This window comes from Eriocheir sinensis, chromosome 41, assembly GCF_024679095.1.
Source record: "Eriocheir sinensis breed Jianghai 21 chromosome 41, ASM2467909v1, whole genome shotgun sequence".
Taxonomy (NCBI): Eukaryota; Metazoa; Arthropoda; class Malacostraca; order Decapoda; family Varunidae; genus Eriocheir; species Eriocheir sinensis.
Window position 1 is genome coordinate 11,222,737 of NC_066549.1, and position 63,065 is coordinate 11,285,801.

Sequence of the window (63,065 nt, forward strand, 5' to 3'; positions counted from 1 at the left end):
TTCTCTCCCTCCTCCTCAGACTGGGACACAATCAGTGGAAAGAAAGCCTCTGACGTCCGCCCATGCAGCCACCAGCGACGCCTTCTGCATTCCCACTCCGCCGGGATAAAGGAGACGCGATCCGTTTCCCATCTGTGCAGGTTTTAAGGTTTAGCGCCCCGGGTGGACTGTCCTTCTACCTCTTCATTCTCCGTTCTTTCTGTCCATCTGTCTATGTGTGTCCGTCCGTCTCTGTGTCCGTCTGCCGGTTGGTCGGTCCACTCAGCTGCACAGGTAAGCCACAAAACTTGAGTACCAACGTAATACTCATGCAAAAGGGGGAAAGATGATGACTGACACACGTAAAGAAAAGACGCCATATAAAAAAGATGGAGGAAAGGAGACGACCAAGATTAACAAGAAGGAAAAGAAGGAAAGGAAAGGAAGACACCAAAAGAAAAGTAGGTGGAAGGATAAGACCAAGCGGTAGAAGAAGAAAAAGAAGGAAAGAAAACGAAACAGAGGGAGCTAGAGAGGTAATACAAGACTAGAAAACTCAATAGTAGTTCCCCCTTCCCTCCTCCCAAACTTTCCTTCAGAAATAGATTGGAGATTTCACCCTCCGCGCGGCAGGCTGACTCGCACACGCAGCCCACGACACATTCACCCTGGGGACTCGTGCAGTTTTTGTGTGGTTATCGCCAGACCTTGCAATCAGCCCGCCCCTCCAGCACGCTCCCTAGACCTAAATGATGCCCCCCGCCACCCGACATCCCCGCCCCCCGCCACCCGACATCCCCGCCCCCCGCCACCCGACATCCCCGCCCCCCGCCACCCCACATCCCCACCACCCCGTACCCAGAAGACCCCAACGCCCACCCTCTCCCCGCCTGTTTTGTCTCTAGAATGTGTGACTCTCCTTGGAATGCTTAATGAAAAAAAAAATCTATTCAGCTTGGTATCTTGGGGGAAGGGAGTATTGTTACATATTATTGTTATTACTTTCGCTTTCTCAAGTGGGATATGTGACGCAGCCCTTTGTCTCCTCCTTATAAAGATTAAAAAGAATAACTGAATATAATATCACTGTGGCTCAAAAAAAATAATTATCTCTCTCTCTCTCTCTCTCTCTCTCTCTCTCTCTCTCTCTCTCTCTCTCTCTCTCTCTCTCTCTCTCTCTATCTATCTATCTATCTATCTATCTAAACATGCACATCCAGCCTCTCGTGTCTCTTGTGTCGCTCAAGGACTCGTCAGCGGCAGTGTGCATGTGACTGGCTGCCGCAAGGACCCTCCCTGCCAGGTATTGCCCGGCCCGGCGTGGCGTGTGGGAAAATACCAGCGCAGATTGGCCGGCCGGGGTTACGTTGGTGAGAGGCGATGCGAGGGTCAGCCCGCACCGCCGCAGTCATATTAACCCACGATTGATGGACGAAGAAGATGCGAGGTAATAGAGCAGTATGAAGGAATGCATCGGCTCTGTGGGAAGACCCGCGAGCTGTGGATTCTTCGCGGTGCGTGGGACACTCAACGGCTGCCAATGACGCCCACAAAGGTGTCTCGGGAGGTGAGTAACACTGTGATGCTTAGATAAATGAGCGGCCTATGAGTCTGACATCATACTGGGCCCGCGGCGGAAGCTGGTGGTGGTGTTTCGGCCCCGCCCAGCCCTGGCCCCTCTCGGTACCTCTTAATGAGAATGGATGAGACTGTATCGGTTATTAGCATCTCGCCGGCATGTTTGCTGCCAGGACCGCCGAACAGCTCGGCAGCTATTAACCGGGCTGAAATTGCTGTTCGACATCTGCAACGCGGGGAGTCGCTGCGGCTGCTCGCGTGTACCTGACGCGGGAACACTGGCAAGCCCCGCTGATTGCCCCTCCGGCCCCCTCCGCCCACCCCACCGTCAGGGGAGGAGACACCACGACCCGAGGGAACACGGAGACATCTTTTACCTCGCATCCTGTTGTCCGTAAAAGGAAGAATAACAGGACATTCTTGGGTGATGCTTAACCTTCTGTGTGTGTGTGTGTGTGTGTGTGTGTGTGTGTGCGAGTGAATATATGCACACGTGTCCCTAGTGCAGTATTCAGACGTGATCTCATTCTTCTGTCCTCCCCTGCCCCGCCCCGCCCCCCCTCCTCCTCTATCACCAATCTCACTGACCCTTTGTTCCGCCGTGATAATAGCCGCACTCAGTACATCTTACCGTTAAATTATTACCTTTTCTTTTCCCTTTTTTACTCGGCGTGTGTTATATCATCTCGATCGTTCTGCAATTTCAATCACTCCGCCTCTCTCCGTGACGTGTGACGCACCGTGAGAGTCCGACACTCGCTTGAAGCCTTACCTCTACCCAGCGTTGCCAGATTATCGTATTCACCACTTCGTCTTTATCACTTTTAAGCCTCAGACTCTCGTACCTACACAAATAGCGATAGAAAATTGAAGTTAGCGTTAAAGCTCCTATTTATTGATGTTTGTTTGTTTGTTTTTGCATTCGTTATTGGTCAGAAACTAGGAAAATGCAATGCGATGAGTACGACAATCTGGCAACGCTGCTTCTACCCGAAGGCGATGAATACAACGACGACGACGACATTCACGACGAGGATGACGGCGAGAAAGATGTTAGCGACAACTGACACAAATGATCGCAATAGTAATGACGACGGACACTAAAGCTACATCATACTCGTAAATAAGGTAAAGATAGCAAAAACACCTGAGAGTAAACTTAGGGCACAACGTAAACTTAGGGCACAACAGGTAAGGGCGACAACCACAAAGCTTCCTCGCTCCATACCCAGACAATGCGCCAGTTTTACAGTCCAGCGCACCATGTTTGTGAGCTCCCCAACCAAACACAAAATACGACGAGAATTCCTTGTATAGTGTTTGGCGTTGATATAGAAAAGAGGAAATTTTAGGAAACCACGCAAGAAATCTTTTTAGAATCTGGTGTTGAGTAGAAATAACGGGTCACTGTGGAGAATATAGTTTGGTTTGGGCGCTGACAATGGCTCTGTGTTGGACTGTCGAACTGGTCAAATGACACCCTCACAGTATTTGTCTTTTACAGGTCAGTGTCTAAGGGGCGCCCGTCCTCCTAATTCACCAGAACGAAAATGGAAAAGTGCAAAAAATAATAAGGTGGCGTGATAACAATAATAACGGCAGGTAATGATCCCGCTGATAACCAACCCTTCGTGGTCTCTGCTCCGCCCTGGGCACACTATACAATCCGCCCCAGCTCCCAGAGACTCCGCGCAACATGTCCGCGACGCGCCTTCGGGAGAATCCTCCATCAGAGCGCCTATTTATCATTGAATTCCATCACCGTCACACAGCCACACACGTTTCTCACTAGCCATTTCCCACGATGACCAGCAGGAAAAGGCGAATTATATGAGCTTTTATCTGCACATCACAACCACAGTCAAGCAGCGGACGGGAAGACGAGACGCGGAAAAAGATGCAAGAAAAAACAAGATAAATAAAAATAATGTGACTCGCTGGAGGAGAGAGAGAGAGAGAGAGAGAAAAAAATCCTAATGGTGTGAGCTGGAGTGATCATCGTGTAAATAATTATCATGGATCAACCAGCGGCGGAGCATTATCGCGGTTATAAATTAGAGGAATTGTGTATCTTCTTACCCCGGTGACCGCAAATGTCGGTAGTGGCGGAGGAAAAAATCGCAAGACTCGTTTTAACAGACCGACTCCGTTTTGATCACAAGTCTCTATACAGCAGGACGCAGCGAGGGCGACGACCCCAGACAAATACGAATGGGCAGCGGCTATTCCTTACGAGAAGAAAAAAAAAAGCAAAAACAAGGAAACGAGAGAAAAAGACGATGAGGTGAAAGAGATGGAAGTTGTACAAGTCTTCATTACACTGTATAAACAAATGTAAGTCTCTCACTCCATTGTTTTTGCCGCAGCGGAGGGCGGCGTGTCCATCTCGTGTGTTGCTGCATCATACCGCCGGCAGCTACGCGCAATCACCCGACGCTTGGATGTACGACTATCACATCAGATGCAGCCCCGACACGGCAACCCGGCCCACGCTGCCCTACACACCTGTTGCCCACACCTTCCTCCACCCCGGCCCACACTCCCTTACACACCTGCTACCCACACCTCCCTCCAATCTGACCCACGTTCCCCCCAACACCTGCTGCCCACATCTCCCTCCATCGTGGCCCACGCTGCCCTACATACCTGCTGCCCATATTTCCCTCCATCCTGGCCCACACTGCCCTACTCACCTGCTGCCCACACCTCCCTCCATCCTGGCCCACACTCCCCTACACACCTGCTGCCCACATCTCCTTCCATCTTGGCCCACTCTCCCCTTCACACCTGCTCCCAACACCTCCCTCTACCCTGGGCATGCTCCCTTACACAACTGCTGCCCACATCTCTACCAGCCCGACCCATGCTCCCCTACACACCTGCTGCACATACCTCCCTGCAGCCTGGCCCACGCTCCCCTACACCTGCTGCCCACACCTCCCCAAGTCTGGCCCACATTCCCACACACACCTATTGCCCACACCTCCCCCAGCCTGGCCCACGCTACCCCACACACCTGCTGCCCACACCTTGCTCCACCCCGACTCACGCTTCCCCACACACCTGCTGCCCACACTTCGCTCCACCCCGACTCACGCCCCACACACATCTGCTGCCCACACCTCCCCCATCCTGGTTCATACAAGCATACATATTTGCGATACTCAGAGAAATAGTGCCGCGGTGGTGGTAGTGGGGGTGGTGCCAACGGAATTTAACAATGTCATCGATACATATACCATTGAGTATAATGATGAATATATTAAAAACCGGTTGAGTGTGGTTATATCAGCTATCAGATGAATCGTATCTGTAGCACTATCTTCTGCTGTTGTATATGTAAAAATATTAATACTTCTATTTGTGTTCCTTACTTCGTGCTGCCCCGCTGTGCGAGGCCAACTGCTTTACCACATTATTCAAAAAAGGAATTCATTATAAGTATTTTCCTTCCTTCATATCCTTTGTGAGTTAAGGGAAGCAGCTTTCTAGTATCCTTCTATCTTCCTACGGTTCTTTTTTCAGTTCCCTTGGTCATATGACAACCATTAAGAACCGAAATAAGTCCTGTACTATATTATTTTTAAAAGAAAGTGGTTGCAAAGACTTGACACTAAGGATAGGTCTTTTTTATATTAGAGTCGAGGTTTCATTCTGTTCGGGAAGCACCATGATTTAGCTGAGCCTTTTGTCAGTGAAACTTTCCCAGCCACCTCGAGGAGTGCAGAAGTGTAGGCGCCTTTCCTCCGTCTGAGTGTTGTAAACCGAACTCAACAGATGTCACGACGCACATCCGTTAAATATGATACAGCCATAATTTTTTTCACACCACAGTTTCGTTCGCTGCATAACCTTGTATCAGAAGCGAGCCATTTCGCCTTCTCACATTAGATCGAACAGCAGCTGAGGGTTAGGTGAAGCCCGGCCGTGGAAAGTGACGACCAGCACTAACCCAACTCACCAACTACTGGCGGGCTAATGTGTGTGTGTGTGTGTGTGTGTGTGTGTGTGTGTGTGTGAAATGGAGTCGTTACGGGGAGCTAAATGAACTGTAGCAAAAAGGATAAGTGAAAGTTGTGCTCGCAGAAGGGATGGGACTCGCAACGTTGCCATATTGTCGTACTCAGTTTCTTATATTTTCCGATTTCCGACCCAAAATCTGTCTCCTCCACCCCAATAACTGTCTTCGCATATAGTTATCGTTAAAATAGTTAATTATTGGTGTTTCTTGGCAATAGTTGAGGGTCAGAAACAGAAACAGATGTAAATACGATGCTCTGAGTAAGATAATCTGGCAACGGTGGAGGGAGAGTCAGGAAAATATGATGGAGTGTTTACGAGCTGAGCTGAAGTAATAGAAGTCTTGAGAGGACGAGAGCCACGTGTTATGGGGAGACTGAAAACAGAGCGCCGAGGAGAAACCGTCTGTGGCTTACATTGCTGACGAAACCGCTGAAGGGGGAAAGAGGAAGAGGTGAAGCGGCAGGGCGCCCGAGGGGAGTGGGGAGCTCTGCCTTTATCTGCGTCGGTTTATGTTTTTACGATATACTAAACTTTATTGTACAGATAAAGGATTCACTACCCGGTGAACGAGTTACAAATCGCTCCTTTTGTTCTGAGCCTTTTCTGGGGCTGTAAGTGCGGTCGAATCCCACTCAGGTCGGACTCCCACCGGCCCGGCGTGTCTCTATTGTTGCCGCGTTTATGGCGCTTATTGTGTGGAACTTGTAGCAGGTCCGACGTGATTACTCTTTTGTGTCGTGCACCCGATTTTGTAATATTTAGCCGAGGCGCCTTTGTGTGGAACGTTTTGTGGGCGGAGGGAGGGAAGGGGAGCAAAGAGGCAGCTCTCTCCCAGATAGAGAGACATACACACTCACCGCGGGCCAGACGGCAACCCCGCAGCTTTTTATTGATGTGTTGTGAACTTTTAAAGTCTGTTCCATTCGCCGGCGCCGCCAGACTCGCTATACATATGCAAAGAGGATGACAAAAGTAATTCGTCAGGAGCCATAAACAGATCGTGTACGTGTGTGTGTGTACGTGTGTGTGTGTACGTGTGTGTGAGAGAGAGAGAGAGAGAGAGAGAGAGAGAGAGAGAGAGAGAGAGAGAGAGAGAGAGAGAGAGAGAGAGAGAGAGAGAGAGAGAGAGAGAGAGAGAGAGAGAGAGAGAGAGAGAGAGAGAGAGAATGTGTTTGATATGAAAAATTATGTTGATAATAACACCCGGAAAACTTGGGTCCTCTATCTATGGGAAGCTTGTGTAAACCTTAGTGCCTGTGCCTAGGGGGAGGTGTGGGAGCTCAGCTGCATGCACGGTGTTATGTGTGACGCGTACACAACAATACCGACAATTATCTGGCCGGCAACGGAACGGGTGATGAAATAAATGATAGCTGTGTGGGTGAAGTTGGTGGTGAAAACGTAACGGATGTAAAGTGCAGGAGGAGGAGGAGGAGGAGGAGGAGGAGGAGGAGGAGGAAACATGGAAATACAGGCAACAGAAAGCCTATTGGCTCATTACGAGGTCGCCCACTTTGGTGATTTAATCTGCTCGACAGCCACTTGGGGCTTGATGAGCAGATGAAAGCACCTCGTTATTCAGTTTACTCCCGAAGCAGCGAAATGACGGTCGATTCGATATTTGAAGGAGTTGATGGTATTCGCATTTACTACTTCTGAGGGAAGATTGTTCCAGTGGCGGGTGACTCGGTTTGAAAAGAAACTCCTTCCAATGTCTGTGTTACATCGACTCGACTGAGTTTGTAAGCCGTTATTTCTAGTTCTGGAGTTGGTTTGCAGTTCAAAGAATTTGGAGTAACCGACGTTATTGAACTTTTTCAGGTACTTGAAGATTTGAATCATATCCCCTCGTAGGCGTCTTTTCTCCAATGTAAAGAGATTGAGTCGCTTGAGTCGTTCCTCGTACGGTTGAGCCCTTAAGGTTGGAATCATCTTCGTGGCGCGTCGTTGAATCCTTTCCAGTAAATCAATGTCCTTCCTCTAATTAGGATACCAGAGCTGTACTGCATACTCGAGGTGCGGTCTTATCATGGAATTATACAAGGACAGCATCACGTCTGGCGTTTTACACTCGAAATTCCTCGCTATGAACCCGAGCATATAGTATTGGCTTTGTTGTATGCTTTTTTACAGTGATTCGCGTGTTTCAGGTCACTGCTGATAGTGACTCCAAGATCCTTTTCCTCCTGCATCGTCTGCAGAGGTTTCCCATGCATGATGTCTGTGTGGTTACTATTTCTGGACCCAGTGTGCATGACTTTGCATTTGTCAATTAAAGGACATTTGGCATTTCTCCGACCATTCGATAATGTGATTGAGGTCTTTCTGAATGATTTCGCAGTTGGTATTCGTGAGGAGGAGGAGGAATAGGAACTGAAGCAGGAGGAGGAGGAGGAGGAGAAATAGGAAAAAAAAATAAAGGAAAAGGAAGAAGAATAAATAACTGTGGTTCAAACATCGATCTTGACACAACCCAGAAAGAGAGACACGAGGAGGACATTGCAGCGTTGTCTCCCCTCGAAGAAACAGAAACGAACCCGAAAAAAAAGAGAGACAGAAATACGTGCCACAATCACTCTCAAATGACCTCCACAGCTAACAAGCGAGATCAACACCTCTTAAGACCTTTCCAAAGACTCGTTGTTCGATGTTGTCAATTTTGTGGCTGAAAAAGATGAAAGTGCGGGAAAAAGTCTTAAACGCGACGCCAACGCTGACGACTCAATCCCAACGGCCACGCCCTGAGCCTGTCCGACGAGCGCTGTTAAGAGATGGACTGCTCTGTACCGTACTTTTTGTAGGCCCCGAAATGGTCTGTTACGAGGAAGGGAAGGAAAGAGGAGAAGGCGGAAGGGGGAACAGGGAGACGAAAAAGACACATACACACAAAAAAAGAAAGAAGAAAAAGAAGTACAAAAACAAGAAAAAAGGAGTTGGAGGCAAAGTAGTAGAAGAAGCAAAAATAGAAGAAGTAGAAACAGAAGATGAAGAAGAAGTAAAACACAAAGAAAAGAACAAGAACTAGAATAAGAACACGAAGAACAAGAACACGAAAAGAAGAAAAAAGTGGAAAGATGATGATGATGGTCGAAGAATATTAAACAACAACAACAACAACAACAAAAACAGCAACAACAACAACAACAACAACAAAAACAACAACAAAAACAGCAACAACAACAACAACAACCACTCAGTGAGAAAAGAAAATGATGATGATGATAATGATGAGCATGATGACGAAGATGATGCGGACGGCGAAGCAAAGGAACCGAGAAATAAGATGAAAAAGTAATAGTTGAATGTAAACTAAAATGAACACCAATACTTCCCCAGGAGGCATCGGTATGTTGAAAAAAAGTAACAGTAGTAGTCCCGAGGGCCTCATCACCTCCGCCGCATCAAGGAAGAACAAGACATAATTGCCCTCAGCTTCTTGTTTTCCATTACATCGAAGAGTCTCCCCGAAAGGCATAATCGTGACAAACGTACGTGATTTGACGAGCAGGTAAGACTTTCGTTCTAGGCTGAATACGTGAACAAACATTGACCCCTTCCACAGAGTATCCAATGGTCTCATAAGGTAAGAATATTGTTTTTCCTTCCACTAACACACGTAATTAGTACTACACTGAATATTTTTTCTATCATTGATATTCTTGTTACATACTTTTGAACTATTAAACTCATTGATGTAATAACAGGCCACATATTCATGCATCAGTGATTAGAACCGATATTCAAAGACGGAGAAGCTTTTTAAATCATCTAATCCACCATGATTATGAAAGTGCATACTTATGAGAAACATCAGGTGTCTGAATGATCATATAACACGACCTTCCAAAGGCAATGCAGTTGGAGAAGGGCATATGTAATTTTTATAGTCCTTCAATGATTATATCATTTATCACTGATATAATTGCTGCATATATTTTGAGCAATTAAAGTCTTTAATATTCATAGGTTATGTATCCATTTAATATGTGAGTGATTAAAACTGATCTTCACAGGTGGAGAAGCTTTTTAGATCATGTAATCCACCATGACCATGTTACTTACTAACGAAAAGCATCAGGTGTTTTAATGATCGAATAATATGACCTCTCCAAACGCAGTCCAGTTCCAGCAAGCAGCAAGGCCCTGCCCTCACACCTGCAAGGCATTATTCTAAAGTGTTTAAGAAATATGGGAGGGAGGGGGGGGGGGCACCTAAGCCTCCCAAACGATCCCTTGTGGATCTTATGACTCTTGCACTCTGCATTACCAACCCTCGGCGGCGCTTTATGTGGCTGTCTTTGAATATTTTTTACTCTTTACATAGCATGGCATGGAATCATACTTGTATAGGGTCTGGGTGGCTCTTGTGGGTACGATCAAGACTTTCTCAGAGGAGGGCTTGGCGCGCGACCGAGAGGTTAAAATATGCGAGATCGATCCCGGATCCCGCCAGATTTTTTTTCTTTCTATGAGAGACAGCGCTCTCTTGTAGCCCTCACAGAGCTACAAGGTCCTAGGTGCCTAGCTCGGGGAATTTCTTACACCTCTCTTATATAACTTTCATAATTACTGGTATGATTATGAAATTTAGCACACTCATAAATCTTCCATTACTTTTATCGACAGATTCGCGGAGAGCTTTAATGCTACCAACTTTTCTGTTATTGGCGGCGTCACGTCTGTCATTTCTACTACAATAATTTAGTTTCTTACGGTACCATGTCTCCTACTACCTATTTGCTTTGCATTCGTGGCACCTTGGACCAACACGCCTCACCCAGTGACTTTAAGACTTTGCTTTAAGTCTTAAGCGTGTAAGAATGCACTAATGTATACGTGCGTATGTAGTGTGTGTGTGTGTGTGTGTGTGTGTGTGTGTGTGTGTGTGTGTGTAATGATAATAATAATAATAATCGGTTTATTTCGGAGATGTGTGTGTGTGTGTGTGTGTGTGTGTGTGTGTGTGTGTGTGTGTGTGTGTGTGTGTGTGTGTGTGTGTGTGTGTGTGTGTGTGTGTGTGTGTGTGTGTGTGTGTGTGTGTGTAATGATAATAATAATAATAATCGGTTTAATTCGGAGATGTGTGTGTGTGTGTGTGTGTGTGTGTGTGTGTGTGTGTGTGTGTGTGTGTGTGTGTGTGTGTGTGTGTGTGTGTGTGTGTGTGTGTGTGTGTGAATGTACACATGTGTGTGTATTAATTAATTGAAGACTTGCTTGCCAGTATCAGCTCGCCGGTGAGTGCGATGCGTGGTGCGCCAGTGTTCCGTTCAGTGTTCTCCGGTGCACAGCGTGAGCCTTGCATTCACAGCCACAACTCGGAGTCATGCTGGTGTAGCCATTCTCAGAATTTAAATTAAACTTGTGAAGGAAACGATTACCCCACGGCCACCTCGCGTGCCCCTTCATCCCCCTCCCCCCTCCCGCCCGCGGCCGGTCCAGCACTGCTGACACATAACGACCTGGTGACAAATTGCTAAAGGAATGTCATTAACAAGCGTAACCCCATTTAATTACCTGTTTATTGGATCCACGCTCTGGCCATGCCTTGTTATGACTAAACGCGATTAAAAAGGCACAAAAAAAATCTGGAAACATCCACAAGAGGCCACGTGTACTGCACGATTTGGCCTTTCTCAATTATTTTCGTCTGTTCGAGTGGAGCGGGCAGCGAGGACTCACTCTCTGGGCCAATACTTCGCGGGGCGAGCGAGCGTCATTACCAAAAGACTCCAGCCAAAGTCGAAACGTCAAGGAAAGGAGAGATGTGAGCCGAGGCCCGTGTGTTCTGGACTCTTTGTGGGCCGAGCGTGTCTCCCATTCCGGCGGAGACAATGTAAATGTTAAGTATGGCGTCGGCGGGGGTCGGGGCGCGCCGCGGGAGGCTGCTGAGCGATCGGAAACCTTCCCCTGCGGACGAGGTGGCGTCGGGGCCGTCAATCGCGCCTGACCGGAGCGTAGCATGACGAGGTGGTTTCCATTCAACTATAATCCGTTCCGATACTTTTTTTTTCCACGGCCAGGAGCGACGGGGGACACTGGCGGATTCACGACCCTATTATACTGCGCGTGTCTCAATGTGTAAGCCTGACTTCCCTGCGTCCCGATGCGCAGAATCATCTCAAGTTTTTTTGCGTTTATATTTTTTTCGATTTAAAGTTTGATTCACCTCCTCTCCCCCATTTTTTACGGCTTCTTCCTCCCCCTCCCCCCATTCCCTTTCCTATTGTTCCGTCTTAAAATCTCGTCCTGCTCTTTCTCTTCGTCCTCTTCTTCCTCCTCCTTCTCCTCCTACTCCTCTTATGACTCCTTCTCTTCCTTCTAAACAAGTTCCCTGGTCATCCTCTTCCTACTTTTCTTCCCCCTTCTTATATCATCTTCTCTTAACTCTTTCTTGTCGTTCTCCATCTCCTTCTCTTCGTCCTTTATCTTTTTTCTTCTCTCCTTCCCTTTCTAATACTGTCCCTCCTCCTTTATTTCCTCTCCTTTCTGTTCCTTCTCCTTCTCCTTTCCTCTTACGTTTTCTCTTCAGCTGATTACTCCCTCCTTTTCCTTGCATTTCTACCCCTTGACTCATTTTCCTCCTACCACACTATTCCTCCTCTCGCACAAAGTTCTTTTTTTCAATCTTCTCTACATCTTCCTGGTTGTGAACGTGAGAATAAAAAGAGGTAGGTGATGAGGAGCCACCACCACCATCACCACCACCACCACCACCGCCGCCTCACACAACAGCACAATACAGTCTATACAAGCCACAAAACGTACGGAAAAAGGGCGGATGATGGATGAGTCGAGTGTAAATCAGAAAGATGACCACTGAAGGAAACATTTTGACGCTTCGTTATCAATTTCTTAACACTGACTTCTCGTTTAACTTATGATGTGATGGGGTATAAAGCTTTACGGCGTTACATACCAGCAGCTTTACTATATACACGTACACAGCGGGTACACAGACGCACGGCAACACATACGCCGAACTTGAGTGACGGGTGAAAGAAGACGAAGAGGAAGAAAAGAACACGAAGAAGAATAACAAGAACAAGAGCGAGAACAAGAACAAAAGGACCAAGAAATGATAAATGAAACATGAAAAAAGTACAGATGGATGAAGAGGAAGAGATGGAGGAAAAGTATAAAAAGAAAAAAAAAAGAAAAGTCGAAGGAGTTGGACTCAGGCGGGAGGTCGTAATGGCTGAATGTACTTATAGTTATAGGGATGGTGATGATGCGGGTAAAGGAAGAGAAAGGAGAGATGAAGGAGAAAAAGGTGAAGAAGGTGGAAAAGGAGGAGGAAGATGAGAAGGAGGAGGAGGAGGAGGAGACAGAAGAGCTGGAGGTGTTGGCCCAAACGAGATCACATCCCTTATACCCGATGCTCGCCACAATAAGCGCTGACTAGACAGATTCTGAACCTATTCTCCCCCTTTAGACATGGATGGCAAGACAAGAAAGCAGCAGCGACTGTCATATAATAAAATGGGTTGAGGGTATACCGTGTGGTGGTAATACTAGCGGTTATAGTGGTTAATATTCTCTCTCTCTCTCTCTCTCTCTCTCTCTCTCTCTCTCTCTCTCTCTCTCTCTCTCTCTCTCTCTCTCTCTCTCTCTCTCTCTCTCTCTCTCTCTCTCTCTCAGTATAAATCTGTCAACGTAGTCCTAATTTGCTGTCTTTTATTTCTCCCTTCCTTCCGTCCCTTCCTCCCTCCACCCTTCCCTTCCCCTCTCCCTCTCTCCCTTCCCCCTAACTCGTATATCTTCTCCCACACATTTTTCAGCTATCGCACCCCTCCCGCCTCCTGTTCCGTCCCCCTCACCCTTCCCTCCCCTGTCCTCCACCTCCCTCCTCCCCGCCCCCTCCTGTCACCCCTCCGTCGTTTCCTCCGCCCCCCCCCACGCCTCCTCCCATTAGCTCACTTCGCGACACCTGCGGTTAAATGGTCGTTACGGTGACTGCGGCGTAACCGAGCGACGAATGACCCTCACCTCGATGACTAATCACTTATGGGGAAGAGATTCGATCGCCTTTTGTAGGGTTCGATCGTGTGTTATGCAGAGTTGCCAACGCCTGTGAGTGTGAATGCGGTAACGGGTTGTGTGGGTGTGGCTATTGAGGGAAGGTGAGAAGGGAAGAGGGGCAGAGGCTTACTATTATCACGAACACACTGAGTAACGTGTCTTATCAACGGTATGGCAAACTATTTTACTCGAACACAAGCTGAAACGTATGGAAAAAAGGCGCATCGCAATCATAGATGCTATCAGCTTCCATTAAAAGAAATGGTTCGACACGGATAATTGGGGCTCTCATATTTTCCTCTCCCTCCCTTCCTCTCTCCCTCTTTCCCTCCCTCGCTCACCTCCTGCCTCCCCTACATCAGGCTCACGTGTGTATGGGGGGATGGGGGGGTCAGGCGCTGGGTAATTAAGTTCGTTATCGGCATAGGCAGGTGTTGCGTCTGTGTGGAGGAGGTGGGCCCGCTCTCTCCCTCACTACTGCCCCTCCCCCTTTCAGTCCCTCCACATTGGAAAGTGAGGAAGAAGAGCCAATGAATTAAATTTGTGGCCCATATTCCCAAACATTTCGAGGCTTACACACTCAAACAAAAGCTTTCTTAGAGGCTGCGTGTATTTCTATAGGTAGTTTTATAAGCCTAGTTACAGCTTGAGAAGGTTCCTGCACCAGTAATGTGAAAAGCACTCATGAGGATCCTATTCTTCTTTGTGGCCTTTGGAAAAATTGGTTGTGAGAGCCGATAGTGTCTGAGAATTACGGGCCGAACACACATTACTGATACATCGGCAGCCTACTGGTGGGACTGAAACACGAAAGAATATATCCCTTAACTCTACATGTTCATCGTCTGAAATCCTTTTATGTGATATATAAATACCATACCGACATCCATTTTTTCTGTGTCACCACCAAAGCCCCCGCAGCAACCACCGCCACCATTACCGCCATTCACCATCATTACTTTTTCACCTGAAGTGCTCGTGACAACACCTTCCGGATCACTGTGACACCAGGATCCTTATAATCCTGGTACCAATAGCCACTTTCCTTCCTCCTTTCCTTCCTTCCTTCTGCTCTATCTTCCTTTCTTTTTCTATCTTACCTTCCTTCGTTGCACATATATTACGCTCTTCATCCCTTTTTTTTTACAGCAAAGTAGTCAGTTCAAGGTCATAAAATAAGGAAACAAATAAGAAAAAAAAGCCCGCTAGTCACTGCTCCTAGAAAGAGTTAGAGGAGTGGCCGAAAGATAGGTCCATCTCCACAATCTTCTCATCAGTGCCCCCAATCAACCAATGAATAAATAAATAAACAAATAAATCATTTCAGTCAATCAATCAGTCATTAAGTCAGTCAATCAACAATTCATTCAATCGGTCAGTCAGACAGAAATTAATATCTCAAAATACCAATAAAAAAGAACTATTCAGTCAGTCAACCAATCAGTCACTCCGTCATCACAAATCAATCGGTCAGTTAGGCAGATCTCAAAACCTCAAAATACTAACAAAACAAAGTACTCAATCAACCCACCACCAAGAAAATTAGAAAAACTTTCACCAACTCAACCATATCAACCCAACGTTACCCACAGAAGCACCGCCAAGCACTTCCATTAATATCACCCCATTCACACTCACCCCTTCATGACTACCACCCCCGCCACCACCACCACCACCCCCATCATTTCCACCGTCACGTACTTTCACAATCTCAGTCATCGCCACCCGACGCATTATCCGTCACCATTACATATTCATTCACCTTAGCTTTCCCTCAGACCATTATCACGTGTACCTTATGGGTCAGCGGTACTGTCATCACCACCCTCATCACCATTACCTCCATCATCACCATCGCCTTTACATCTCATTATTTTTACTGCCACCTCGTCTTCATCATCAACCAATACTTCATTATCCGCTCAGCCACCACCATTACCACAACCCTCGGCGTCATTATAATGAAGCGCCACCATCATTACACCATAACAGCAATCACCATTACACTAATTACAGTTGATCCGTTACACCATCTCTGACAGCATCATCAGTTTTAATCCCTCGTCAAGTGGTTCCATCATTATCGAAAGCTAAAAGTAGGCAACATTTAGTTTAGATTGAGTCAAATTATCTTTCTCTTCATTGGCTAACTTGAGGGAGCGGCACAGTGTTATTTTCAACATAGGAATGATTAGCTTTACTTTATAATGCCTTCGTTTTGCAAGATATAAAGCAAGGGGAGCAATGCTATCTTCTTTACTATATTTCCACACAAAATTATTTGAATCGTTTCAATGAAATATTATAGTACTTTCGATCACTGACCTTTCACGGCAAAGGGCCGGACACAGTGCTGCTCCCTTACAATATTCAGGTTGGAAGGTCCACCACTGATCACGTCCACACCATCACGTACTCAACTGACCGAACACCTTTGTAGAACAAGAAACCTTTACGCATAGTTCGTTGCGTGCACGCCACGAAAGGGCCTTGAATAGTGACCCTGTCCGCTGAGACAATACCAGAATAGCCTCAGTAGACACGGGCACGATAACGTGGATAACTTTTAGGACAAATCATCGTCGGTCGTCGCTGCATTGAACATTATATGCATATTATATACATTGTTGTTGTAGTGTTGTTAAGATTATAAAACTGTAACAAACATCCATGAGCTGTTCTGTGGTCCAACCACAGTAGTTGCCATCATCACCACCGTTACCTGTAGTGGACCCTACACGGGCACGCCTAATGTCCTGCGCCCAGCGGGACAAAATTAAACAGCATTGCTCAGGGACGTCACCAGCACAAGCCTCGCTAAAGGAGCTGAGGTTCCACTGCGTAACACAATGAGCAATGCAACTCATCTTTTTATTGTGTGACTGATTGGCCGCCAAGACGCAGTCTTTATGATTAATGCTACGAAAAACTCACCTCCTCAAACTTAATCACTGAAGATGAAGAAAATTAGCCATTTGTAAATCAGCACCAAGAGCAATTTTTTTGTCAAACTCCCAATGTATCTACGTTTTAAGAGCCGCCTGTCTCGCCACAGCCCCGGGCCACCGGTGGGCACGGCGGGGCGGCGGCGCGATTCACCTGCCCTTGTACTGAAGGAACACGTCACCGCTGCTGCTCCTTGTTCATGGTATACACACAAAGAAAAATACCCCCCCCACACACACACACACACACAGCACACACCATAAAAAAATGAATATAATAAAAGAAGCTTAAGAACAAAAACAAAAGGAACATAAAATGCACACACACACACACACACACACACACACACACACAGAGCTACCCTCAACTAACTCTCCCCTTATCTGTCATCCTCCCCACCAGGCTGAGTCTACGCACATCAACGCACCCACACGCCAACTCCTCCCACGTCACGCACCCCAGCCCTCCCCTCCTTCCTCCCCCTGTCTTTCCCCCCTCTCTCCCCCTTGTGACGCCCCCCCACCGCCACCCAAGAGAAAAAATATATATACACACAACGTTACTGCCACATCACCCCACCCACCCACACCCATACAAATTCAAGAGGAAAATGAAAAGTATATACAGACACATGCGTTACAGCTACGCCCCCCCCCCCCACCCTCCCACAACATTCCAGTCTCACCCTCGCCCCCCGCCCCCACCCCACCACCGCACACACAGAGGCAAGTTGGTGGCGTGGTCCGTGTGTGTGGCGTGACGGCGGTGCTTCCCGGCCACATCTCCCGGCACGCAACGCCCCGCTCCGGCCTAAGACTATTTACTGTGTACTTTGACCCCGGCAGACTGGCGAGAATGTTTCCGAGGCTCATCATGGAGTTGACTCTGTTGGCTGGGTTTGTGTGCTCTAAAGAGATTTTATTACGAGAGGCGCTTGCAATTACTGAATCATTATCATCCGATGCTTTGAATTAAGTAAAAACATTATATAAAAGCTATATGCGCTCAAGAGTTTGTGGGTTAAAATAATGAAATCTGTAAAGGAAATTCCAATAGTTTGCGAGCCGTTCTGGAGAAGTGAGAACAAGCGAGAAAAACACGGGGCGGCCACAAGGCTGTAACAGGAGCGGACACCGTCGCCCGCAGTCCTGGTGTGAAGTGTGAACATCGCGCCGCGCAGCATAATGATCACTCTGCAGGGAAGGAACCTTGTCCAATAGCAGGGTAAGAAAGGCAGGAGTAATAAAGCAGGAGGACTGGCACAGGAGGGGAGAAGTAACAACCCAAGTGGGCAGTAGCGGCCATAATTAACCTCGCGCGCCCTCCCCCTACCCTGGGCCCTGCAACACCACCTTTTGAAGGACACTTAATTTTGCGATGGTTCCTAAAGTCCCGTTAATTTTCCGCGAGTGAAGTTTGGTTAAGGAACAGAATTGGATCATCACTCACCGCTGCCATCTGCCTGTTGTGAGTCCCGGGCAGTGGCGAGGCATATAAATAATGGCATTATATCAGGTATTCACCAACTGCTGGCCAGGGTGCGCCGCTCGCCGGCCATGCTCAAGGCACTGCAGCGTTCAGATCTGTTGCGAGGAGCTTCGACCACGAGGACAACACAGAACGAGGCGACAATAGAGCGACAAGCCCCGGTAAGGCCCTTGCCACATCATCCCGGCACCCCGACTGACATTGCACGAGATATTAACACCAAGGCTGGAAATGTAGTGGCTATGGAAGCCTCGTTGGCCACTTCCAAGGCATCGGACGTTACCAGTTGCGGTTCCATTTGGCATTTACACACACACACCGACCCAACCGGCCATCATCGGAGGCGTTAAAATGTACACGTCATTCATTTGATTCACAACTGGAGGGAGGCAGCGGGAAGCCAGTTGTTTACCGGCATCATTGCCGCAATTACAGAGACCATTACCGGACGAGGGAAAAATGTGGGTTCCGATCCTTCCCTTGGGATTTACGATATCGGAGACGGAGGGAGGATCGACAGGGCAGTGTCTTGCACGGGAGGGTCTGCTTTATGGTCCACGCTCGGCTCACCACTAATTGGGTACACTGGAAGGTTTATGCGTGCCTCATTCGAGCTACCTGTGTTGTCTGCAGCCGTTACCGGCCCTCCTAACGCTCTTCGTTTGTTTAACTATTTTTTTCCTCACCCGCCACGGTGCACTGAGTTCAAAAGTTTTAAACATTAAGATCCATTGCACAGAAGGAAGAAACCACCATACTTATATTTTTCGTCCTGCCAAGCTATCATCAAAAGCCACTTTACTGGGGAGGACAGCGGCTGCCAGTGGGCCTCGTTATGGTGTGGAGGCTGCATGGTGAGGTGTGTTGTCTTGTCGCCATTCCCAACATTTATGCAGATGCGTCAGCCCGAGAGGATGGGAGCCCTCCTTGAGTTCCCAGAGGGAGGCAGCCCCGTGTGGATCATTATCTCACACTCCTCGTTTTCGCTGAGGCGCCTAGCTCAGTCACAGCTAACGTGCAGCTTAAATTTTGCCCCCGGCCGAGGGTAGTCACACACCTTTCCTGACCCGGACTGAAGGAGATTTAAATGTTCTTCTGAGGGAAAGGAATTTGTTTCTGCATGCAGCACGAAAACAATCTCTTTTGTTGGGCTGGAAAAAAAAAGCGCCTACAGATCTTGTGGGAAGGTTAATTTTCACCCATGTCATTGCGAGGCTGAGGCGGATGTGTGGGATGATGGTGAATAGTAAGATGATGATTAAGGTAACGAAAATTATACTGATAATGCTAATTGCGATAACAATTATAATGATGCTGGGTATAGAGGTATTGTAAGATGTCGTGGTTACAGTGAAAAATGGCAGTATCATTCTGGGTTGTTAAGGAGTGTGATGATTGTTTTGTTTTTTTTCAAATGGGAGTGACAGAGGTGGTGGTGGTGGTGTGATGGTAACCGTGAAGATGGTAGCGACTGAGAGAGTGGCGATTTTGATACTGATCGTTGCTGTGGTGATGGAGGTGGTGCTCGAGGCAATGATGGACGCGAAACATTTGCAATGCAGAGAAAGCACAACATGAAAGTACACACAAACCATGCAACCCCCCACCCCCCACCCCCCTACCCACCCACCCACACACACACACACACACACACACACACACACACATACACACACACGCACGCACGCACACACGCGCATGCCATGCAATCAAGGAAGATGACATGCACCAATATTTTTGTCAGTAAATGTTTAATGTATAAAATACTGAAGTGCAAATCTATTGATTCTCAAATGCCCAGAGCAAAAAATATCATAAGAGTAATAATTTCATAATAATGTGTACACATACATGTCCATGACCAGACACACAGACAATCACACAAGAAAAAAACCAGACCAAAGTAAAGTCTCTCCATCCTCAAGTTATGTAAAATTTCAATTAAGAATTTCAATTATTTTTATGGGTGGTTATTGTAGGTATTTTTGTCTGGCATGACAGGAAAATATTATTATGGCCTCGGAGTGTTGTGGTAGCCAGGTGCAGGCACAGTCTTCTTGGGCCATGGAGAAAATGAAAAAGGAAAAAACAAAAGAGGAAAGCAGAATGTTTGCGGGATGGTAAAACGAGCATATGAAGAAGAGAGGACGAACGGATGAGAGGGGCATCACCTTGGGATAAGAAGTAAAAAAAAAAAGGCAGACCTTCCATGCCTTACGGCCAGTGCCGCCCCACAAAGAAGCTGCTTCATTGTACGGTTTTACACTAATCCCCTTCTCCGCTTCTCTTCGTAAACCCTAGGCATGCTGCTCAAAAGCAGTAGCTCCCTGTTCCTTACAGTTCCCAAACCATCACCGGCTGTCTGCCCCAACTGCTGTGCTCGCGGCCTTTCACACCGGGGCCTTCCTGCGCCAGCTGGGCGTCGTGACCTACCCTCGCCTCACCTCTCCAAGCTAAATGAAGATGAATTACTCTTTCCCGCACTCTGTCAGTCACGTCTGAGCGGCGAGCCACAAGCAGGGCTCCTTATCAGTATCGATCCGGCGCTGGCTCTTGCTCGGGCTTATCAGCGACGCACGGATCACTCTCTCCGCCCGCCTGCCCTCCAGCGGCCATTACCCACACACATTCCTCACCCGATAGCCTCCACTCACAAAATGAAAAAGAAGATTTCGCAGGTATACAGTAATGATGCAATTTAAATACCTCTGATATCATATATATATATATATATATATATATATATATATATATATATATATATATATATATATATATATATATATATATATATATATATATATCCTAAACGTCTAACTGTCGACATCGATGAAAAGTCAAGATAAAACTCGTTTTTTTTTTTTTTTTTTTTTCGCGAAAAGCAGCACCATGGAGCGAGGATGTCTGCGTACTTACAACCAACACCTTGACCTCCGCCACATGGCAGGCGCCGTGTGTGCCCGCCACCAGTACCACCTCTGTCATTGGCTGATGGATGCTTGACGTCACACGCCTCACAACCTTGCAGAGTGGAAGTTTTATTTTTTTATTGATACTTTTTTTCTTTATTTATGGAAATAATTAAATAACCCGGAGTCAGGAGTGGTTCCCCTTTTCGCTCTTTGTTTCCTTAATCTCGGCCCCAACAATAAACTAATTTACAAGTGAATGGCTTCCAGTAGCTTTGTACCCAGCTGTCTGCCGACCACTGTTTACAAGCCCTTTACATCTCAAAGGATCCTGTAAGCTATAAAATGAAAGCCTGTATCGGAGAGGTCGTTCAATGGGCGGCATGAGTTTTATGGGATCTATATTCATAAGAGGCCGAGAACTACTACGCCAGGTTAACTACGTGCTGAGTTGGCAGGGGAGGACGGAGGATGGAGCGAGGCCACCGATCTGACCCAGACTTTTCTTTCAAGCAGTGGTTCAGGACACCTACAGCATCGTGTTTTGATTTAATGAAGGCCTGAAAAAGCTACTCTTTATGCATCTACCAAGGTCTCCATTTTTTACGCACGTCTCCCATGCATGAACTCCTGGGAAAACGTGAAGCGTAAATAATTATAAAAGATAACCATCTCACAAGTGAAGGAGTGAGGAGGAGGCGAAATACGGTACAAAACTGATATAAACTAAGTGTTTTTCCTAGCAGAATGGATTGGGTCTGGTGATCCTGACGAAAGAAATAAACTTTTAATGGCGCTCAGCTGGCCGCCATAAAGAGTCAGAACAGCAAAGACGTTCCAAAACAAATGTTGCAAAAGACTCTGGCACTACTGAGGGAACGCGTTCAGTTTAAGCGCCCCGAAGGACAGCATAATATAAATTTGTAATGTTTACTGGGGCCAGAATCACCAGCAGAGGCGGCGGACCGTTTGAGGCGAGGCCATAATTATGTGTCAATGATACTTTCACTCCTAAACATGGCAAGAAAAAAAGTGGGCAGCTCACACGGACTACGAAGTACAGGAGCCATTACACTATGCAGTATTCTGCCGCCTTGCTTACCTCGGCTTTGTTTGTCTCTGAGCCTCAAAACCATGCATGCAGGTGTAAAGGACTTTTATCAATATATCCCGTTATTATTTTTTAGTTACATCATATTGTGCAGCCATTAATACATATATATATATATATATATATATATATATATATATATATATATATATATATATATATATATATATATATATATATATATATATATATATATATATACACACACACACACACACACACTGCACACATAACGTGAGACGACGAAAATCCGTAACAGGACAGAATTCCAAGGATAGATAAAAAAATACAAACAAAGGTTCATTCAACAGTCACATGTAAAACAGTGAACCGCAACTGAATCCCCGAGAAAACACATGAAGTCACATGAAGCATTGTGACCACTTGCAGCATCAAACTAAGCAAAAGACGTGGAATCAGCCACTCAATAAACAAAGAATGGATAAATTAAACAGCACTACCACATAAGATGTAATAAAAAAAGGCTCCTAGGCAGACTGCGTGGGAAAGTGGCCACCGCAGCTCCGCGCAGGCCGCCACACATGTGTTTAGGGGCGGCCGCTGCTGCTCACAAGGAAGCGCCCTGACTAGCAAGGTCAGAACTGGACACAAGAAGGTCAGCAGCCGAGTCGTTAGGAGGTCGCTCCTTCGTACCCCGCTCTCGCATAAAAGGAGAAGAATGAACGCTTCCCATGCCGAGTCTTTTAAGGCATATAAAAAAAGGCTTTCTTGGCTCGCGGAGTGAAGCGAGAAAACGACATTAAATGAGCTTTCAAGAACAACCTAAGGGAAGATATGCAATTCTCCTCGTTAGAGAGAGCAACGCAGTGCAGGACAAAGGCGGCCGCGCGAGGGTCCGGTCATAATTATCGGGATCACACTTCCAAGCAACAACACGAAGACAAACAACCAATATTCATCATCATCCCTCCCTGTGTTCTTCCAACCTCTCTCATCATTCCCTCATATTTTCGTGTTCTCGCCGCCTCTTAATGGTCAAATCAGCAATGTTACTCGTGCATAAACTCTCCACAATGAGATGCTGCAACTATCAGGAAATTATGAACCACGAGGAGCGCCTGGCGTCGGGAGGCAGAGAGGGAGGCTCGGTAGGTAGTTCCAATTAGCAATGCATCAGATACGTGACCAGTAATCTCGCTTGTCTTGCCCCCGAAAGAGTTATGTTCGCGTCAGATCCGAATAATAGGCAGCAAGGTGTATCTAGCGGTGTTTGGTTATGCAAAATACACCGTAAATTGATACGGCCCGGAGAAGCAAGTTGAGCAGCCGTGGCCCGAGCTCTTTAAGGCGAGAATCCGGCAGTAAAGCATGGAAATGTGACCTTAAAAGCCTACAGCGGCTCAGGTTCTTTATGCGCTGACCGCCTGAAGTCGTGAGTGAATGGGGAACAGCGTTATTATACATGTTACCTGGCCGAGGACTTATTAGGTTCGGCAGAGGGAGAGCAGGCACCCCGCTGCTGTTTCAGATGTTATCCCGATAATGACTAAAAACGTGTTATTCGTGCAAGACAGTCTGGCCTCACAATGGCGGCGAGTATAAACATTTCTTTTTGAAGCGGAAAAAAAGGGTTTCTGACACGTTTTGATGTGTTAATGTTTTGGTGGATTCTCAAGCACGAAATCGCTTTTTTATCTGTTGAGTAATTCGATCAAATACCATAATAACCACGGCGGAGTCATTTATGAGCTGATCCTTTTTTTTCTAGTTTCTAGCCACTGGTCTCCATAAGAACCGGTTCCAATCTGAGGAGATAATAAAAACAAATTATTCGTGTTCTTGACGCAACAGAAGCAGAACACACTGAGAAATCAACGATTAAGGAGGGGAGGCATGCAGCAAGACCTGTCCCTTTCCTGACGTGGCGGTGAGCGAAAATATAAGCGTCGATGTGACCAGCGGTGAAGGTGTGCCTCTTCTGTCTTCTTTGTTTCAGTAATACCACGCATGATTTGAGAGCATGGTAGGGTGAAAAGGGGAGATTGCGGCAGTGACAGTGTGGGGAGATCAAGGCGGGCTGCGGGGTGGAGAATGCGGCAGTGACAGTGTGGGGAGATCAAGGCGGGCTGCGGGGTGGAGAATGCGGCGGTGGCAGTGTGGGGAGATCAAGGCGGGCTGCGGGGTGGAGAATGCGGCAGTGGCAGTGTGTGGAGATCAAGGCGGGCTGCGGGGTGGAGATTGCGGCAGTGGCAGTGTGGGGAGATCAAGGCGGGCTGCGGGGTGGAGATTGCGGCAGTGGCAGTGTGGGGAGATCAAGGCGGGCTGCGGGGTGGAGAATGCGGCAGTGGCAGTGTGTGGAGATCAAGGCGGGCTGCGGGGTGGAGAATGCGGCAGTGGCAGTGTGGGGAGATCAAGGCGGGCTGCGGGGTGGAGAATGCGGCAGTGACAGTGTGGGGAGATCAAGGCGGGCTGTGGGGGTGGAGAATGCGGCAGTGACAGTGTGGGGAGATCAAGGCGGGCTGCGGGGTGGAGAATGCGGCGGTGGCAGTGTGGGGAGATCAAGGCGGGCTGCGGGGTGGAAAATGCGGCGGTGGCAGTGTGGGGAGATCAAGGCGGGCTGCGGGGTGGAGAATGCGGCAGTGACAGTGTGGGGAGATCAAGGCGGGCTGCGGGGTGGAGAATGCGGCAGTGACAGTGTGTGGAGATCAAGGCGGGCTGCGGGGTGGAGAATGCGGCAGTGGCAGTGTGTGGAGATCAAGGCGGGCTGCGGGGTGGAGATTGCGGCAGTGGCAGTGTGTGGAGATCAAGGCGGGCTGCGGGGTGGAGAATGCGGCGGTGGCAGTGTGGCAACTGTGAATACAACCTCCAAGATGACGAAGACGACACTACCTCCTCCTCTGCCACCCTCACCACCACCATAACCACCACTACACCCACCATCATTACCAATATAAACAACGCCAACGCAGCAGCAGCAACGATTATGACACTATACCAGCAGCAACAACAACAAAGTGGTCCCCCCAAACTCTCCATTCCCGTCCTTAGACCCCCCCCCCCTTTGTGCCCCACTCTCTCCTCGCTCCGACACATAAACAATCCCACAACACAATCGCAGTAATTACAGGCGCGGAGGACGGTCTCCCTCGCAGGAAGCCCTCAGCGGGTCTACCTCGCTGGCCGCCGGCTGGGGACAACATCAATCACCTTCTGCGGGCACAATGCTGAGGATGGCCTGCAGCGCGGCTCGTCTGTCTGCCTCAGCCGCGCGTCATCCAGGACTCGTGGCGCACTGATAAGGTATAAAGGACACGGATGCCCATTGTCGCAGGGGAGAGCCGGGTGGAAGAGTGAGTGAGTGCATGGCCATGAGGGATTAATAGCGACGCGCTGCCTACCAACGCTGACTGGGGGACTGAGGAAGCGTGAAGGAGGAAGGAAACGAAGAAAGAGTGATGTGTGCAGGACTGGAGGAGCTAAAAAAATAAATAATAAAGAAGAAACAGAATAACAAGCAAACGAGGAAAATGTTTTTATTTTATTTTCAGAGAACCTAACTGTATATTGTCTTGCAAATAAAACAGCAAACCCACACGGCAAGCAAGACAAGGAGATAAAAAAAAAATGATTACATACAAGGACACTGACTGCCTACGACACAAAAACAAACAAAAGACACAAAGATGGACGTAAATAAACATCGAGAGACAGACAAACAACTCTCTCTCTCTCTCTCTCTCTCTCTCTCTCTCTCTCTCTCTCTCTCTCTCTCTCTCTCTCTCTCTCTCTCTCTCCCCACCCCCCCACCCACACCCACACCCACACACACACACACACACACACACACATACCACTTTCCGCTCCCTGGCTTGTCTCCAGACCCTGTGATATACGGACATTCTCTACGATTTTTGGATAACACATCACACACTTTCATCAGTTACAATCCTACCCAGGTCCAAGGGAGATGGGAGGCGGTGGCCGAGTGGTCATCCTGCGGGAGTGGTGAACCCGTGGACCTTGGTTCTGTGATTTTTCATACCATCGTCGAGTAGCGGAAGATTACCCACAGGCTGCACAGATCTTCAATCAAACATATAACTTCAGCGACTTCGTTCAAGTGTAGCACCGGGGGGCAGCATTGGCCAAGCAAAAGTCATATATCACGGCAGCCACGATAAATTTAATTCCCCTGCGCCACCAACGGGCTGGGGGCGCCCTAGAGCCCTTCAAGTCAGCCTACAGGTGCTACAGGGAGAACCTAAAAAAATAAGAAGAAAAAAATCCTGCCCATATTCGATCATGCCAAAAATATATCCTTCTCATCGCTAACCCTGCCCAGTCCCAATACTGCACTTCTCCAATCTTGCTCAACCAAAATCCTGCCCAGACCCAATCCTGCCCATCCTTAATTCTATCCAGCCCTAATCCTGTCTAGTCCCAATCCTGCCCAGCCCAAATCCTGCCCATCCCCAATCCCACCCAGCTCCAATCCTGCCCAGCCCCTATTCCCCAGCTCCGATCCTGCCTTTCCCCAATCTTGGCCAGTCTCAATCCTCCCCAGCCAAAAGCCCAATCACACCCCGCTCCAATCCTGCATAGCCCCAATCCACCCCACTCCAAACCTACCCAGCCCCAATCCCACCCCGCTCCAATCCTGCATAGCCCCAATCCACCCCGCTCCAAACCTACCCAGCCCCAATCCCACCCTGCTCCAATCCTGCCCAGGGCCAATCACACACTGCTCCAATCCTGCCCAGCCCCAATCCACCCCGCTCCAATCCTACCGAGCCCCAATCCTACCAAGGCCCAATCCCATCCCGCTCCAATTTTGCTCATCCCCAATCCCACCCCCGGTCCAATCCCACCCCGCTCCAAACTTACCCAGCCCCAATCCCACCCAGCTCCAATCCTGCCCAGCCCCAATCCCACCCCGCTCCAATCCTGCCCAGCCCCAATCCCACTTCGCTCCAATCCTGCCCAGTCCCAATCCCACTCCTCTCCAATCCTGCCCAGCCTCAATCCCACCCCGTTCCAATCCTGCCCAGCCTCAATCCCACCCCGCTCCAATCCCACCCAGTCCCAATCCCAACCAGCTCCTATCCTGCCCAGCCCCAATCACACTCCGCTCCAATCCCACTCAGCTCCAATTCTGCCTAGACCCAATCCGACCCAGCCCCAATCCCTCCCAGCTCCAATTCTGCCCAGACCCAATCCCACCCTGCTCCAATCCTGCCCAGCTCCAATCCCACCCCGCACCAATCCTGCCCAGCCCCAGTCACACCCCGCTCCAATCCCACCCAGCCCCAATCCCACCCAGCCCCAATCCCACCTAGCCCCAATACCGACAAGCTCCAATCCTACCAATTCTGTCTAGTCTCCAAACTGAGCAAAATAATAAGATCTCACAAGAAAACCAAGTAAACCGTAAGCCAAATAAGGAGGTCGAGGCATCATGAATAAAACCAGAAACAGAATCTCACAAAAAAAAAGAGGTACAGGGGCAATCTATATAAAAGCGAGGTGAGACGAGGGCGGGCGAGGCAGTGCGGGGTGAGGCGAGCAGGCCCCGTGTCAGGGAGGCAGCCAGTCAGCGGGTCCCGCCGTGCCTTTGTTCCCGCGAGATGTAATTACCTGCCTCTGATTGGTCATTACTGGACTCCATTGATTTTCATTGGCTGTAATAACGACGAGTCATCGCCTTGTCATACTTCATTATCGGCCGGGTTAATGTATTGACAGGTTAGGGCTACGGCAGGATGGGCTCTCTCTCTCTCTCTCTCTCTCTCTCTCTCTCTCTCTCTCTCTCTCTCTCTCTCTCTCTCTAGCTGAAAATTACTGGGGCTTCATGTAGTAGTAGTAGTAGTAGTAGTAGTAGGAGGAGGAGGAGGAGGAAGAGTAGTCGCGGAATAATAATGATAGTGGAATAGTAGTAGAAGTAGCTGTGGTAGTAGAAGTAATAGTAGTAGTAGTATAGTAGTAGTAGTAGTAGTAGTAGTAGTAGTAGTCATTGGCGGGGTGGGGCCAATGAATTGCTTTGTGAAAGGATATGAGAAAATATACCGCTCACAACGCAACTCTAATAGATGGAGGCCCGTAGTAGTAGTAGTAGTAGTAGTAGTAGTAGTAGGGGTAGTAGTAGGGGTGGTAGTAGTAGTGGTAGTAGTAGTAGTAGGGGTAGTAGTAGTAGGGGTAGTAGTAGTAGGGGTAGTAGTTGTAGTAGTAGTAGTAGTGGTAGTAGTAGTAGTAGTAGGGGGTAGTAGTAGTAGTAAGTAGTAGTGTTTGGTGCCAAGCATGACAGTAACAAGGAGGGACACTTGTTGACGAGCCATGGCCAAGACAAAGATGCGTTCCGTGTGACCACCAGCACCAGGCACCTCCCGCCGCGTCACCCTCACTACGACTGTTTCGTCACGCCTTGGCAACGTACCTACACACCATCTTCCTGGCCTATACGCTAGTAGTGAAGGACAAAAGAGAAACACTCGAAATACCGGGTGAAACAAATAAAAACAACGGCAATGCAGGCAGGCAGGCGGTCCACAAGTATGACGTGTCCTTGAAACCTATCATTTCACTCTTCTCGTTTCACATACATCAGTTATTTTGCCATCAATCACCAGCTAATACTGCCCCAAAGTTAACTAATGCATCAGTACAGAGGGTAACAGACACAGCCTGCCATCAGCACTAATCGTTCCTGCACGGACGTTCAGCAAGGAGACAAGATCCCTTACCCAGTACTCACCATGGCGGAGGAGCTGAGTTGCCCGGCTGCAAGGAGTCACTCCGAGGCCCACACGTCCGCCCGCAGGCAATTTTTCCACGGACGCCGCCCTCGCAGCGGTCAGCCCGGAACAGCTGCCTGGCCATAGGTCGTTCACTGTATTCCTTACTAAGTCAGACGCACATTACGCACACAAGACACAGATCAAGGACGCGGCAGCGGAGGCAACAGCACGCGAATGAGGACAATAGAGGGAGAGGGAGTCGAAAGTGACATAACGAGCATAAGGGTTCGAGAATTGACTCGAGGCTTTAATCTCCTTGTAGTTGAAAGCAAATGTTTTCTTTACATCTACTATATGTCCATAATCATGCACATTGAGATTTTTTTTTTTTTTTTCAATAGTACTTTTGGAGGTGCACTCATCTTTCATAATGTGTTTGTGCCATAAAAAGAGACTGATTGAGTTTTAATAATCAACATCGATAAGGTATTTAGTGACGTCTGAAGCTGCTCATCATCATAGCTCATGTACAACTAAACTCAGCATATCATCACATATATCGCATTTGCTTTCAAACAACTGTGTACATTGATTCCATATAAATCAGTACAGTTAATCCTGTTCATGAATCTGTATTTCACTCGACTCTTTGAAGCTTTGCGGATGAGTTGCCAACGTAGCCAAGAGTGAGATTCAGGTTATTCCATGAGAGCCTTTCGAAGATGAGAAATCAATGTAGTACGTGATTAAGTGACCGTCAGCATATATAAGAAAGATTTATAAATGCCCTGCGTATAAGGAATCTGGAATAATTTTCACTCGAATTATAAAGAACGGCATCTCTCGCTGCGCGCTGCCTGCCGCTTATACCCCTCCCTATCCCCTCCCTCTTACCATCTACTCCTCTTATCTATCTCCCGCGTCCCCCCCTCCCTACCTCACAAGCCCTGCCGTCAACACACTCCCACATTCAGCCACATAAACCTTCCCTTCTCTCTCTATACACCTAGACCTTCATCCTTCCCTAATCCTCCTTAGGCTTATGCTCTCTCCGTGGTACTTACACAATAATGATGATTATGACGGGAAAGTACTGTGGCTGTAAAGGGAGCTCACTATAGTCGAACGAACGAGCATCTAATTATATCGTCTGTGTGGGGGTCTGTTTATAGAAGTCATCACACATCTTCAGTTCAATGAAATATTTGTTTCATGCTCATCATTGAAGCCTGACAGTTTTAGAAGCCTTATTGCTGATATAAGTGGACGGATGAGTAGAATTCTGTATATGTTTATTAATAATCCAGTTAATGTACTTACCTCTTTCTGTTAACAATTAGGCCATGCTGCTAGCTTATAAGTGTTACTCATCAGCCGCAAAACAAACGCATCCCAAATGAAAACATGGTGGGCAGGACTCGTCTTCTTCATGCATACATCATCCTTGCTGGCAGGAGCTGCACCATATAGTTACTTTTCGTTCACGAGACCAAAAAGACACCAACCACGCATCACCTCACAAACCATTTTAGGATAACAATAAATTTACAGTTCCTACTAACTTTCTGTGGCAGCATCGAGAGTAAGTAGCAAGGACAAGAGACCAAGAACATAATGCAGCCATGTTTTAATTCAGCCCTAAGGAGATACTGGACGCCTATACTGCAGACCCTCAGCGGCGGGAGTGTTGGCTTGGGGCCATCTCGGCGGCTTGGCCCAACAGAGGTGCCTGGGTGCCGGCCGCTGCTGGTGACTGGGCCCAACACTCCCGTCCTCCGTCGACGAGTGTTACGTACATTTATTTCGTAGTGAGACACAGTGGTTGTACACATACATCATCTCAACACCGCATAATTCATTGTTCTTCGAAAGTGCAAATACTATAGTGCCTGAGTCATGAAGAGTATAGTAATGAAACATCGAATCTGTAGTCTTTCTCGATTAAAATCTTGACGCTAAAACATAACTAAATAAGCCTAGCAAATTTCCACAGTTTCCTTCGCACTTAGATAAAAATTGGATTGTTAATTCATCCGTCAGTGCTTCTTCAGTGACTTATAAATCTTCCTCAGTCTATCTTCTCCCTCATTAGCTTCCTCTTCTACCTCTATCTGCGTAAGCATATCGATTAGCATCACGTGAATAAATACGAGATCAAAGCAGGACGGATCTGGCCTAGAATGCGTCAAAAAGTCAAGCCAGGCAGGAGTCTAATGTTATTCCCTGTTGCACGACGAAGTATCTCACGTGTCTCTGGTTTACTTCTATTTTACAAGATTCATTTGCTCTCTGGTGTGACATAGCAACACACAGTTACTCACATGAACATAATACGATAAACAACTATCAAAAATACTTAACACTATACATACGCAGTAACCCGTCCCACAAGGTAAGCGTCGGGGCTGTGACCAGAGCACTCACCGGTGAACAGCAGCCAGGCCACACGAGGGTAGGTCACTGCCTGAGCCTGCGTGAAGCGACAAACACCCACCAAGCGCTGCCCTGAGGACCCGACCAACCTAACCTTAACGTCTATACTTTGATTCTTTGCTGCTCCGTGACAATTTAGCGAGGCAGCGAGACGAACACAGACACACACACACACACACACACACACACACACACACACACACACACACACACACACACACACACACATTCGCGCACACACTAAAAATACATCTTTGGTGCTATACATATCAACTGGTGGAGAAACATTACTGGATACACGATACATCCAAAGTAGAGGTAAGGCCTACGAAGAGTGCATGGAGGTAACAAGCTGCGGTGGTGTGGCGGGGGCGCGGCTGTTGCTCGAAGTGCTTAATGAAGGGCCGTATATTCTTAATCACTTCGGCTCCCAGGTACAAACATTTAACAAGGCTTTCCTAGATGTTATGGGTTATTTTCTTGCGTGGTTCTATGCCTCTGATGGTAGTTTGACAAAGCCTCTGTGCCATGAACGTAAAAAGACACTTATGGGAACACGTTTACCCTATTTTATGACCTTTAGAAATGCTTGATAATTGATGTGAGAGCCGGAAGCGTCTAAGAATACCGACGTAAATCTTAAGGACTGTAAGATATTCTGCCCCTAAGTGTTACAATATTCTAAGTCTGTTTTAGGGATATTCTTACAGATTTAAGCAGTATGAATGCCCTGCTTAATAGGCCAGGTAACAGGTCAGCAAGCAGGTCTATGGGAACAGCGTTATTACTCCTGAACCTGACACGTTTGCTACAGTCGCCTCCTCCGCCCACCACCGCTCGGGGCATCCAGCCAGCATGTCAGCCGGCGGGTGTGTCTGTGGCCAAAGGTTTCTGTGAACCCGAATCCTAATGATCACTATCACTTGGGACCTATGCTCTGAGGTGGTTGTAAATGCTGCGCTCTGAACGGAAAGTAAGTTAGCACAGCATTCGTGTGAACTATGTGTCATTTTGAGATCTTACTCTGCCCTCTAAAAATAAAATAAAAGATAACAGAACGCAACGGCTACAGACAGGTAAATACAAGATCAGGTAAACAGGTTCGTCAGCAGACAGAGATCAAGGTTACGATACATGTGGGCAGCGAAGGCGGTGCTGACCCGTGACCCCTTCATGCTTCCTCCATGCTCTCCTCTTTACCCGCGTCATCTGCTTTATCCTCACGCTTTTCTTTTTTCTCTCTTAATTCCTCTTTCTCTTTCTCTTCTTCATCCTCATCATCTCTCTTCCTCTTGACACTAAGGTCCTGAGCCTCCACGGCCTCGTTTCTCTTCTCTTCGTTCTCTTGCTCGAGGTCCACCTCAATATCACTTTCGTCTTCATCTCGGGACCCGCCAAAATAGGCTGACTGGGTGGCAGATTTGAAGAAATCTCGAGCCCGAGCAGCCATCAGCTCACGGGCGTGGGCGTGGGCGCTGGAGAGGTTAATGGGCGTGAGGGTGAGGTCACGCCCGAGGGAGAACCCCGGATAGTGTGGGAGTGTGAGCAGGCTGGCAGGGAGGAGAGGGGGGGGAGGAAGGCGGCTCGGAGTCTTGATGGAGCTTGTGGTGGGTGGACTCTGGTGAAGGCGGGACAAGGGATGGACTAGCGGGTGGTGGGTGGACAGGTTGAGGGCGGCGACAGATGCGGGTGAAGGCGGAGGATGGCGAAGAGGTGAAGGAGGCCGGTGGGGAGACCTCGGCGGTGTCGACGTGGCCCGTGGGGGAGACTGGCCCTCCAACGGCCCTCCATGGATGGTATCTTCGGTGCCCACTGCTACCGTGACTGTTGCCGGCGCGGTGGTGGGGGCTGTGGTGGTGGAGGCTGTGGTGGGGAGAGTAGCGGTAGAGGAAGGTGGTGGGGGCGTTGGGGAAGGAGAGCGAGGCGTGTCTGGGCTCGACACCACTTCGGAGTACGGGGAGGTGGTGGTGGGGGAATGCGGGAGGGGGTCGTCGGAGGAGTAGGGGCGGAGCACACTGAGCTGCTGGTGCCGCCTCCACTTCGCCCGTCTGTTGGAAAACCACACCTGTCAGGAACCAGGGAAGAAATTACTCGCCGGCCTCACCTACAGCTCGCCTCACCTGCATGCCTTCTTACAAATAATTACTTAATACAAAACCTATCAATGTCACATGTATCACCATCTCACACTTCACATACCTACCTAATAACAACACCCCTATACCTACGCTACCACGCCCTGCAAGCCCCACGCCCCTACAAATTGCTAATTGTCCCATCACTCTTGCCTTTCTCATCATCACTCCTCCAGCTTTCCACATTCCACCTTCCTATACGCAGGTCCTTCACTCCCTCTCATCACCCTATATATCACCTTTTCGGCCTCAACATCACCACCCTTCATCCATCACTCCATCATCATCACTCCCGCCCTCCAAATTGCCCACAACCTTCCTTTAAAATACCAGTCCCTTCGCCCATTAACACCACACGCATCACCCTTTCCCTCCTCCCCATTACCACCTCACTATAAACACAAACCCCTTCACTCCCTCCCATCACCACATACATCACCACCACCTACACGCCTCGCCAGGGCCGCGTCACCCACACCTTCATCCGCTGCCTATCGCTTACCCTGACCCTCACCCACTCGGTTCAACGCGTTCCTCCTCTATCACTGACCTCCCGCCCTCGCCGCCGCCCCGCCCCTCGGCTGCCTCCATCCTGACGCCGCGCCTCTTTGTGTATCCTAGCCTGTGAGCTGTGTGGGGTGTTGATCCGTCCCGATTTTGGGCTTGGTTGAGTGTTCCGATTAGATTTGTTTTGTTTTTATCCTGTCGCTCATAGATTGAAAGGTTTGTTATTGTGATATTTTGCGACTGAAGTAAGAGATATTTTCGTCATGTTTTGCCTATACTCCATCTGTTTATAGTTATATTACCACACGAGTGACATAAAGAAACACTCAGCCTTCTAGTATTTTCTCCCTCTCTGCCAAACCGATTTAACTCGTCTTCATTTACATTTCTCCTCTGCATAATTATTTTTCCTTCCATAACTGTGGCCCTGAAGCTCTACCAGGCAGCATCTCGAGGCTCTGAAGTGCCATTGCAAAGGATGAAAACAGTCTTAACTTTTTTTTTTATTGACGTTTGGTTTGTAGGATGTGATAGTAGATATATTCTAAATTGTTGTTGTTGTTGTTGTTGCTGTTGTTTCGTCGTTATTTTTGTTGTTGCTGTTGATTGTCTGATATTATTATTATTATTATTATTGTTATTGTTATTGTTATTGTTATTGTTATTATTATTATTATTATTATTATTATTATTATTATTATTATTATTATTATTATTATTATTATTATTATTATCATTATTATTATTATTATTATTATTAAGGTTATCATCATTATTATTAAAAAAAAAAAAACAGAAAATAATTATAAAGAATCGCACGCTTGTACCGCCGACACGCATCAGACTTGTCATCGGGAACATCACCTGTATCAACCTCACCACCACCAGCCTCACCACCACCACCACCACCACCAGCCTCATCACCACCACCACCACACCGCTGCTTCCGCCGACTCACTCTGCTGGCTATTCATTTTCCTCGGTAATGGCCTGCCTAGCAATATTCCTCGCTCATAACTACCGTATTTGCATTTCATCGGTGTGTCCTGCTTTTCTGTACTCATGTTTACTTTCACTCGTGTTGCCTCCGTGTGTTCCTGAGAAAGGTGACGGCGGACAAAGTAAAGAAAGTGACCATGGCGTACAAAGCCGTCCGGGAGGCAACCAATGATTTTTGTAACTCCCTAATCTGTGCTCTTAGTGTAATTAGTCAAGGCCCGTTCAGTTCGTTTGGTCTCGTGTTGGGTTGCGAGTTCAGTCCCAGCTCACGGCGGCTTCTCGGTGAAGTGCCTTTAATTCCCTTTTTTTCAATATGACTGATTGGGCCGAGAAATTCATCTCATGGGATGTATTATCGTAAGGGAAACATATAATCTAAAAGCGAAATTATCATCAGAATTTTCAAATTTCATTGTTTCAAAGGTTCTAATTTCTCCTGGATCCCATCAAATTTCAAAACCTGTTAAAAAATACATAAAGTTAACGTTCCCTTTCCTAAAATCTATGAAAGAAGTCACGAAAAAGTCTGTTTCTGAAAAAAAAAATCTTAATCCCAGTTTCAAAAATAGATTCAGGTGTTCTTGATTTTAATACAAAGAATAAAGGGCGCCTCTCGTGGTGTTGATTTTCTACCACAGTGGTGCCACCGTCTTTGTTGGGGGAGACTGCGTGAGGCATGGTTTGTCTGCCTTGTGTATGTGTGTATGTGGGGGGGGGGGAGGGGGGGAGGTGAGTGTGTGTGTGTGTGTGTGTGTGTGTGTGTGTGTGTGTGTGTGTGTGTGTGTGTGTGTGTGTGTGTGTGTGTGTGTGTGTGTGTGTGCAACAAATCAAAAAAGGTGTTCTCATCCTAAAACCATAAAAAATACACTCTTCTCTCCTTCCCTTATATACATTCAAAAGAAAAAGAAAACAAAATTGTTTTTATACAGCAGCTACAAATACTATTTCTGTATGGTGCAACGGGTGGCATTATGTACATTACGAGACAGATTGCCTGACTTCTTGCCTCGGTAATGCAAATAAATGTAAAGAGGTCAGCCGTCGTAGGTGTAAATGCTAGTAAAGGAATCAACGGCACCATAAGACTTCATTTTATACAGTGAAGCATGCAAGTAAAGGGCAACAAAAAGATACATAAAAGTCCGCTACCAACATCCAACCATATTCGTTTTCAGCGTCATCCAACACGTGTCGAATGTCGTTGTCCATTGTGTCACAGTTCGTTATATCATCACATTCATGGGAGCTACTGGACAGAATTTTTGTTTTTAACACATCCCCTTACCCCGAAGCATTCTCTCTCTCTCTCTCTCTCTCTCTCTCTCTCTCTGAACCAATCTTTCTATCAGAATATTTGTTTATCTTTATGTGTACCTTTCAATCTACAAACATATTTGATTTGTACATTTATCTAATTATGCGTCTACACACACACACACACACACACACACACACACACACACACACATGCCACATTCTCACCTGTACTCTTGCCTCTGAAAGCATCGTCTTCTCCGCTAGCCTCTCCCTCGTGGGTAGATCCGGGTAGTGTGTCTTCTCGAACTCCTTCTCGAGCTCCTCCAGCTGGTCCGTGCTGAAGGTGGTCCGGTTGCGGCGAAACCTGACCTCGTTGGAAAGGGGCGAGGTGGCGCTCAGGTCGGTAGGGCTCAGGACGCAGATTGAAGCACCGTCCTTATGGGAGGGAGAACCTGCAGGTGCATGGATGGCCTTAGGTGAGGGGTTATGGGGTCGAGGTGGTTCATAAGGAAGACAGATAAATAAATAGCTAGATATACACTGACAGACGGATAGAGAGCGAGATAATTTGTGAAAACAGTGAAAGGAAAATGGTATTAAGTTCTTGTTAAAACGATACCAGAATGACCAATATATGATCCGTTAAAAATGTTTACCATGCGACTTTGTGTACAAGGGAGTATTGTGAGAATGTTCCTCAATTAATACCAAGTACAATGCCATTATTATTTGGTCTTGTTCTCGCACTAAGCTTACGGGTCCCGCTTGTCAAAAGCTTAATGACTACTATGCGATGGAACGGACAAGACAAAAGAAAACTTCATATTAGAAAGTTCTATAAAGGAATAAAGATGAATGAATAAGTTTTAGTTTGGAATTAGTGAATGAAGGAGATGAGGGGAGTGAAGGCCAGAGAGTTGAACCCTGTGACACCTGGAGGAGGTGGAACAGGCATGAAGCTATTCAGAACCGATCTCTCTTTTGGCCCCTTTTTTTTTTTTACCTGCTTTTATTGGAGCAGTACTGGGAGGGCTATTTTTTTTGTTTTTTTGTTTTTCCCTTTAAGCTGTTTCCTATACTGTAAAAAACCGCAACAAGAAAACTATCAAGCTGTGTGTTTTGTGAGGTGAAGCAGCGGCGATCCAACGTAGGCGCCCTAATGAATGACTAGAGACATGTATCTACTCTACAATCATCAAATAAAAGATAAACTGTTGATTACACACATTTCATCGACTATAATTTCATTTCCACATTTAGTTTTATTCTTATTTATTTAGTTTGTCTGTTAAGTGTTAGTTTGCCTGTTAAGTGTCCATCAGGTGGCTTTCTCTCCCTTCTTGTGTCTGTTCCTCTGAGTGTGTCCGCCATGTCTTCCTGTTTGTTCGTTTGGCTGGCCGTTGTTTAGTATGATTCTCTCTCTCTCTCTCTCTCTCTCTCTCTCTCTCTCTCTCTCTCTCTCTCTCTCTCTCTCTCTCTCTCTCTCTCTCTCTCTCTCACACACACACACACACACACACACACACACCTTCCCCATCGGAGTGCCCCGTGGAGGAAGCGGACGTGGCCTTGTCCTTGGCAGCGGCGGTGTTGGCGGCTTGCTCAGCGGCGGCGGCCTGCAGCGGGAGGGACGCGGCTAGCGGCGAGAGGAGGGCGGGGTTAGCCCAAGGAAAGGCGTAGGGGTTGTAGAAGCCGTAGCCGGCCGCCCTTGCGAAGTCTGCCGCTGCCCTCTCAGCCGCTCGGTTCCTGCAAAACAACCCTTGTTATAGTTACTTAAGCCTTATGTTGTTCCTGTTGCCGCTGCTGATACAACGCCCTGTAAATCATATAAATGCGTTTTGTGGTGTAGCTGGTTGATCTGTCTATTTAGCAGTTTGAGGAAGTGCTGAGATAATTAGATGTATCAAATTATATGGGTCTTGGTACTTGATATCTTATGTATCTTTTATTTATTTGTGTATGACTGTGATGTCGCTATTTTCGGGACATTTATTGCTTGCTAAATGACTAAGTTGTGAGTTTCTGCTAAAATTGAAAAGGAACACGCACACTCAAACAACAGAGATTTCTTCCTCCAGGGGTCAGCAACACCCACCTGAGGATCCTGTTGATGGAGGACACGGAGGGCGCCGTGGAGTTGGTGCAGACGCTGTCAGAGATGAGCTTCTCGCGAATCTCCCACGCGAAGATGGTCGGGTTCTCGCGCTTGTACTGCTCGATCTTGTTCACCACCTGCGGCGTGGCCACCTTGGGCTTCGAGCCGCCGATCATCCCGGGCGGCCGCAGTGACCCTGTAAGCCGAAGGGAGTGAGTAAGAAGGACTTAGAAAATGCTATATACAGAGAAAACGAAAAAAGAGAATGGTATAAACAGAAATTGCCGGTGTTCGGTGATGAGTGGAGCCGGAGATGAAGGGTAACAGGTCTTAGGAATGATTCCTAAGGGCGAGAAGAGAGATGTGGCGTAACACATTATTGGGAGCAGGTGCATTTACGGCTGAATAATAGCGAAGGAGGACGCCGTGATGTAAGAGTATGTGATAATGGAGGCAGGAACAGTAAAGACCGAGATGACACTTATTGCTGCCTCCACGGGAAGACCAGGAAAAAAATGATGGACAGTAATAAAGTGGTCGAGACGTGAGAGGAGCAGCAGCACCACCACAACCAACAGGGCGGCTGTCTGGGGTCATAAATCGGGCGGCTGCACCACCTGGCTCCTCGCGCCTCCTGACCACAAGCACTCACCCAACAACTTGCTGACTGCGCCCTGCTGCGACACCATCTGCTGCGCCAACTCGTACTGACGCAGGGACGGAAGGGAGTAGCGGGTGAGGTCCAGGGGCGAGGCAGGGGATGTGGCCGAGGCCCCTGAGGGTGACGAGAGGCTGCTCCTGGAGTAGAGGTCTCTGAGGGAGGCCGGCACCGACCCTGCTGTCAGGAAGAAATATCAAGAGATTGTCAGCCTAAGTACACAGCACGATAAATCAATCTTTTTGACTCTGATAAAAGAAAAAAAACAGCAATATTTATTGTATATATTAAGAGATAGAATACCTACGACCCTTCTTTAACAAATTCAACAATATGGCATGCACAGTAATCAGAGCCTTTATTTCACTGCTCGCTGACGCCTGTACCAAGGCGGCGCAACGCAGCGTCTCCGCCGGAGCCTCGCCGCCCGCCATCACCAGCACCGCGGGGAGACGGGTGTGTGCATGGTGGGGCGCCTCGGGGCTGTACTTAGCACGTCATGGTGCTTTATATAACGTATCCCCTCACAAATGGTGTCCAGTGGCGGCGGGAGGGTAGGAAAATAGATGTTCAGCGGCGGGAAGTCTTCCCTTCAGCACACCAGTCTCGCCTTCCCACACACCCAACCCGCTTAACCTTTAATTCTGAGTGCAGCCGGCGTGAAGGAGTGGACAGAGCAACGTTCATAGACGAGAAGAAAATGACATTTCATAGTAAATGACTGTACGTGGGATGTTCTAGGAAACCTAACTGTAAATAGAGAGAGACGGAAATATATATATATATATATATATATATATATATATATATATATATATATATATATATATATATATATATATATATATATATATATATATATATATATATATATATATATATATATATATATATATATATATATATATATATATATATATATATATATATATATATATATATATATATATATATATATATATATATATATATATACGTCCATAAACAGACTGACAAACCGAGCAACACACGAGTATAGAGATTGACAGATAGACAGATCAGACAAACTGCCGAGTACAGACAAAGACATTTCACTCTACACTGGCAGCACCACAACAAAACAATAAAGCAAACAACTTCAAAAATAACATAAACAAAAACGGACGCAATACCATGCGGGAGGAAGACAAAGGAGCGGCATTAATCATCCTCCCCCCCTTCCCCCCCTCCTCTATAACCCCGAGCTTCTGGACTTATTTGCCTCACGTATGGCCACACGACCCGCCCATACTTGCTCGCCCTCGCTCGGCAGCATGACAGGTGTGGAGCGTCCTGGCGAGAGGCGCGACACCTGTGCTCATCCTCACTTGCGTCGACTGTGTGGTGAGGTGTGTTTTGAGAGAAATCAATATTATAGGTAATGAACATCTGTTGGCGGTGGGGCCTAACGAGGGGAAGGGAGAGGTCAGTGAGAGAGAGAGAGAGAGAGAGAGAGAGAGAGAGAGAGAGAGAGAGAGAGAGAGAGAGAGAGAGAGAGAGAGAGAGAGAGAGAGAGAGAGAGAGAGAGAGAGAGAGAGAGAGAGAGAGAGAGAGAGAGAGAGAGAGAGAGAGAGAGAGAGAGAGAGAGAGAGAGAGAGAGTGTGTGTGTGTGTGTGTGTGTGTGTGTGTGTGTGTGTGTGTGTGTGTGTGTGTGTGTATAAGAGATCCGCGTACGACAAAATCAACACCGCACCGTCATAAGAACATAAGAACATAAGAACATAGAGAAACTACAAGAGGCCGTAATATAATTATGTGGGTGGTGGCGAGGTGACGGGTCCAAGTATGGCGCCACGCACGTCACGAAGAGGAGGAAAAAGCCGAACAATGGGTCGCATCATCGCCCCAAACAAAGGTGGCGTGATCAACAAGCGCCAGGAAAGCCGTCAGTAATAGGAGGAGCAGCAGCAGGGTCCAGTATCACACAAAGAAAGTAATCACCAACAACATGATCTTATTGACGAGGACAAAGCTAAGGAGTAAAACGAGAGGCTGAGAAATTCCTATATTCCCATTTTGGTCAGTGTCAGTAATATCAGCACAGCAACAGAAGCGGCAACAGCAACGCAATTACCAGCAAAATTAAAGTTTCAGCGATGAGGACGAAGACTTAACATGAATAGAAATACACTTAAAGACTTCTTATATTCCGACCGCGACTATTGTTAGCACACCTCGGGAGGGAGGGATGCCGCGATGCCCTGCCTCTGCATCTTCTTGCACTAGTACGCCGCCGACACAAACGAGCCTTGACGTTTCTTGATGCGCGCACGCACACACACACACACACACACACACACACACACACACACACACACACACACACACACACACACCATTAATGGCCCTATCTCCACACAAGCAGGACTGGTCTAATCTGCAGTCATGCATCACGTTAATGTACGCATGGCAGCACAAATAATCATATACAAATGCTCAAATCGTCGTCATCAAGCACGTACGGAAGCACAAATAATCGTATACAGATACATAATTCCATGTCGTAAATTTTCGTGTTGTTCATAACTTATCATCCGCTTGATTACAGCTAGTGCGACAAATTATATACATTTTCGTCATCATAAATTTAGCAATGATCTCTGAATTGCATCTGGACAAGCGGAAAGAGCTGACAGTTGGGTGATTAAGGCGGCGAGCTGCCGGCAGCGACGCCCAGCGTGTTGGCCGGGTGCGGTTATTCTCTCGCATTCACCTTAATTTCTTCTCCGTACGACGGACTTCAGTTCTCAGGGAAAGGAGGTCCTTAAATATAATCTTTACCCTTAACTGGGCGCTCATTAGGTGAGTTACTTGCTTGTTATATGCAGCTCCTCCTTGCCTTAATGGAGAACACGTGGCGCTTCCTTCCCGTGGCGCCTGACGTGCGTTACCTTTGGCGACCTGCTAAGCCAACAATCCTCGGCCCCTGCCCTCTGCCCTCCATCTCTGCTGCTCGGCTCAGCCTCATCGACGTGGCTCCATTAGGTCACTACGCCGCCAGGCAATTAGGGGACGGAGGGTAACCATGCGTCAGCGGACCTTCAGCCCCAGAGAATTATCTCACCGCGCTGCCATGCTTGCTGGATAAGAACTTTCTCCATGATCAAAGTTGCGTGTCAGTTATTGCTTCGTTATCTTATTTCACATTTTTGGTGCGTGTGCCTCATATCTTTCTATATCAGAGAACAAATGGATATGGATCATGCATGAAGAGTTGCATTTAGTTCAGCGACGTGACTGCATAATATATATAACCGGTGCAACAATTGCTTAAACTTTCACATCACGTTGCCATAACATAAATCTCCGAAACTATTGCATCGGAAAGTCTAGTTCTCAGCTGGCGCTTGGTGTAGCCGCCGTCAAGCGTCGGCCTCCCCGTGCATGGCACAGCTGCTGCCTGACCCCGGGCCCCGCCCCGTGGCCTTTCCATTACACAGGAGTGACACATTACGTGGGGCAGACATGTCACTTCCAGGCATCAATTATGCACCTGACTCACCAGCGTGTATCTGACACACCTGAAGCCATCGCGTCACCTGTGGCCACGTGACCTGCCCATTAAAGGCGGCAACATGATGAAGATGAATGGTCAGTTTAGCATGGCGCCGAGGATCGTCACTGAGCAAAATACACACATTCATATTAAGACTGAAACGCTCTAACATATATATATATATATATATATATATATATATATATATATATATATATATATATATATATATATATATATATATATATATATATGTGTGTGTGTGTGTGTGTGTGTGTGTGTGTGTGTGTGTGTGTGTGTGTGTGTGTGTGTGTGTGTGTGTGAACACATAAATATCACTTCTCAGACAATGCAGTGTAAATTGTCCGTTAAAGTGTCATTTATTACCGCTGTACTGGAGAGAACGACCCCGAAACTTTCAACTCTCAGTGACTAGTTTCTGACCGTCAGTCTACAGGTCACCTAAAGAAGGCGTGTTTGGTGCGCTAGCCGAGCACGTGTCGCCCTACGGAAGAACTATGAAGGAAAATGATGAGCATGCACTATTTGAGAGAGAGAGAGAGAGAGAGAGAGAGAGAGAGAGAGAGAGAGAGAGAGAGAGAGAGAGAGAGAGAGAGAGAGAGAGAGAGAGAGAGAGAGAGAGAGAGAGAGAGAGAGAGAGAGAGAGAGAGAGAGAGAGAGAGAGAGAGAGAGAGAGAGAGAGAGAGAGAGAGAGAGAGAGAGAGAGAGAGAGAGAGAGAGAGAGAGAGAGAGAGAGAGAGAGAGAGAGAGAGAGAGAGAGAGAGAGAGAGAGAGAGAGAGAGAGAGAGAGAGAGAGAGAGAGAGAGAGAGAGAGAGAGAGAGAGAGAGAGAGAGAGAGAGAGAGAGAGAGAGAGAGAGAGAGAGAGAGAGAGAGAGAGAGAGAGAGAGAGAGAGAGAGAGAGAGAGAGAGAGAGAGAGAGAGAGAGAGAGAGAGAGAGAGAGAGAGAGAGAGAGAGAGAGAGAGAGAGAGAGAGAGAGAGAGAGACAAGAGTGAGATGGGAAGGCAGAGGAGGAGGACAAAGTGTGATGGGAAGGAAAAGGAGGAGGACAAAGTGAGATTGGAAGGAAAAGGAGGAGGACAAAGTGAGATAGGAAGGAAAAGGAGGAGGACAAAGTGGGATGGGAAGGAAAAGGAGGAGGACAAAGTGAGATGGGAAGGAAAAGGAGGAGGACAAAGTGGAATGGGAAGGAAAAGGAGGAGGACAAAGTGGAATGGGAAGGAAAAGGAGGAGGACAGAGTGGAATGGGAAGGAAAAGGAGGAGGACAAAGTGGGATGGGAAGGAAAAGGAGGAGGACAAAGTGAGATGGGAAGGAAAAGGAGGAGGACAAAGTGAGATGGGAAGGAAAAGGAGGAGGACAAAGTGGGATGGGAAGGAAAAGGAGGAGGACAAAGTGAGATGGGAAGGAAAAGGAGGAGGACAAAGTGAGATGGGAAGGAAAAGGAGAAGGACAAAGTGGAATGGGAAGGAAAAGGAGGAGGACAAAGTGGAATGGGAAGGAAAAGGAGGAGGCCAAAGTGGAATGGGAAGGAAAAGGAGGAGGACAAAGTGGGATGGGAAGGAAAAGGAGGAGGACAAAGTGAGATGGGAAGGAAAAGGAGGAGGACAAAGTGGGATGGGAAGGAAAAGGAGGAGGACAAAGTGAGATGGGAAGGAAAAGGAGGAGGACAAAGTGGGATGGGAAGGAAAAGGAGGAGGACAAAGTGAGATGGGAAGGAAAAGGAGGAGGACAAAGTGTGATGGGAAGGAAAAGGAGGAGGACAAAGTGAGACGAGAAGGAAAAGGAGGAGGACAAAGTGTGATGGGAAGGAAAAGGAGGAGGACAAAGTGAGACGGGAAGGAAAAGGAGGAGGACAAAGTGAGACGGGAAGGAAAAGGAGGAGGACAAAGTGAGATGGGAAGGAAAAGGAGGAGGACAAAGTGGGATGGGAAGGAAAAGGAGGAGGACAAAGTGGGATGGGAAGGAAAAGGAGGAGGACAAAGTGAGATGGGAAGGAAAAGGAGGAGGACAACGTGAGACGAGAAGGAAAAGGAGGAGGACAAAGTGAGACGGGAAGGAAAAGGAGGAGGACAAAGTGAGACGGGAAGGAAAAGGAGGAGGACAAAGTGAGACGGGAAGGAAAAGAAGGAGGACAAAGTGAGACGGGAAGGAAAAGGAGGAGGACAAAGTGAGACGGGAAGGCAAAGGAGGAGGACAAAGTGAGACGGGAAGGCAAAGGAGGAGGACAAAGTGTGATGGGAAGGAAAAGGAGGAGGACAAAGTGAGATGGGAAGGAAAAGGAGGAGGACAAAGTGAGATGGGAAGGAAAAGGAGGAGGACAAAGTGAGACGGGAAGGAAAAGGAGGAGGACAATGTGAGAAGGGAAGGAAAAGGAGGAGGACAAAGTGAGACGGGAAGGAAAAGGAGGAGGACAAAGTGGGATGGGAAGGAAAAGGAGGAGGACAAAGTGAGACGGGAAGGCAAAGGAGGAGGACAAAGTGGGATGGGAAGGAAAAGGAGGAGGACAAAGTGGGATGGGAAGGAAAAGGAGGAGGACAAAGTGAGATGGGAAGGCAAAGGAGGAGGACAAAGTGAGATGGGAAGGAAAAGGAGGAGGACAAAGTGAGATGGGAAGGAAAAGGAGGAGGACAAAGTGAGATGGGAAGGAAAAGTAGGAGGACAAAGTGAGACGGGAAGGAAAAGGAGGAGGACAAAGAGGACAGTGAAAGCTAAAATATAAATAAAAGTAAGTAGAGAAAAACAAGATTAATAGAATGGGAAGAACAGGAATGAGAAGAGATGAAGAAGAAGGCAAAGGAGGAGGAGGAAGAGGAGGAGGAGGAAAAGAGAGAAGAGGAAGAGTACAAAGTAAGATGGGAAGGTATAAAAGGAGGAAGAAGATCAAGAGGACGATGAAAACTAAAATAAAAAATGAAGTGAAAAAAAAAAATAATGGAACGTTAAGAACTGGAATGAGAGGAGGAGGAGGAGGAGGAGGAGGAGGAAGAGGAGGAATTGGAGGAAAAGGAGGAGGAGGAATTGGAGGAGGAGGAGGAGGAATTGGAGGAGGAGGAGGAGGAGGAGGAATTGGAGGAGGAAGAGGAATTGGTGGAGGAGGAGGAGGAGAAGGAATTGGAGGAGGAGGAGGAGGAGGAGGAGGAAGAGGAGGAGGAGAACGAGGAGGAGGAAAAGAAGGAAGACAAGAATCAAGAAGAAAAGCGGTGGAAAAAAAGATAAATAGAACGGAAAGAACAGGAATGAGAAGAGGAGGAGGAGGAGGAGGAGGAGGAGGAGGAAAGGAGGAGGAGAAACAAGAGTAAATAAATCAGCGGACGGTGAGAACACGCAGATGAGAACAAAAGCGAAAGAGGAAAAGGAAAATTAATGAACAATGAGAACAAAGAAGAGGTGGAGGAGGAGGAGGAGTAGGAGGAGGAATAGAAGATACAGTACGTGGAGGGAGAGAAAATAACGAAAAGAAAAGACGAAAATGATTTAACTGATGAGTGAGAACAGGAAAGAGGGCAGAGAAAGACGAGGACGAGGATGGAGAGAGAGAGAGAGAGAGAGAGAGAGAGAGAGAGAGAGAGAGAGAGAGAGAGAGAGAGAGAGAGAGAGAGAGAGAGAGAGAGAGAGAGAGAGAGAGAGAGAGAGAGAGAGAGAGAGAGAGAGAGAGAGAGAGAGAGAGAGACGGACAGACAGACAGGCGGACAGACAGACAGGCGGACACACACACCCACCCACACACACACACACACACACACACACACTATTATCCCTTCTTCCTCCACCCCCTCCCACCTCTGCCTTGCCCTCATCACCCTCCTCGCCTCACCTGTGCCCGGGCAGTAAGAAGACACATTGCTGAGCGGCGTGTTGTTATTGTTGTTGTTGTTGTTCTCCTTCCACTGGTCCGGCTGAGTGGACGAGTAGCTGTAGCTGGTCATGATGGCTTCGGGGGCAGGGGTTCGGGGGCCACTCGGGCTCCTGCGGAGGTTCCACGGGGTATTTTCGCGGCGGCAAGACTGTTTTGGCGGGCACTGTAGTTCCTTTCTGAGTCACCAGGGGGCAGAGGCGCACGTACAGAGAAGCGAACAACCGCTGCAGGCTACCAATCCTCACTCGCTGGAGCAGCTTAAATCACTCGCCGAGAGATATCATTATGGTCCGCCTCCCTCGGGCAGCCATTAGCGCGGCGGGGATAACTCTGTTGGCGGCGTGGGTGGAGGCCAGGCGTCCCTGCACACAATGGCTGGCTAAGGTCACTGCTGCGTGCGTCCAGCCCAGGGAGTGTCAGCGAGGATGGGTGCGAGGCGCCGCGCTCAGCCCTCAGACCTGTGCTCCGACATACGTCCAAGACAAATATGGCCGATTGCTAGACACTGACTTTTACTTTACGTCCACCCTTAACAGCGCACAGATGAATACCAAATCACCTTAAGCGATTCTTTCCCTATAAGGGCGAGTTTGTCATTGAACTGCGCGACGTCAAGGCCTTCTCGAGCGAACAATGGAAAATCTAGGCGGGCTTACCGACTCCCGAACGCGTATGACGGGTCGGGCTGAAAGGAGCGCGCGCTGATTGGTCCAGGCGGAGACGGGAGGCGGAGCCACAAGAGGTCTGTCGGTGCGAGTTGCTGCGTAGCCTTTAGATAACAGTATCTCACGACATAAAAATGTTAAACAGTTAAATCTAAACATTTCTTTACCAGGCAGTATAACACTGATGGAGTCTCAGGTTTATATAACAGTCTTATTATTAACAAACGGTATGAACTCCTTACTTTAGGTCGTCTTGGGCGGAATCAACATTTCCCGGCCACACCGACACGAGTCACTGATAATGGATCGCACGGTGCGTTGCCATAATTCTCGGCTTTGACTCCCCTCGGCCTGCCGCTGCTTACCCCTCCCCCCACTCACCCGGTCATCCCTGTCTTATTTCTTTACTCACTGTAATCTTGTTCTCGCAAATTCAGGGAATATTCGAGGCACAGCAACACGTGACGGCTCCGAGCAGGGCCGCCGGCAGGCCGCAGGTTACGGGCGCGCCTCGCCGGGGCGCCTCAGGCACGCCAGTTGAACTAATATCCCCTCACAATAGACTTCCGGTGTCTGTTTGGGCGTGTGTGTTTTCAAGTTTTGTTTTATGACTCTCTTGGCGCCGAGAAGACAATGGCGCCGCGTATTAGCCTGTTTCTTCGCGACGAGCAACCGGAAATGAGCGAGGCTTGAGTGAAGGGTGGCGGGGCGGAGCATGACACGGGAAAGCCGGGGACGACGCGGGGCGGGGAAGGGACGCGGTGAGGAAGGGCGGGTTATCAAAGGCATATCCGGGTCTGAGCCTCGCCTAAGAAACACGTCGAGTAATTTCTGGATAATGGCCCAATTAAGACTCAAAGGAAAGACTAAGGACCAGAAATACGTCTCCTTAATGTCACCCAAGTTAGTTATTCAACCGCCCAGACAAGTTAGATGTCTCATCTTGATGCTTCGTTTTTTAAATGTTAAGACTCACCTTCCTTCACCTGTCTCAAGAAAAACCTTCAGGAACAAAACACTTCAGTAACAATTTCAATGAGCGTCAGTGCATGTTGATAAATGTTTTCTATCAAAATGTCATTCGGAATTAGATTTTTCTATATCATGAATCCTCACTATCCTCCCCGCTACAAGTCAAAAACAGGCCAAGAAGTTCATTCCTTCAGCCTTCACACCACTTCCCGCCACTTTGCACATACAATAACTTCGTCCACATGCGTGACTTTGCTTTCACTTTGATAGACAAAAGATTTCGTTTAAGTCATCTCACAAGGGGGCGAAGTCTCATTTGGTTGATTGTTTTCTAATCTTTTTGTGAGATTTCTTGCCACAAAGTTGGAAGCTCTATACACAACCTTCAGAGCTGTCAATCCTCTCTCGTCGGTCTGTGTTCCGCCTCAGGTAACGCGGCACGTCACTGTCAACTCTTTCCTCAGATCTAAGAACGGTGTTGAGTTTCAAAGGATTGGCGAGGGTACACGAAGCTAAGTTAACGTCTCTGTATTACGAGGGTTCCTGGTTGTCTTTTTTTTCTAATCAAGAGCTCACGTTGCAAAGGTACTAGAAGCTAAGCCTATGTCCCTGCATTACGAAGGTTCCTGGTTGTCCCTTTATATTTAAAAACACATAAGGATAAGCTCACATTGGATAGTGTCAGGCATGCAAGACAACACACATCGAGAGGGTAGACTTATTATACATGACAAGATATATATTTTTCTTCTACTAGCATTGACCTGTAACAAGTCTCTGGAGCTGTTTCCTTATCAGAATAAAGGGGCAAACATAAATGTGCGTCACGTACGAACACTGCAATGAAAACGAACATAAAAGACGAGAAAGAGACCTCAGGGACCCATTTCTCAGGAGGGGCAGGGAGCAGAAGCAGGGCCCGTGACGGCGGCAACGGAAAGCGCCGTGCGAGACAATAATAAAATGTTGATTCATGCAGTAAATAGACTCCCACACACGGCCACCCGAGCGTGAGGGAGTGTAGGGGTCGGTGAAGGGGTTTGGGAATAAAAAATAAAAATAAAAAGCGTGAGACGGCAATAATCCCCTCACAGCGTGGAGCACAACCTTGTATGTGTGTGTGTGTGTGTGTGTGTGTGTGTGTGTCTGTCATTCATCAATGATCCGATCACGTACTGGACTCGTAATCGCCAGTCAGTACCCTCCCTGAAAAAGCTCTTTTGTGCTCAGAGAACCAATCCATACTCCTTGCTCATGGGGGGGACAGTAACCGCTCCTATCAACGAAAAAATATCTTCAGTGATCTGACCGTGACTTGAACCTCCCCCTGGTTAGTGAGAGGCAGGGGTGGAATCCATCGCGTTACGGAGTAGTTTCAAAATATTTTCATACAAGCTTTCAACGTTCTTCTGCTTATCTTGACGAAAGCAAAGAAGGAAAACAAGGAAGGACTCTTTAAACGGAATTATTTACGCTCAAATTAACTTCCACGTTTACCTCACTATAAAAAAAAAATAGTACTGACATCTCTGTTCATGGTGGTCAAGTTGAAAGACACAATAAGACCATAGTCTGCTTGGCATAACGAATGCTTCTCACCAAACTCTGGCAAACAGTGCATGGGTGCTATCATGGGTATGAATCCATTATGCACAACACCTAGTGAAAGATAAGACGTGGGTCCAGGGTGGCCTTCCACATCATCGAGGAGTTCTTTCATGACAGGGTCAAAGTTGGCCTGTGGTTTCAGTAAGCCAAACTTTACTTTCAATAAGGTTGCATTTAATAAGTTTTACACAAAATATCAAACTTCCTCCTTAATAAGAACAGGGAAATGGTCCTACTGCTTGATGGCAATGTGAAGCGGCACTGGGAGGCATGTGTAGTCATGTATAACTTACAAAATAATCGAAGACGGGTTATTTGTTCTTTTACTATCTGAGAATGACTTACTGACTTCAACAAAAAATGCTAAAAATTGATGTTCCCCTTCAAGTGGCTCCCAGGACGCATGTCAAACCTAAAGTACGCCGCCTTATATATCCAGGAACAGCGGCCCATGAATACTTAATTTTTATCGACACATACAACGATGAGGCAGACAAACACCGAAACAGAGAGAAAAACATAGTATACGTATATAGAAATAGGGCGGCTGCATGAGGAAGTCGAATGAGGAAAAGAGAACTGTTTGCAAGAGGTCACAGGGAAGGGTAATGGTAATGCACCGGTGTCACGACGCGCACGACGGCTGGCACGAATCGTTGAAAATTGCACCGGGTACACAGCGGTGATGGTCGCTCACCTGCCCCCCCCCCCACCCCACCCCCTCACGTCCCCGCCGCCGCCCTGACGTCTGATCTGTCTTACAAGGTGTGTGTGTGTGTGTGTGTGTGTGTGTGTGAGAGAGAGAGAGAGAGAGAGAGAGAGAGAGAGAGAGAGAGAGAGAGAGAGAGAGAGAGAGAGAGAGAGAGAGAGAGAGAGAGAGACAGACAGACAGACAGACAGACAGACAGACAGACAGACACACACACACACACACACACACACACACACACACACACACACACACACACACACACACACACACATCATCATCACCACAGTTGTCCTCGCTTCTTAGTCAATAGAGAGACCCATTAAGCTATTACGAAACACTCATCCATACAACCATATAATATAAACTGATATAGTCCACCCCAAACAAAGATAGCCTTATTTGAAGTGTGTGTGTGTGTGTGTGTGTGTGTGTGTGTGTGTGTGTGTGTGTGTGTGTGTGTGTGTGTGTGTGTGTGTGTGTGTGTGTGTTTATCGGGATAGAGATTGAAATAAAGAAAGAAAAAAAAGCAAACATTTTCTTTCAATTTATTTTTTGACACTAGATCGACTCTCTCTCTCTCTCTCTCTCTCTCTCACACACACACACACACACACACACACACACACACACACACACACACAAAGCGGTAATTCTCAGGGAGGTGAAGGGATGGAGAACGTGAGGGAGAGAATATGTAGGGTGAAATGAGAGGGAGAGGGTGTGGGGAGGAGAGGGGAGAGGGTGTGGGAGGGAGTGGAGGGGGAGGGGAAGGTGCGTTGTCCGGGGCAGTAACTAGTAAACACAAGGCCCATTGTTCGCAGTCACACGTGGAACTATCGCAGAAATGATCTCCTTCGTTGTAGGACACACCCCTGCATCCACCTGCCCGCTATATAGTCACCCCACACCCACTCTTTTAACTAATCATCATCATCATCACCATCAGCTATTATTGTTACTCCACGGAACCAACTTTGCCAGATTGTCGTACTCAGCCGCTCATATTTCCCGACTTCCTACCCCAAAACTATCTTCTGGGCTCCAATAACGAAACTCATTTATAGTTATCGTTGGCAATAGTTAGGCGTCAGAAACCGGTGAATACTATGCTCTGAGTACGATAATCTGGCAACGGTGCACGGAACTATCATATTTTTTACCTCCCTTTGTCTGATGCAAGTACACTTCATCCTGCTTCGGCAAATATTCTAATTTCATCTTTCCACTTGGTTCTCTGTCGCCCTTCACTTTAGTTGTCAATCTAGCATCACTTCCACACATGATTTGACTTGACCATTAATCTTATTCGCTATTAAACTACTATCAATTTTCATTCAAATCTTTAACGAAACTTTCACGTATGTAATGAATCCTTTGTTGTATATTGTGCATGGCGCCCATCCAAAAGCATGTGTACACTTTTGAATGTCTAAGGTATTGCTTGTTTACATAACCATTTCCTGATCGCTCTATATATACCTTCCACTCTTCTTTATCTCACATTTTCGTATTCATATTCGACTAACTGTTGATATAATTCAAAGTATTCTCATTAGTATTCGAATAAAAGAGAATAGTATTCGTATTCTGCAAATAATCTGACGAATACTTCCCCGATAGTTCTCTCTTTTCACAGCCATACGCCTCATTCTTCATCCCTTATCCTAAATGGCTCACTTGTCTCATTCTACACACACACACACACACACACACACACACACACACACACACACACACACACACACACAACCCAACGAACGTTTGCCCCACCTCTCACGCTCTTCATATCTGCGTATACTATGCATATACTTACTGCACATATTTAGAGAGTATACACAATATCCCCCCTCCCTTCACCTATATTCAACAACACACACACACACACACACACACACACACACACACACACACACACACACACACACACACACACACACACACACACATATTCAGATTAATCCCGCTAATGTTAATACTTGTTAAATCCAAAGAGTTCTATACAAGTTGAAAGGCATAACGGATGACAGGTATAGATAGATAGATATGAAGGAAGACAGATAAATGGAAAGAAAACTATCAACAGATGGATATAGGCACATTTATAAATAGATAGGTATAGATAAAGAGATTAAAAAATGTACAAATAGGAAAATAGACAAACAAGTAGATCAATAAAGTTCGAGACAATACATCAGATGGACGCTGATGGGTGATAGATGAACAGGTTGATTGATGCATGAATGTTTAAGTGTGCGTGTGTGTGTGTGTGTGTGTGTGTGGAGGTGGGATGATGGAGTGTATCGGTCTACAATACATAATTCTCTCTCTCTCTCACACACACACACACACACACACACACACACACACACACTCACTCGTTCCCAAGTATCCGGCTCCTTCATGCCCCCCCCCCCCTCCCCCCTCCCTCCTTAAGCCCCGCAATGGCGACACCTTTCAGGAACAACCAACACACTTTCGGCGAAGATTCCGTAAGTGGGCGGCGGCGGCGTCTCCCTCGGCGTCACGCACCACTCGTTTATAAACCAAGTCGTGGCGGCCGAGTTGTGCAACGCCGAGGAAGGCAAGACGTGAGTGTTTCAACGGGGACGCTCAGGCAGCCCCGCCGCGCTGTTTGTTTTGTCATGTTCTTCACGCTCCTCACGCAGTTGACAAAGGGAGGGAGGGAGTGAAGAAGGGACGAAGAGGAGAGGGGTAGATGAGCTTGATGTAGGTATGTTTGGAACGTGAATAGCGAGCAAGCGATGTAGAGATGTTTATTAATTAATTCCCGTCGTCCCTTGCCCTCTGACCCTGTGGCTTGCCTATAACAGCAGCGTAGAGAGCGTTAATTGGTCAACCGCCGAGCCGTGACAGCCAACCAGAGCAAACGTTCCGCGCGGTGAGGAGCCGTTCTTCCGCCGCGCTCGACCATGACGGAGACAAAGGGGGCTGCGATCGAGGCAGTCGACGCCATCTTGCCAAAGGGAGCCTGCCATTTTCAGCCCGAGCCGCCACTCCCTGCGTGGCGGAAGCACCTCAGCACTACGTCCTTTTGTGCTTTGGTCAACGTCATTCCCATATCAGACTTAAATACGCGTCTCATGTCTCCCTTTAAATCCACGAACGTTTGCGATGAAGATTATTATGTAGTTTTGTTTTAATATTGTTATTTTGTTCTTCACACCACACCGGTAAAACGTGTCGACTAATAATAAATAACGAAAGCCAGCACAACAGCATCACGGATACACTCATGAATAATACAAGGCAGGTTTTGCACGAAGGACGCGTCGCCATCCCATGCATGAGGCGCCCACGACCACCGCCAACACACACACGCACCCCCCCCTCCCACACACACACACACACAAACAAACAAACACACACATATACAAGAAGCGGGAAGATTGGACAGCCTACTTTTTACCTTTGTCAGATAAAAGTCACGCGTGGGAGCCGGTCCTCCGCCCTTCGTGACACAATTGCCTGGCGCTGGGGATGAAAACAGGACACCGCAATGCCTGCTGTAAGGGCCATCTGCCTCAAACTCCAGGCTTGATACTCGGCCTTACAGCATGGGGATTGGAGAAGGAGCGTCCCCCGAGATCGTGATTAAAGAGAGCATTGTCTGGTGTTGTCTGAAACGAGCTTGACTTACTGCCTGCTTGCCCGGCACCGTCCTGCGTCATTCCACCACAATATACTTATCGAAACACGGTCATCTGCCCCCATTGCTCCCCCTTTCATTGTGGACTACCTTTTTTCTTTGCTACATTTGCTCCCCTCCATCACTCCCCCCTACCCCTTCACATCACTGCCTTCCTTGCATTACACAGTCCTTTTTACGCTAAACTCTGGAACAATCTTCCTTCATCTGTATTTCCTCCTGCCTACGACTTAAACTCTTTCAAGAGGAGGGTATCAGGACACCTCTCCTCCCGAAATTGACCTCTCTTTCGGCCACCTCTTTGGATTCTTTTTAGGAGCAGCGAGTAGCGGGTTTTTTTCTATTATTGTTTCCTTTTTTTGTGCCCTTGAGCTGTCTCCTTTGTTGTAAAAAAAAATTATATATCTCCATAAGGGTCTTCTCTCTTTGACAAGCTCTCTCCATCACCACCACAGACCTTAGTCACAATAAAAACCATTCTCTATATTCTATAACATATTATCTCTTCCTCCCTGACAGTTTTTCTCTCCATCACAACCAATTTCTCCTTCCATATACAGCTCCTTCTGCTCTAAACTTAGGGGCTTCATGATGATAGATCGTCTAGCTAGAAATCTGAGCTAGGGGAAGTGTTTGGTCCCAGCCAGGGCAATTGGCACACAACCCATCCAGATGTTCATCCCCCCTTTCAGACTGGTCGATACGTGCACGGGTGTACCTGGGAAGGGTAAACCACGGTAACTCGAATGTCGCACTTGCCGTGCGTTCTAAAAGTAAGGATCCTTAGTTCCGTACCCACCATTGGCCCATCTTATTAAACATTTCGGTGCTCACACGCCAACATTTGGTAAGGCTTTGCGAAAGTTTGTGGGTGTTTCCATTGGTATTTTTTTAGTCTAGTGATAGTTTGACGAGGCTTCTGCATCATGAACGTGAAAAAAACACTCATGAGAACCCGACTAATCTCCTTTGTGGCCTTTTGGAGACATTTGTTGTAAAAGCCGAAAGTGTTATAGTCTCCAGGGCCAAATGAACGGAGATAAGCACCGACGCAAAGCACATCCACCTCTCCTTTCACATCATCGCAGCTAGTGTTTTGCAGCACATCTCATCCGCTCAGCCTCACGTTGCCTCCTTTCATCGCATCACTCCCCCCCTCATGCTCCATCCTCTATAATTATGATCCCTCACTTTCGGTGCAACGCCAGTCTCTTCCTTACATTTCCTTCCTGACACCTCTCGTTCCTCACCCGTGGACCATCACTTCACCGCCGTCCCTTCCACTTGATCCCACCTCACCTCTACCCCTTCCTCTTTCTTCACCTATGAGTATTTCCTTTCCCTTTGTTGAATAGGTGCCAGAGTTCCTCCCACTGCAGTAACAGCCACCATCACGGACAGACACAATACGGCAGAAACGTTTATCTGTTACCATACACAAAGGAGTTTTCAGCATCTTACCAAAAAGCACTCCTCTCAAAACCATGGTCAGGATATAAATGGCGTTGATGTCCTAGGCTCTCCAGTACTTTGATTTTTTTAGGTATAAAAGAACATTTGGATAAGGCAACGAAAGATTAAGAATATTAACTGATCTTCTGAATTTGATCACAATATACTTGCCTCCCCCTTGTAGCGGCCACACTGCACTCGATTTTCCACATTAGCACTAAGCAATCCAAATTCCTTATGGAAGAGTAAACACATCTTTCTTTCATCCATTTCTGTAGTAAACCTTGGATCAGCCCTCCTTTGTATATATCCTCCTCCCTACGCCTTAATCGCTCTCAAAAGGGAAGTATTAAGACACCTCCGTATTCAATTTTTACCCTCTTTCGGCTACTCTATCAACTATTTGCAGGAACAGCGCCAGTGGGCTTTTTTGTTTAATCTTTATTTTGTCTTTGAGGTGCCTCCATTACAGAAGAAATCAGCAGAATTATAACTGAGTATGTATGGAGCCAAGAAAGAGTTCACTTTAGTCTTTATGTTATATTATCTCCCCTAACTCATTGCTGCAAGGCGTGAGGGAGAAGTACAGCTCTTCAGTGGGTCATTGAGCGGTCTCCACACCCTCTTTTAATCAAATACGTTCATCTAAGTGTCGCCGCAGCTGCCACGCAATGATATGAGTCTCGGCACGTGCGGGAGTGCTCCTTATCGTGCTTTAATTTGGGTCAGGCGCCGCTAATAACTCGTGCTATCCAGGCATTACAGCGGCGAGCGCCAGCCCGGCACGTGCATCGATGCTCGCTTTTATGAATGGGCGGAGAAAGCACGTTTTTAGGGAAGGACTGAGATGGGGGAATGACTAACAGCTAGGGTGTGTGTGTGTGTGTGTGTGTGTGTGTGTGTGTGTGTGTGTGTGTGTGTGTGTGTGTGTGTGTGTGTGTGTGTCCCGGGAGGTCAGTGCGTTATGGAGGAGCTGGCACAGAAAACGAGCGGGTGGTGGTGAGTGGGGGCAGGTGGGGCGAGCTTGTTAGGAGGGTCGAGGGCGGGGGGAGGGTGGAACGAAGGGGTGGAGAAAGGGGAGGAGGCAAAGCAATAGGGGGCGGGGTGGGGGATGATTGCGTGTGTTCCAGGTGGTGTATTGATCTGACTCAGGTCAACCGTGTGGCCCAGACCAGATATTATCTAAAATTGCCTAATTTCATGCATTTGGGGAAGACAGATAAGAATCACCATCATGGCTGGCTTGCTGCGACGTAGCTTTTAACCTCCTCCGCCCCCACACCTTGCCCCGCCCATCCCCTCTGCTCCCCTTCCCGCGGCCCCCTGTTTTGACCTCTTCAGACTCTGCGGTGACCCCGTACAGCCATTTTGTTCCGCCCATATTATAAAACATGTCTTATTTTCGCTCGCTTTCTCTCGTCAAACTCTATGTTCCCGACGCCGCCGCTTCGCATATTCGCCGCTGATCTCGTTCAAGATAAAAAAAAAAAGGACTGTCGGTCATAGGTTTCAATCTTTCCTTCAAACAACTGCCGCCATCTTCAAGACCCTGCCGACCAAAGAAACGAGGAATGAGGAAGTGAAGACCAAGACGTTTACCAGCGTTTTAAAGCAAAGTCAACCCAAATATATGAGTTCCCATGAACCTGTACCTGACTTCCTGGATGCGAGGATTCTGATAAGACATCGCAATAAAAGTCTTATCAGCGTGATGGACGGACTGGGGGAGGCAAACGGTCATATTTTTAAACATTTCGACCCCCAAGCTCAAGGCAAGACTTTCGTAGGAGTTTTTAGCATTTCCAGGGGTAGTTTTACAGCTTTTCTGATAGTCTGACCCTTCTTCGATACCGTGAACCTAAGGAAACACTCATTAGAACCCGACTGACCTCCTTTTCGACCTTTGTAACTGTTGATGTGAGAGGTGGATACGTCTGAGACTACCGACCAAAGAACCACGCAACTCCATCGGCACATGAATAGAGAAGTCCAGAGCGATTTCGTCACTAAGGACAAGACGGAGGTGAAGTGTTGCGAGTCCGCCTCCGGGAACTCGACGCCCACGCCCTTCCGAAAACTCCCCGGACCTCAAACAAAGGAGGACAGAGCAGGAAAAATATGTGATACCAGCTCGAGGTCAGAAACGAATATTTATGAAGAAAAATCCCCATTACGTCAGGAGTCCGCGAGACCATACATAAACAAAGCCTTCTAGTGAAAAAATAATAAAGTCAAGAAAAAATATATATCAGACTAGAAAAAAGCGGACGAAGATAGTAGCTGATAAAATAGAGAAACCAAACCAAGGGATAATTACGAGATGATAAAAAAGATACGAAATACACACAGTAAACGCACAAAAAATAGTTGTATAAAGTAATCAGTGGCATCATATTAGCATGACATAAGAACAACAAAAGAAGACGTGGTAAAAACAAAAATAGAGCCAGATAATAGATGGTTTTAAAAGAAGAAGAACAAGAACAAAAACAAGAAGAGCAAGAAGAAAAAGAACAACAACAAGAACAAGGAAGAAAGAAAGAAAGAAAAAAAAAGGAAGACGAAGACGAGACCAAACAAAGAAAAAATAAATAAACAAAAAGGAATTGCAAGAAAAGACGAAAGATAAATGAAAGTATGAGTATGCAAGGGGAAGGAGAGCAAGCGAAGCAGAACCCAGCGAATTGAGTCTCCCCATAACGTGAGTGGCTGGCTGGTTGGCTGGCTGAGTGGCTGACTGGCTGGCTGAGTGGCTGGCTGGACTCCCTCATTATAACCAGCATGCCACGCGGCCGCCCAGACGCATGGATGAACTAGTGCCGCCCGGAACCATTAGTGCGGCCTCGCTAGGAAGCCCCGCTGGACAATAAACTCTGAGGGCTGCGTGGCATGGTTATTGTGAGGGTGAGGGTGGCAATTACCATAATGACTGGCACGAGAACCGGCACAGCACGGGAGGTGAGGGGAAGGGCGAGGGGAGAGGAGGGCAGGGGAGAGGCGGTGGCGCGATAAGAGACGAGGGGGAGTGAAGGGGAGGGAGGAGGAGAAGGGCGGAATATGACAGTAGGGAGGTGGTGGTGATGAGGAGTAATGGGAAATAAATAAAGGGGGCAAGATAAGTGCGTATAGATATGAAGGAGAAAGGAAGAAGAGGAGAATTAGCTTGAAGTGGATCATGAGAGAGAGGAGGAGGAGGAGGTGGAGGAGGAGGAGGAGAAACACGAATGAGAATGGTTCGCTGCAATAACTAACACGAGGCTCGGAAATTGAGGTCAGGACTCCGGAGTGAGCTGGGGATAACGTGCACTGCGGCGGCCACACCAGCACTCACGAAGGAGACCCGAGGGAGCGATAGAGGAGGCGAAGGGGATGGATGGGGGAGGCAGGGTGGAAGGAAGGGAGGGTGAAGGAAGAAAGCGTCGCGTGAGGAAGCGCTCGGAAAGAAACGCAAGACGACGATAAAAAGAAAGCCGGCTGGTAAGAAGTGCGGTAAAGGAGGTAGGAATCGATGGGCTTCTCCTTCCTCCCTAAGTGCCTCCATTGTGACTCAGGGCAGACCGGGGCGAGGCGGAGTAATGTCGAAGCGTTATCTGATGGCGCTCTCGTGCTGATATATGTATGGGTGTAGAGGTGCGGAGGAAGAGGAGGAGGGAGGGGGGAGATTGTAGGAGGGGGACGAGATGGGGGAGAAGGAAGAGAAAGAGGAACATGAAGAAAACGATGGATAGGAAGAGGAGAAAGAAGAGTAAGAAGAAAAGAAGTAAATATAAAACAAGAACAAGAACTAGGAGATATGACATAAAGGTATATCAAGGGGAAGAGAAAAGAAAGTAATAGGATAAAAAGAGGAATAGAGGAAGGAGAGCCTCGGAAGATCAAAACGCACGCTAATTAAATATATATGATTACTGCAAGTCCCCAATCAACCAATACAAGAAAGTTCCGTTGGGGTTGGTGCGTCCATCTATCGGTCAACCTTAGTATTCAATATATCTAACGTGGCAGCTATTGCGTATGCTCCAGTAAAACATCGTCACCCTCATAAAATAATTGCCTAAGTCATTTTTCAGCGATTTCCAGGTTTTTGTCTACATCAATTTTTCAAGATGTGACGCCCATTTTTGTATAGTTGCCTTCGTCATTGAGGGTTTGAGTGTTCTAGAATTGACCTTTTCATTTCTGCCTAAATCTTAAGACAAATGAGACAATGACAGTTCTTTCCTGATTTTCTGAAAACTAGAAAATAATGACTTAGGCGGTTTATTTACGAAGGTGACGATATAAAACAACAATAAACTAAAATAAAATAAAATCACGTCCTTAAGCTTTGTACCGGACGGCATTACTTTGCTCTACCACTCAGTCACTCTCTCATCCATGCAGTAACTTATTTAACTATATTTTTTCTATAGTAATGACTCCTACTTAACTCAAACTGCCACCTCTTCGGATTTTTTACAGGAGCAGCGAGTAGCGGGCTTTTTTTATTGTTATTTCCTTTTTTTTGTTCCCTTGTGCTGTCTCCTTTGCTGTAAAATAAAATAAAAAAATCTATACTTTTATCACTTTTGTCAAGCCACTCTATATCCCTTTAAAGAGCTCCACCAAGCCACTGTGCACCTTTTAGAAGTTCAGGACGGGTAAGATGAAGTTTGTGTAGACATAACTTTGCAGTGTGATTGTGTATAGGTGATACGCCAACCACGTCAAGCTGGTGATACGCCAACCACGTCAAGCTGGTGATACGCCAACCACGTCAAGCTAATGATACGCCAACCAAACATAACAAATAAACAAACCAAGACATATAGAAATACAAATTATACACAACAACAACAACAACAACAACAACAACAACAACAACAACAACAACAACAACAACAACAACAACAACCTCTACTAATACTACTAACAACAATAAAATAATAATAGTAATAATAGCAATAACAATAATAACAATTAATAGTCTTTCCACTCACCCAGCACTTCGTCGGTACCAATGTTCTCTTTCTCGTCACTGGAGTCCGCCATCTTGCCTGTATCCACCTCGGGAGACATGGGTGGAGGGGGGGGGGGGCGTCACGGGGAGAAGAGAGGGGGGAAAGACAGGGGGAGAAAGGAGGGGAGGACTGGGGTGCGTGACGGGGGCGGAGTTGGCGTGTGGGTGCGTTGATGCGTAGTAGAGCCTGGGTGGGATGGGAGATAAGAAGAGGTAGAGTTGAGGGTGTAAGTGTGTGTGCTGTGTGTGTGTGTGTGTGTGTGTGTGTGTAACAGAGTGGTGGATGATGAATGTAGGCTTGCAGTGGTGGTGTGCCACATACACAATACCAGAGACACATTCAAGAAGAGATTGATAAGGATGGGGTGGATAGGAGGGGTTAGGGACCAGGACAGGAGCTGTATTTGCAAACCAATTTGCTCCTTGCAAACTTATATATATATTATATATATATATATATATATAGAGAGAGAGAGAGAGAGAGAGAGAGAGAGAGAGAGAGAGAGAGAGAGAGAGAGAGAGAGAGAGAGAGAGAGAGAGAGAGAGCGAGAGAGAGAGAGAGAGAGAGAGAGAGAGAGAGAGAGAGAGAGAGAGAGAGAGAGAGAGAGAGAGAGAGAGAGAGAGAGAGAGAGAGAGAGAGAGAGAGAGAGAGAGAGAGAGAGAGAGAGAGAGAGAGAGAGAGAGAGAGAGAGAGAGAGAGAGAGAGAGAGAGAGAGAGAGAGAGAGAGAGAGAGAGAGAGAGAGAGAGAGAGAGAGAGAGAGAGAGAGAGAGAGAGAGAGAGAGAGAGAGAGAGAGAGAGAGAGAGAGAGAGAGAGAGAGAGAGAGAGAGAGAGAGAGAGAGAGAGAGAGAGAGAGAGAGAGAGAGAGAGAGAGAGAGAGAGAGAGAGAGAGAGAGAGAGAGAGAGAGAGAGAGGCAATCACCGATACAAAAACTGATAAACGCCCTGGCTGATCGATAAATATGCACCACGTGTGAGTATCGCTAAAGTAGAGCACAACCGATATCACAAATGTCAACGCTCGTGATGCTGACAGCCACTACACTTATACTGTGTCGGTCCTGAGCTTTGTGACGCTGAGTATATTGAACCATGGATATCAAATAAACTAAAAGTCGTTAACAGGAGATCCCAATCGTGCACAGTGAACCGCATGGCACAATACTCAAGCTAAACACTTACATGCGTCAATACAAGCGGAAGGATCTTAGGTTGAAGCTCACGACGGCAAAGACGGAACGTTTATGAGACGGTGCAGCTACAGAGGGAGAAGAAAGATGGGGATATAGAGATGATGGATCTAGCTCCTGATTTTCATATGTATGCAGCGGGCACAGTACACAGGACCTCTTATTTTTTTAAGATTAGGCTTAGGAGATAGTGACGACAAAAATATGCCTATAATGAGAGACTTCGCCTCAACGGTATCGTATTGCATACAAAAGCGACCCCATGTGTGGTGCTGGAAGATAAAATAAGGAACATAATGAAGCATTTGGTGAACTGATTTATATGATGGAAAAAAATATATGCAAAGATATACGATTGGCGGAGGCTTGCGGTGATCTGATGAAAATGGCTTCGCAAGGCCCAGCATGGCACACCCTCGTCGCCAACAGCATAAAACGAGTTCAACATTGATGTCAGCTTATGTGGCTCAGTGAACGGGAATGGCTTCTTCTGATTGACGCCAGTGTTGAGATTGAAGAGTTCAGGTTTATTGAAAACGCAGGTGGAAGCAATAAGCAGTGGAATTAAGTCTCAGGGATAATCTTTGTTATCTTTGGTAAAGAAATATTTACACACACACACACACACACACACACACACACACACACACACACACACACACAGAGGGGTATAGATATTGATTTTTTTTATAATGAGAGAGAGAGAGAGAGAGAGAGAGAGAGAGAGAGAGAGAGAGAGAGAGAGAGAGAGAGAGAGAGAGAGAGAGAGAGAGAGAGAACGCATAATATATAAATACCAGTAGAGAATAGTATAACTCCTTTGCACAGGGAGCCACATCCTTGCACTGAGGACCAGCCACACAGACCGCCTGCACCTCCGCTTGTCACACCACATTGTGCAAAATATGATTTGCTATTTTAAGCCGCCACGTGCGTTCACTCATAACAAACGGAAGGGAGGTGTATTACGGAGCAGCTTATGGTAATGCTTTTCGGGAAATAAAAGTTTGAAATCTGCTAATGTCGGAACATTATCCCAACGTCACCAAGTGGTTTCATTTGTCTATTCGTTAGAGATTAGTATCCATAGGAATCCATATAAAATTGGATTAATTTTTAAATCTTTTGTCTGTTACACCATCAAGTGCGTTATCAGCACCCGTGTTCAGCCTTGCAGCGAACAAAGGCCTTGGTGTAGAATGAACACGGAGGCCTTCTATTCAGCCCCGAGCAGCCGCACGTGACATCATCACTGCCTCCCTCCCGCAGCTCATCTTTTCCAGACGTCTCCCTTCCATCTTTATTCTTGAGCCAGGCCTGTCCTCTCCTTTGTCTGTGTACGATCATCCCCTTGGCTGGGGTATTCCCTGTCATCCTCTGCACTGGCTTCTACTCCACCACATTCCATCTTCCCCTCAGCACTCTTTCCGTCTCATATCCAGAACAATGGTGACTGATTTTTTTCTTCGTGACGCAAGTGATTTGCATTTCCCCGCCTTGTCTGATAACCACAAGAGGCCTTACGCTCAGAAGAATGTTACTCATAATAGGTATGAACTCCCGTTGGCAAAATAAATCT

The 63,065-nt window shown here is 47.2% G+C and overlaps 1 protein-coding gene across 3 annotated transcripts; it reads right to left on the bottom strand.

The window, feature by feature from the left end:
- Positions 1–30,357: 30,357 nt before the first annotated feature.
- LOC127009648 (paired box protein Pax-6-like) lies at positions 30,358–60,466 on the bottom strand. 3 transcript variants are annotated; one of them, XM_050882902.1, is made up of 6 exons: positions 60,277–60,466; positions 38,824–39,009; positions 38,172–38,367; positions 37,605–37,822; positions 36,302–36,528; positions 30,358–33,243 (listed from the first exon to the last, which is right to left on the bottom strand). In XM_050882902.1, exons 1-6 carry the CDS (start codon positions 60,353–60,355, stop codon positions 32,350–32,352), a joined length of 1,800 nt encoding a protein of 599 aa, XP_050738859.1. In that variant the 5' UTR covers positions 60,356–60,466; the 3' UTR covers positions 30,358–32,349. The 3 variants fall into 3 exon arrangements, with proteins under 3 accessions (XP_050738859.1, XP_050738858.1, XP_050738860.1); XM_050882901.1 differs by lacking the exon at positions 60,277–60,466 and adding an exon at positions 46,180–47,005; XM_050882903.1 differs by lacking the exon at positions 60,277–60,466 and adding an exon at positions 46,180–47,005 and having other exon boundaries at positions 32,532–33,226.
- Between the last annotated feature and the right edge of the window lie 2,599 nt (positions 60,467–63,065).

Coding starts and splice junctions, on each gene's coding strand:
- LOC127009648 (XM_050882901.1), bottom strand. CDS start 46,291: ATGACCAGCTACAGCTACTCGTCCACTCAGCCGGACCAGTGGAAGGAG. Junction 39,010..46,179: donor TTCTTACTGCCCGGGCACAG/GTGAGGCGAGGA, acceptor TCTTCCTGACAG/CAGGGTCGGTGCCGGCCTCC. Junction 37,823..38,171: donor TCCATCAACAGGATCCTCAG/GTGGGTGTTGCT, acceptor GTTGTTTTGCAG/GAACCGAGCGGCTGAGAGGG.